Raw genomic sequence first — 60,948 nt, 5'->3', positions numbered from 1 at the left:
GCCCCTCATTGCGGGCTGTATTGAAGGAATAATGAAGTCGCTTACAGCACCTTTAACACTTTTCCCCCCAAAAAAGCTACTTTGTCTGACAGGTTAGCGCTCCCAATGAATGGCCTATCTCAGGAAATCACGAAGCAGATAACCAATCATAGCGCAGCTCTTATCTACGCCCGCTTTAGACCCAACTACCAATCATAACGCAGTTCTCATCCACGCCCAGTCTCACGAGCCAACTGCAGATCTCTCTTCTCCAAACACCGCCTTTTCACACAAAAAAACTCACGTTCATCATTTCAACCATCACGCGCAGATTTTCAAGGCAAGCTAGTCAGACCGGAAGTGCGGGCAGTATACTGTCATCACGCAGAGGAAAGCAGTCATCGCTGAGGTCATCTCCTTCAAGGTGTACCTGAACGTTACCTGTGGTCTTTTAGCAAGGTCTGTGTCACATATTTCATTGAATGATTATTTGAAGAAAAATGCACGTTTGTCTGTTTCGATATTGTTGTTTTGTTCATTTACGTGGGAGTATGTTGTAGCTAGCTAACGTTATCTTAGCAGGTTGAAGGGGATAGATGAATGCTTATAATTACATTGCTTATTTCATAAGCGAAAATAGCACATACTGAACACCAGAACAATTCACAGCTTCAGTCAAAATAAATGAATCTCATGTCATAAGTAATGTCTTTATTTTACTTGCCCTTGTTAGTTTACATCCCACCAGCATAGCAGCTAGCATTAGCTACAAAAGCTGTAAATATGCTGTTTATCGCTCGCTTTTCCATGGTAGATGAACGATACAATTTTAGTTTAGTTTAGTTACATATTTCTCAAATAAACATCTATGTAAATTTAACAGCCCGGCTAGTCCTTGCTCTTTTGACATGGATTGCTCATCTCACATGTTGACTGTCAGACAGTATTGTTTATAGGCGTGCATGACAATAAGTGTGTTAAAAAGACCGAGTCCATCATGTTTAATAGTACAGGGTAAAAGAGATGTTTTTTTTTTCTTTTTTTCTGATATCTTCAGTCATTTGTTTTCTTACTTTTTCTTTCACTTTTGAAATTATTTTCTGTCACAAACCTGACATACTGTCATTTTGGCATAACACCAGTTCAACATTATTCATGTCATGTATTAACACAAGAGAGAATTATTTATTAACACTTCTGATCCATATTTTGTTTCTCAGCAGTTTGAGTAAGTGTGTGAGTTTCTTCACAGAAGGCGAATAGGATGTCTGGAGATTTGCCACTGAATATCAACATTAAGGAACCACGATGGGACCAGGGCACATTTATGGGCCGGGCTCAGCACTTCTTCATGGTGACAGACCCCAGAAACGTGCTGCTGTCCAGTGAGGTTTTAGAAGATGCCAGAGTTACTGTGGAGAACTACAGGTGTGTTTGATCCCAAAGAGCTGAATTGTTTCTAGTCTATGAACTTTTGGAGTGAAATTCTGTCCTTTGTGATAATGTAGAAACTGTAGTCGTACCAGTCATAAGTTAACATTATTGGAAATGGTTAGGGAGCAATATATAATAAATGTTCATTTTTCTTAAAACATTGTAGCATGGATTTGTTGTTTAAACTCAGTGCTAATCACACCTCACATCTATGCAACTAGGAATGCCGTCTGCGGTTTTAGCCCAGAATTGGGCTACTTTTAAATTGTTGCTGCGGGTTGATTTTTATAATGGTAGTGTAGGCAATTTGTTTTATAAACACTTTTTGTTATACTGGTTGAAACTCTCTTCACATCCTGATAGCAATCAATAATAAAAGTGGTCTAAATATTAAAACAAGAACAAATATATCTTCTGTGGAAGTCTCAGGACCAAAAAATGTTCGTCCAGTCATTACATTCGGTGTCCTACCTGCCTGTCAACATATGTATTTCCATACCGATGTGCACCCTGCTCGCGCAGACATCACACGTTATCAGCGCATTCAGTAAGGCTATGCAGAGCTGTAGACAGTCGCTGAGCGCCACAAACAAACCGCCTTTTACAGTTCCTCCTGAACCAAAACAACAATCTTATGCTGCGTTCACACCATGTCATAACCATAATTACGAGATGGAAACCCGCAACCTTCTACCTGGAGCTGTTCACGTCCTCCGACTCAGATTTATGCGTTTCTATGTAAATGCTATCAACACCGAAATAAATCTGCAGCAGTCAGGTGGTACAAGTAAGAGCTCTATAAGTTGTTTACGTTCATTATTATTGTAATGTTATGTGCTTTGAGACATGAGGTAATTTAACTTGTCTCGTGACGCTTTGCAGACTGCTGTGTGCGTTCATGTGTTTTGAAGGAGGAGTGGCTTTGGAGAGCGCTATGAAGGGAGGGTGGGATCTCATGCTTTCAAAGCTAACTTGCTATTGCTAGCCTCTCTGCAATTGCCTACCCTACCTTTAAAGGTTTGACATATTGCACAAATTGCATTTGACTGAAATCCTTGTAACGTTTTGCTCATTTTATATTCTACCAATGATAAAACTGCTAGATGATGTTGATGGGAGGAGAACTGCCTTTGAGCTCCTGTGTGGTGAACTCCTTTATGAATACATTTTGATTTTGAATACATCATGATATTTATGATTCTACTATATAGCAATTTTTAAAGTGACAGTGACTGTAAATGTTTTTTTTTAAAATACATTTATTCAGCAAGAACATAAAATTAATCAAAAGTCACAGTAAAGACATTTATGTGATGTAACGATTTCTATTTCAAGTAAATGCTGTTCTTATTCACTTTATTCATCAAAGAATCCTGAAAAGATAGTATCACTGTTTCCACAATAATATTAAGCAGCACAACTGTTTTCAACATTGATAATAATAAGAAATGTTTATTGAGTACCAAATCAACATATTACAATGATTTCTGAAGGATCATGTGACACTGAAGACTGGAGTGATGCTGAAAATTCAGCTTTGTCATCACAGGAATAAATGACATTTTAAAATATATTCAAATAAAAAAGTTATTTTAATAGTATTTTACAATATATTACTGTTTTTACTGTATTTTTGACCAAATAAATGCAGCCTTGGTGAGAATAAGAGATTTCTTTCAAAAATTAAAAAGAAAAATCTTACTGACCCCAAACTTTTGAATGGTAGTTTATATGAGTGTGTTGTTTTTTTTTAACTACCTCTGATGCCCTGTGAAGTCTTATTATTGGCCCTCTCTCCCATTGGTCAGACAAACAGATCCCAGTCCCACCCCAAATGCCATTGGCCAGTGTTGCTGGTTGATATGCTCAAACAAAAATAGCAATGTTTTGAAAATGCCACAGAGCTTTTCATAGGAATTAACCTATGAATGACTGACTTGTATATGTTTCTGCGTATTACACACTTCAGCTTTTAAATATTGTTTCAGCTTTCTATGCTGTTGTCAGTTTATCATAGGATCAATCTATGTTACATTATTGTTTTAATGTGTTACTATACATGTTGAATAAAATATCTTTCTGCTGTGCCCTCCTTCACAGGTTGGGAGTCGTGAAGCCTGGGCTAACAGAAGATCAACTATGGAGGGCCAAATACATCTACGACTCCGCTTTCCACCCAGACACAGGAGAGAAAATGCTGCTAATTGGGCGCATGTCTGCACAAGTGCCCATGAACATGACCATTACGGGCTGCATGCTCACCTTTTACAGGCAAGAACAGCACTGTCGCTCTTGATCATTCATCCTTCTGGACACCATATGGACAGGAAGTGTATGTCGACCTGAAAATGTTATACATTAGAGCCAGAAAAGGAAAGGGAGTAAATCTTTCCATGGCTGGGATAAACATCCCTGCTCAGTTCAGGGAATATTTCCTAAGTGAGTCATCATGGAAAAGGCTGCAGACCTACTGAATGGCTAAGTTTGGTGGTATGATTCAGGGTTAGAAGGTTGACTGTAGTATTTTGTGCTCTTAAAACGTCAACCAAGAGTAAAAGTATACTTTGACTAAGATTAAAAAAAAAAGTGCAGTTCTTTTTCCCAGTTTTGTAGACATATTATTACTTGGATGAGTGAGTCATCTACAAATGAGTCATTTTGAGGAAGACATGTGACTCAAATTAAAGGCTTGTGTGGGAGATTCTTATGACTGCAGCATTGTCAAAGGAGTCTCATAATGAAAGTCTTTTATTATATATATATATATATATATATATATACACATACATACATACACTTATACATTTATACAGGTTGCATTTTTCATTGAATTCAAGTTTCTCTCTATTTTCAGGACAACCCCAGCAGTGGTGTTTTGGCAGTGGGTTAACCAGTCCTTCAACGCTATTGTCAACTACACTAACCGCAGTGGAGATGCGCCACTCACCATGAAGTATGACGGCTAAGATCACTACTAGAAACAGTCTAGCTGCAGGTTTCTATAGGAGGCCTCATGGCTACCCACCTTTCGATGGTGTGATGTGTTTCGCCCACACCTTGTTGGTATATTGCACCATTTAGTGTCCTGAAAGTTGTTGCATGAGCCATATGACACAAATGATGGAGTCTATTCCACTTGCACTTCATGAACTTCCCATGGAGCAGCAGAGATCATCATTACACATGCTGAACACATGCAGATTCAGATAGCATGCTTATTTATTTATGTTTCCATTCTGATCATGTGTTTATTAGCAGTTTATCATCTAACAATATAATTGCCTGTATCATTCTTTCACCAAGCATTAGTTGTTGGATTATGAAGTTACGCAGCGAGGCTTGTATTGTTTTAATATTGTTTGTATACATGCTTTAGGGATGAACCCACTACTCGGCATCATTGCTCTTCTAAACTCTAGTCTTGGTAAAGGAGCGCTGTGCATTCTGTAATGTCAGTGTGGCAATTATGAGCTTCATGAGAAATATTTATGTACTGATCTACTCAGTAATGCATAACAATACATAATGCAAATTATTTTCATCCTCTGCAGTCAGCTTGGTGCGGCCTACGTCAGTGCGACCACTGGAGCTGTAATAACAGCCCTTGGCCTGAAATCTCTGACCAAGGTTTGTCCTTTTCTTAAACCGTCTCAATATTTATATTTTGTTACAGAGTGACTTTTTTAACATTTCTTTAAAATCTTTAACATTTTTGAAGATATTGGTTTACTACTCAATATTGTTTCCATTTATATTTTTTTAATATATTCCATCTATACATGTTTGTGAAAAAAGTCTCTTATGCTCATCAAGACTGCATATATTTGATCAAAATTACAGTAAAAATATTACAGTGAAATATTATTAGAATTTAAAATGACTGTTTTCTATTTTAATGTATTTCAGTACCTTTTGTATGACTTTTAAATGCTGGTTTATATTTTGTGACAATTTTTGGCAGTTGTCACTCAATGTCTTATCTCTCTCCAGCACTTGCCTGCTATTATGGGGCGTTTCGTTCCATTTGCTGCTGTGGCAGCGGCAAACTGTATCAACATACCCTTCATGAGACAAAGGTAGGTAAAAAAAGACTGGGTTCCAGTATTTTAATTACTTAAAATTGAACATAATTTAAAGGTGCAGTAAGTGGTTTTTGAGAAACACTGTTGAAAGTGGATCGGACCGAGCACCACAACACACTTGTAGCCAATCAGCAGTAGGGGGTGTAAACCCTTATGATGGGGGAGGAGAGAGAAAGCAAGAGCAAGAGGGTGATTTAAAGAAAGACAAATGGCTGAGAGACATTACAAAAGAGAAAAGATCAGAGGAATATCACTGAAAAAGGAAGGGTTTTGCTCAGGCAAGAGCTTTAGGACCCGCATTAATATTAGAACAGCTTTCCAGCTAGTGTTGTCACGGTACCAAAATTCCAGTGGTCGGTACCAATACCACTAAAATGTTACGGTTCTCTGTGCCAATTTTGGTTTCACAGGAAAATCTGTTGGAACTATTTTACTATTTTATTTAACTAGCCTATTTTTAAAAAACATATTAAATATGATGGTAATCATACATATAAATATTTGGAGTGTGTCTATGTTTGTGTGTGTAGTATATATATACCTCAATGAAATTTTGAAATATAAAAAAATAAATAAATGCACAAACATCCATTTTGAAACAGACGTGCGTGTTTATTTTAGCTATTCCTTCAGTGAAACAACACACTACAGCCTGTAAAACTATGAAATAAATATCAGTAAATAATGGTAGCCTAAATAATAAGAAAGTTAAGTGTTATTCTAAAAAACATTCGTTTTTTTATTTCCACACAAATATGCGTCATATAGCCTACCGCTCTGAGCTTTGAGAGGGATGTGGGACACGAGCAGGAAAGAGACCATTTCTCTTTAATAATATCTTCATTATCTCCTGATGTTACAAGCAACTGACACTTGTTGTAAAAGATCTGAAGAGCTAGTTTTATCTTCAGACATTCAGGCTATATTTGATTTAGCACTGCCAGAGAAAGCGAAACTAAAAATTACCAGCGTGTGTGAAACGCGCTATGCAAATAAACATGACGTGCCTTATCAAGTCTGATAACAATCACAAACTGTGTTAAATAGAAATTGACGTACAAGCAAAAATGTTTCTGTCCTACGGTGTTTTTCTACTTTACCACAGTAAAGAATTAATGCGAATATAATAGGCCTAATTAAAAGCGAACCAAAGGAAGAAACGTTTATAATCCCCTGCTCGAGTGAAGATTTGGGAAAAGAAACAGCGATTCCATGTTCAGTGGAATAACTAATGGAATATTGTTAAATTCTCTGATAATCGGATGACCAGATCGTGATTCGCAAAACGGAATACAAAGCCGACAAAGCTTAAATGTAAACCAAAATGTTTCCATGGCTGCGATGTCACATTGAATTGCTAACCTATTAGCCTATTTCTTCTGTAAACAAAGCTTTGTGCTTCACTCGTGTCATATTCACGTAAAATACTGGCACAGCCCTATCAGTGGGTACCGAATATACCCGGATTCTCGGTACTCCCGGTACTACAGAAATGCTGGTATCGTCACATTTACAAAATTTCAGTACCGAAGTACTGGTACTTTTGACAACACTATTTCCAGCACTGAAGAAACTTAAGTGGGAAGGCCTAAAAATGGATGCTGAGGTTGCGCTGTTTCTGCTCCATATGTGAGTCACATTGGTTTTGCTGTTTTACAGAACCAAGATATGCTGCTGTTGTAATATTAGCTATAGTAACAGGACAGTTTTGAGTGATGGTGTGCTGCTGGCGACTAACACCAAACTCTTGCTTATATATACTCTTGTGTACTGTATGTTATTTTTGTTCTTTCTTGTCATTCGTTCATCATTATTTTTCGTGAAGCATTATTTTGCTTCGCTTCAGCTATGATACAGAAACATCCACTTTTGCAGTGCATTTTGGGGGTGGAGCAATAAAGGGAGGGGTGTGTTTGTTTGGCTGATTTCAAATATCAACAGTGTTTCTCAGAAATCACTTACTGTACCTTTTTATTTGGCTTTAAAACATGTTGAATCAACCATTGAATGAGTTCTCTCTTTTCTTAATACTTGTACAGAGAGTTGAAGTTTGGTATTCCTATTACTGATGCGGAGGGTAAACGTCTCGGAGAATCAACTAAAGCTGCTCAGCAAGCCATCGTACAGGTGGTGGTATCTCGTATTGGCATGGCAGTGCCAGCCATGGGTATGCTTTTGTAGATTTTTTGCAATGTAAATATTGGAGTTTCTCTATATTTTTGTTTTTTGTACATAACCTCTCATTCACAGCAACATAAAGTGGTAAAATATGAAATTAAGAGAGTGTTCTCCTTGTATTTTATTTTTATGCATTTGTTTTCTCAAACAGCTATTCCTCCAGTTATTATGAATGCCTTAGAGAAGAAAGCCTTCATGAAGGTAGGGAATCAGACTTTTTAGGCATTTCTCTGAATCTGTCAGCATTATGCATGTTTTTAAATGGCATTGCAAAATTTCTGTCCATTTCTCAGCGGTTCCCGGTTCTCAATGCCCCTGTACAAGTTGGACTTGTTGGATTATGGTGAGGTTTTTTAGGCAGTGCTTGTTTGCTACACACAGCAATCCTGGTTTAAATCAATGACTTATTTTAAATATCCATCCCCACAGTCTGGTGTTTGCCACTCCACTGTGCTGTGCCCTGTTCCCACAAAAGAGGTGAGTGCTACTAATATAGATCTGTTATTCCACTGGTTTGTTTTATGTGCTGAATTGGGATGTTTTTCTGCCTATGTGAAGTTCTATGAAGGTGAGCAGCCTGGAGCCAGAGGTTCAAGAGAGGATACGACAAAGCAATCCTCACGCAACCACGGTTTATTTCAACAAGGGTCTGTAGAGCAGTCTAGGTTACAGCCCATTCTGATGTCCTCCATTGGGCACAACTTGAAGGGTAGAACTTTTTTCTTTTTGCTGTTCTGAGTTATATATTTTTGTCAATTTTACCCATGCTATTGCACAATCCTAAATGACTATATGTACAATGAAATCCAGAACTTGCTGCTGGATTTAGTTAAAGATGCTTGAATGTTAACAGCTGCATTGATGTTTTACACCCCATCAGTTGACAGCACACACATGTAGATTTATTTACCAGTACATTCATTACTTTGATTTATTCTAGGTAAATATGGCTCAGAATTTAAGTTTTCCAGTTTTGTGGTTCAAATATTTCTCACATGCACGTTCTTACTGAAGACAGTTACAGAAATAAGGGTTTTCAACTTCATTCTGCCAGGAGTATTTCCACCTTGCATGCTCCATTATGTGCCCATTAAGTGCACTTATGCAGCAAATGCAGTGTGCTTTACTCTCTATACTGCAAAAGAAGCCCTAAGAAGTACTAACACTCCTTCATGAGCACATCAAATGCTAATTATTAGGTGACTATCTCTGATTTCTGCAGGCCATACTTCATTATTTCAGTTTAAGCCTTACAAGCCTGTGTGGTTTGAAGTCATTGCAAAAGTCTCCGAGATGTTTGGTTGTGTGGATTGTAGTTTGTGTATTATTGAAGAATTGTGAATAGGTCAAAACAATATCTATTTGAATATTTAATACTTATTATTATCATTTGTGTGATTGTATAAATAATTCCCCCTAATGGGACTGAATGTGTCTGGGCTTAAAGACAGAAGCACTACATATATACAAAACATGCTCATTCGGAGAATGAAGAAAGAGTTGCTTCATATGCCCTGCTTTGATCATGTCGTCTCAGACATTAACAGTTATGGGAACAACAATTAGATTTATTTATTGTTGTCATGGGGGAATCTATGATGTGTTGTATCAGTATATACAGGTATATATATATATATATATATATATGATAATGTCAGTCATAGTGTCTGTAGTGTATGATATATATCCTTTTGTAAGTTCTTTAATAGTCTCCTGTAACCTGAGCAAATAAGATCAAACTTGTTTTCCCTGACATATTGTGGAAATGTTACAGTGTGTAGTTTTTGGTTCCTGTTGTTTTTGTGGCTGAAGTTAACAAACCTTTACAGTGTTTCTTTGCCATCAGGCTCACAACTCTATGCTTTTTGGGATGAAAAGGCTCATTGATTTGTTGTTATTCTCATCATGTCCTCTGAGAGGCAAGAGATCTGTTTGGTTTTGATTTGAGCACTCCATGTAGGCAAATATTGTTTAGCCTAATATCTAAGCACATTATATGTTACGTAAGTATGCTGTTAATGCTTTCTCTTTTATTTAATGCACAATTTCCTTGTTACTATGATGATAGGATTGATAGAGAACTGTTGGATATGTTATGCAAATAAGACTCTTTGATTGTGATTTTTACAAAACTGTCTGATTTCCTCATGGAATGTCCTGTTACACTAAATCTTACAGACCAGATCAACCAACATGCTGTCAAGATTCATTCTTCCTATAATAATGCACAGCGTACCCGCACAAATTCATTCGGACGTGTAATGATAATCAACGTCACATAATAGACACAGAGTTACAAACTTAAACCAGGGTGTTGTTGTCTGTCTCATTAGACAGGACTCATATCGTCCTCAATCACTTTACTAGAAGTACACCAGATTATTCTTTCAGATGTTTTATGATTGTAAATTGCACTAGACCACTGACAATGTTTATTGGAGATCTCATGCAAAGGTGTTTTATTGTGTACAAATTTAATCATTTAGTGAACCTAATGGATGGAAAACCATAATGTTATAATTGTACACACACAAGATGTTAATGAACATACAGTGGTCATTAATGTATTTTCTATTAACAGTTATAACCTCATTGTTGTCCATCAATAAGTTACATGTGGCTCTTAATAGATTAATAATAAAGATTGTCACACCAAATAAATTTGGCATGTTACAAAAATGAGACCTTACCAAAGAAAATAATTCTTTGTTTCACTGCACAGGCTTGATGCTTAGAGCACATATTTATTGACAGGTCTCCCATATTGTGGAAAGTGCAAACAAATGCAATCACAGTGATGTGATGTATCTTGCGTATAAATGTCACACCAGAAACACCCACTTTAGCACAATTATTATAGTTATTATTGGTGCTCATTGTGTTTTGTTTTTCCGGCATTTTATATTGTTTTGTTACATCCTTGTGTGTATTTTATCTGGAACAATGTAATAAAAATATTAAACTAACTGTCTAAGACTATATTTTGTTTGTCAGCGTTTGCTATAGAGGTGCCTCGGCTTGGACTTATAAACCAAATATTTTGTTGATTCTAACAGTTGATCAGTTAATCAGACATTTCTGAACCGGCTTCCCCAGAAGAAACTGAGATTTAAACATGATTAAACAAAAAAGCTAAATTCTTTTATGAGGGCAGTTTCCAAGTCTCTGCCTTTAAAATGCAAGCATAACAGTCTTCAGTGTCACATGATCCTTCAGAAATCATTCTAATATGCTCAAGAAACATTTCTTATCAATGCTGAAAACAATTGTAATGCCTAATATTTTTTGACGAATAGAAAGTAAAAAACAAAACAAAAAAAACACTGGAAATAGAAATCTTTTGTAGCATTAATATATTTACTGTGACTTTTGATCAATTTAATGCATCCTTGCTGAATAAAATTATTCATTTTTTTTTACTTACTGATCCCAAACTTTTGAACAATAGTATATAGACAAACATACATATACATTTTTTTTTTCTTCAAGTAAATGAATGAGAATTCAAAGCAAGTCAAATACAGAAAAACTGAATATTTGGAGGTGACATGTTTATTGTTCATTGTGTCCAGCCCCAGCTGAACCTTTGGCTGCTCACTGACCAAAAACCAGCAGGTATGTAGGCATGTGTTGGCATCAAATCTGCTCTTTCAACTTGGAGTTTGGAGTCAGACTATCATTAAAACACATACCACCAAAAACCACGAGCATGGCAGCAGGCAACCAAAGGAACGCAATAAGGAGAAAAACAACAATTTCTAAAGTGCAAAAACATTACACAACATTACTCTCATTTGTAAGTACTAAAACAGCAGAATACAATGAGGTCACATGCAACTCTGTGACATCATCACTTAGCTCTTAAAGTGTACCAGTCAGTGCCAACAATTTAACAACCTGAGCTTTTCTCTATTCACAGCATTAGTGTGAGAATGAAGTGCGATGACTCTAGATCAAGGGAGAACTTTCCTTAATCTCTATTTTGAACAAACTTTATACAACATTTATTTTTCTACCACAATTTTCTTAGCGGCTTCCAGAACAGACTCTAAGCTGACTTTATCCCCAAACTCCTTTTCTCTGTGCTCTAGAAGAACCCCCTGAAAGAGGCAAAAAAAACAAGATGTATGAGGAAAGGAAAGTTGCTAAATATCTGAATTGGTTTGTAGAGATTTAATTGAAATATCTAATAGATTACCTGTTCACCAGATCCGATGACAAACACCCCTCCCAGGATGAAACCTTCTCCATTCATGTTGCCCTGGTATCCCGAATTCCAAGCCCTTATAAAATTTTGCCAAACTCCCAAGCGAATGAAACCAAGCCCACCCATCTTCCTCTGTTGTGGCCCATAAAATGCTTGCTGTGTACAAATAAGACACCCAGGCAAAATAATGTATGAATGAATAAAGAATTATTGGTAGCTTTGTGCATTATTCAATAAAACTTGCAAACACAGTTGAGCTTCCGTTTACCATGTTTGATGTGCTCTATATATGTGCATTGATCAATGTTTATATATGATTAAAAGTGTAACAAATCTGTTCATCATATAAAGTGATTGTGTCTCTTCAGAAGACTTGGAATTTAACTGCATGCTTCATATGGATCCTTTTACGATCTCTTTATGAACTTTAAAGCAACAAAATTTTGGTTGTGTGGACTTGGGTTATCAAAAATAAATTAATTTGTGCTTTGAAGATGAACAACTGTCTTAAGAACAACACAAGGATGAGTAAATGATAGCAGAATTTTCATTTCTGGGTGAACTAACCCTTTAATGTTTACTAACCTTTTCGTCCAAGAAAATCTCCCCTGCGAAGTGAGGCCTGAAGTCCTGAATCTCTGTACCTACATTTTCCTTTACAACAGCATACAGAGGGACCCCGAGCTCATCCAGCTGGGGCTTCAGAGAGGACAGCTCCGAGGCCTCCTGCAGATACACAACATCATCAGCAGTTTCCTCAGTGTTTCCCATTAATTTCCTGCCACAGTTTTATAATGAATTGAAAATATTTTTACACTTCTCATAACATAGGTCTCTGATGTTGTATTTTGCACCATTGCTTTGGCAACCCTGCTGAAAAATCCAGCATTGCTGTTAACCAGCATAAGGTATGTTTGCTGGCTGTGACCAGCATGGGATGCTGGTTTCTGGTAGTGATGTGACATTTGACACTGAACCATTTTGTATCAAAAAACGAAACATCTCACAGTGAAGCTTGATTCGTTTTGCCATAGTCACGTGATCTGTGACGTCCGAAGCTTCATTTTCGCACACCACGTGATTGCTTCGTATTCTGATTCAAGTAACGCGAAACCTTGCGCGGGTGTCAAGTGTAATTTGCTTTTTGATAAGAATAAATCATATTGTCAATAAATATTTACATGTGTAGTTTTGTGCATGTTCAGTTTGTATTTATTCCCAGTTCATAAGTACTTCAACTGACCCTTCTATGATAATCTTTGTTTATCAGCTTGCCTATTTTTCCCCCAGAAATTTATTCAAAGGCTCATTTATTCAAATTGTTTAAGTAAAATGACACTTGAAAGATGTGTATTTTTTTATATAGAATAATTATTTTCATTGTTTTATACACTTTTCATAGCAGAAAACACTGAAACATTCATGAAACACTCCAAAAATGGCTAGGTCATCTGGGACAGCTTTTTCCACCTATTGACCACTAGATGCCGTTAGTGAGCACCGTTTCGAAAAGCTTTGAGTGATGAACCTTTTTATGATACACTTGAGGGGAAAGCCTGTGTGCTTCGCAAAGCTTAATTTCGCCATCACTAGTTTCTGGTTTGCTCCAGCATGGGAACCAGAAGTGATGGTGGACCAGCTACACCAGCTCAGTTTTGCTTAGGAACATCATGACTATGCTGGTCCACCAGCTAGACCAGCACTATACCAGCTCTAACCAGCCTGGACCAACATGGGATAATTAAAGGGATAGTTCACCCAAAAATGAAAATTCTGCCATCATTTACTCACCCTCAAGTTGTTCCAAACTTGCATGAATTTCTTTCTTCTGCTGAACACAGAAGAAGATATTTTGAAGAATGTTGGTAACCAAACAGCTGATGATAGCCTCTGACTTTCATAGTGTTTTTATCTATACCATAGTTGGCTACCGTCAACCGTTTGGTTACCCACATTCTTCATAATATCTTCTTTTGTGTTCAGCAGAAGAAAGAAATTCATTCAGGTTTGGAACATCTTCAGAGTGAGTAAATGATGGCAGAATTATCATTTTTGGGTGAACTATCTCTTTAAATAAGTATATAGTCTGTTGCGTTGCATGTTTCAAAGCGAAGCTAGTGCTTTGCCATTGGCATAAACTAGTGATCCGGTGTTTTCAGTGGCTCAGAGCGGCTCAGTACACACAGCGAACTCCATCTCTGCATGTGCTATGAGTTTAACATGCATTTGGGAATGCAACGGTCACCAGTTACACATTCCCATCATTTCCAATATTTTTGTGGACAGATGATTACAGCATTTCACTAGACTAGTAATATATATCTTAGGGATAAAAAAAAAAGTAATAATATAAACTATTATTATTATTATATTCCACTTGTTTGGCTTCCTTAGGGTGACCATATGTGCCATTTTCCCATGACGCGTCCTGTCCAGGATTTCTAAATTGCCTAAAATGGCTTGAGCCCTTGCCTTTTTAATCGTGAAAGTGGTCATATCGGTGTGCCCCCAGAACGCGATTTAGGAACGCGATTTCTACACGGAGGTCTGTGCAAGCCACTGTTCTTATTGACAGTCTTCATGCAATGCATTAAAATGTTGTCGTATTTGCAATGCTTTGGACCGTTCTCTGTAGATCCAGCCTTCTCGCAAGCCACGATTGGTCGATTATGTATAATGCACACTATTGGTCAAATTATTTTTTAGTCATTACCTTCCGCAAATATGAAATCAAAACCAAAACTGGGACATTTTATGCAACTTAGAAATCCTGGACAGGACGCGTCCTGGGAAAATGGCACATATGGTCACCCTAGGCTTCCTAAATCACCAGTGTGAATATAATGTGTGAAATGTCTGAAACAGTATATCACAACTAAAAAGAGGTTTGAGTTTTTGCAAAGTCAGTGCAAAAACGTTTTACAATGTTTAGTTCTGACACTGAAAGCTTTTAATTTTAAACTCTTAAAGTGCACCAGACTGATGCATTGAACTTTCAAATGTACACAATTTTCTTTCGGGAGACTTTCTTTCTGTGGGAATCACTAAGACTAATGTGATTTCAGCCAAAATTAGTGCATAAAATGCAAAAAGAGCTCAGATTTAGTTTGGGCAGTGAATGAGAGCCCTTGACTAAACTTTATTATGAACTTTACCTCTCTGCACAAAAATCATCCAGGTCGCCGGACAGCCATGATCACTGCACCAGATTTCTCCCAGAGAATTTTCGCTTTTAAATTCCTCTCATCTGAATGAACACAGATGGAAAAACATTACAATAAACATAGTGACTGCTTTTCTTAATTATGACAGCAATTGGCCAAAATTTAATTTCACTTCAGTTCATTTCCTACCACTGTCGATGGTTTTGAGGTCAGCATTCCCAAGATACTCTACAGTAGCAGGTGCCGATTTAGTCAGCAGTAAGTCAGTGTTTGCAAGTATTAAGCCGGCGATGGCGGCCCCCACAGCACCAAGGCCTAGTGACCACATGCCCATGGCAAGCGTCTCACCCTCCAGGACAGATGATGACACTGCAGTGAAAATATATACAGTATGGTAGGTTACATTATACATTGTTTCAATAATAAAAAGTAATTTGTGGAAGCTGTATGATAACATATGGGTGTGAGCGACCCAAATGAAAAGTGTTCTTTGCACACAAAGAGCTCTCACATTTTTGTACTAAAGGCAAGCATGTAATTGCAATAAAACACAAGACATGCTGGAGCAAAACAAAATACCTTTTCTCTTACTAAAGGAAGACTGGCCGTTCTGGTTTTTCTTTGAGAAGTGCCGGTTTGTTGAAATAACACGAATGCATATAGTGTTGACAGAATTGGGAAACACTAATGTCTTGAATGGTGGTCGGCATGTAGAGATGGTCAGTGGGAGATACTTTGAAGGGAGGTTAGGCGTTACAACTGTCCTATCAATGGCTAGATGCCGGGGAGATTGCGACACAGAAACTCTGTACTTGACGCTATTTACACTAAGAGAAATTCTTCCTCTTGGAGACAAATGGGTCAAACACATGGGCCGTAGTCGCATGAGGGCCATTGCAACATCTAGGATGGGTTTAGCCAACCTTTCCCAATTGGGTAAAAGTGAAGTTCAGTGGAAAGCTCTGGAGAGGAAAGGAAAACAATGCTTTACCTCTCAATGTAGGCTTTTTTTTTAAAATTTGGAATAAGCCTCAAAACAAAGTGTGCACACTTGTGAAATGGAAGTACACTTTGCCATACTTTTAAAAACAGAACATAACATAATATGGAAATAATATATAATTATAATAAAATGTATTATATTAAATGCAATTAGCTGAACTTTAGTGAAGTACACTTTGCCATACTTTTAATATACTTTAAAACAATACTTAAGTGTGAACTGAATGTAATGTTTTCTGTCACTCAACTGCATGTTACTGCAATTAAATGAAAATGTATTATATTAAATGGAATTAGCTGAAATTTTGTGTGCTCTTTTACCCACTTCTTTTTAGACATACAGTATACTTAAGTATTTGAAGTACACTAGCATCACGTGCACATTCAGTACAATTAAGCGCATTTTCACAAGGGTCTCTCCGCAGCTTGCTGTTAAATTCAGGAATGTCAAATTTACATTTAGTCTAATTAAAGGTCTGCACTGTTTCTTACAAAATGTTTATCCATGTTAAAACTACATTTGGCGTGGAAGTGTAGAGGGTTAAAAACTATTTACATCAATAGGATATAACTTACTAATTTTCTGCTGGCGTATACTACCAGGTTTCAAAATAAAAATAAGATGTGTACATATGCTGAAGGATATTTACGTAAGGATAATTTCTACAGCAATGCCGAGCCAGCATAGAGATTGTTTTATATTTTGCACTGCTTACACAAGAGGCTAAAGTTCGTCAAGCTAACACCTGCTGGTTAGCTTGTTTGCCTAGCCATTGAGTTGTTACAATGCAAAATAGAAGCACTGACCATTTAAGAATATTAACTATCATAAACATTAATATCTGAATTAAAGCTCTGCTTTCAAGGGTTGATAACACAAAAAAATACTCACAGCTTGCAGTTCTACGGCTCTCTGTCAGTTGGCTGTCAAACTACGCGTTCAGTTGGAGGGTTGCCAGGTTTTCACAACAAAACCCGCCCAATTGCTCCTCAAAACTAGCCCAATCGCATTTCAGGGGGGTCCCACGATAAAAATCGCGTTCCGGGGGAGTAAAATTCGCGTTTTTGGAGGGGCTTCCTGGTAAAATTCGCATTCCAGGGGCTAAATATCACGTTATTTTGGGTCGATTCAACCCGCGGACATAAAAAAACCACCCGCGGCTACAGTGTAAAAGTAGCCCAATTCCGCTGGAAAACCGCGGACTTGGCAACACTGAGCCTGCCTAATCTCTTAAAGAGACAGGCAACAATAAATATGTACTGCGTTTGAGCAAAAGTTTTACCAATCTTTCATTCATGTAGTTTAATATACTAGTAAAAAGGCATAGGCCATAAAAAGGATTAAATAGTTATTTTTTTGAGGGATTTTCACATACCTCATATGAGACATTCTTATGATTAACACAGTGTTAGCATCAAACCTGGTTTTCTCAAAGAGTTTAAACACAAGCATTTAAACACATTCAGCCACAGAAACATAAAATGGCTGCCAAAAGGCTCTATACTTTTGAAGTATTTTAAAATGGACAAAAAAATGTATAGTCGCTATTTAAACTAAGGCTTATTAGCACTGGATTATTCAACGTCCTGGGTATGAATTTGCAGAGCAACATAAAAAAATAATGTGTTGTATTTCCTCGTATACAACATAAAAAAATAATGTGTTGTATTTCCTCGTATACAACGTCTGTATGTATTTGTGTTTTTATAGCATAGGAAATACCAATTTATATATCTATATTAACATCATATCAAGTTTGATCAAAACTTTAAATTACAGGCTCCAAACTGTTGTCTCTTAATGACTAAAAGTTTGTAACTGCATTTTTAATTCATAAATTTAACAGGATTTTTTTAAACTGACACATTACCCTTTAATAGATCAGATGTATTATTATTTTTCTATTAGGCAGCAAACTGTCATCTCTTAATGACCGAAAAGTTGTCACTGCATTTTTATAGTACGGTAAATTTCAGGCAAGCAATGCTTTTTTAAACTGTGCTACTTTATCCCTTTAATGGGAATATTATTTTATTATTAATACATGAAATGTTTTTTTATTTAGAATTGTAATTAGAATTGCAAAATAATATTTTCACCTGTTCTAACATAAAAAATTATGGCTGAAACCCAAAGTTTTTCAAACAAATCAAATTATGTTTATCAGAGTCTGACATTAATATATATTTTGTTCTTCTTCAGGCCATATTCTTGATATATTAACCGTGCAATAAATGTTATTTACAGTTTACATAACTGTGTATCATAACTGCAAACTCCAGACCGGTGAAAATTCCAGATGGGAAATTTTTCACAGCTGATGTTACATCTGACCACTGATTCCATGCAGTATCATTATGCACTTAATTGACTGTTACTAGTTTGTCATATGGGAACTAATATTAGTATAATACGAGTTTGTGAGTGAAAGTTCAAAGCTTTAAAAACACAAAAAGACAACCGCCATTCTGCCATATATATGTTTAATTTTCAATACCACTTAACACTACATGGAAAATACAAAAGTCTCTCAGTAACGTGGTCTCCTCTGCTCTATATTTGGACTATGATAAGCCTCAGTATAATATTTGGTGCATTTGCGCTCTCTCTACAACTGAGAAGCAGGTGAGACACTGTCAGTGCTGTTTAGAGGAGATCTGGAACGGGAACGTTTTCTTCTCACATCTCGACCTCTGTTTGATGAGGATTCCGGAATGGGTGACCGGGATCGACGGCTGTGGTTTGGACTTTGGTAGAATTGCAAAGATCTGGTTCCATTACTAAAATGATTCACCTCCTGTGTGAGAAAGAATCATAAAATACTTTTGACGTGAACTATACAGAAGATGAACAACAAGAAACAGGGTTTAAAGTCTTACTTGACGCAAAACAGTGTTTGCTGCCAAAGCATCAGGAGAAACATCTGATTGTCTGCAGGTAGGACAAACATGTCCATCAGACTCCAGCAAACACATTCTGATACCTGAGACCGAAAGATTGTGTTGGATTTTGTCAAAAAACAGACTGATGTTTGCTTGAACTGACTCACATTCATCACAGTAGCTGCTCCTGCAGCAGGGAATCATCACAGCATCAGTCAGCAGATCCTTACAGATCAGACACAGCAGTGCGTCAGGCACTGGATCTGATGAAGATGAGGATGAAGTCTCATTCTGGACAGAGAAGGGCGGCTTCTCTTTCTTCCCAATAGCATAGGCCTCACTGAACACATCAAGCACAAACACACGTTGTGTATCATGATGGCAACTGAGATTGCATGCATTAATGCCAAGTACAGTTTACTCACGCATCCATAATGGGAATGACATATTTCCCTCTGCGGTCCATCATGACTCCCTTTCTCTGAGGATCATCCACCTCCACCAGGAAACTACTAGGAATCCCTGCGCATTTCTATATGCGTTTACGAGGAACAAAATCTTTGTCCTGTGAATTCACGAGTGACATTCGAACGCTGACCAAACAATCAGATTCATGGACAAAAGAGCTCAAGTTCACAGCTGTGATCTTTGAAAGCTCAGTTACCCCATAGGTTGGGCAGTTTTTAATGTGATGTCCAGGGATCCCACAGCGGAAACAGATGTAGTTTGGTGGAAGCAGTCCAAGCAGCTTCATTGCATCACTGATAAATGTCAGAATCATGAGCATTTCTCAAATATCTCAACTTCAAACCCTGTCAATGTCTGAACACTCACCTGCTGGAATAATAGCACAGACTGGACTGGTACATGACAGCTTTTATTTTGTCCTCCTCTGATGCATTTGCCTCAGCCAGATTCTCAGTCTGTTTCACAGGCATTTGCATGTTTTAATGTTTATCACTGATATGCTGAAACCTCCTGCTTGTGTGTCATTGTGTGATTTCTGCTCAGTTTGACTTTGCACAAGCAACTTCACTGTACATTGTGTTTTGATAGTCTGCATAAACACTTTTGCCGTCTTCTTTATGACACTTAAATCCAAACACTGAAGTTCAATACAGTGCAGCAGAGAGTGTTTCTCACTTAATTCAATACCTTTAAAAGGTGATCCAGTGAAACAGGTGAAGAATCACCAATCTGCTGCTGAAATAAACATTAACGGAAAGAGTTTACCTCTATGACGAGACTCAAGACTTATTTAGGACAACAGTGAGGTCAGTCAGTCTAGAGGTTTGAGACATGAATGAGATACACAGAGACATGAACGAGACGCTTGTCCACAGAAACACAATCAAAATGAATCGCTTTGAACGCCAGGGACTTCATTTAATTTTATTTTATAACATGGCAATTATTATACAGCAAATGTGGTTTATCCATACAGAAAATGTACAATAGTGCATGAAAATAGAATGAAATATTATTTAAAACTGTACCGTTGAATTGGTCCTACCTTCATCTCACAACAAGCAAAAGGCTTTCGATCAAAAATAGTGTAACACACTAAAACATAGTGAACATTGATCTGTCATGACCTGGAGGAGCCAGCTGCCAATGTTCCATACGTTAGAAATAAAAATAGACATCAAAATGGAAAACGAGCAAAAGTAAAAAAATGACTATAAGAATTAAATATTCAATTAAAAACTTTTCCAAAGGGACTTATTAGACATATTAAACATAAAAGACAATTCAACAGCTTTTCTACATACTGTTTTTGAAGATCCACTTGATGGCTCAGTCCGATTACTGCAAAATAAAACACCAAAGAGTTCAAATGACTAAACACCAATAACAGTCTGACGATAAGTCGCACAAGTTTATTTGTAGCAATAGCCAACAATACATTGTATGGGTCAAAATTATCGATTTTTCTTTTATGCCAAAAATCATTAGGATATTAAGTAAAGATCATGTTCCATGAAGACATTTTGTAAATTTCCTACCGTAAATATATCAAAAATTTATTTTTGCGAGTGGATGTGCATTGCTAAGGACTTCATATGGACAAATTTAAAGGCTAATTTCTCAATATTTGAATTTTTTTTGCACCCTCAGATTCCAGATTTTCAAATAGTTGTATCTCGGCCAAATATTGTAATATCCTAACAAACCATACATCAATGGAAAGCTTTCAGGTGATTTAAAAAAATTGACCCTTATGACCGGTTTTGTGGTCCAGGGTCACATATTACATCTAAATGATTGATGAGTTTGTGTCACGTGACTTACTTGATAAATCTTTTGTTTGTAGGTTTCAGCCCAGCAGCAGGGATTCGTCTGATGATGACTGACGTGTTGTTGGGGATGATGGCCTTCATTATCAGTGTATTCTGACAGCAAAACACCAATAAAACCATTAGTTTCTCGCACATAATCACTTCTAATCAAGTCAATATGAAAATACAAAGATATTATTATCTGACACTGTCATAATAACGCCACAGTACTAGCACTACTAAAGGATAACGTCTGGTTTAGTTTGTCTGATCTCTAGCTCAACTTACCTTCATTACTTTGAGCGCTGCTGATCTGCAGGTCACAGAGCTTCAGTCTCTCGCGCTTTATAATTTGTCGTTTCAACTCTCTCAGAGTGATGTGAAGTCCTTCAAACGGGACCGTGTCGTGGGTAAGTTTACATCGAAACTTATAGTGAACACAAGGCATGTCCTTGTGCTCAGATTCACCACACAAAAAATAAAACTGATCTGATCACAATCGCGAAGGGAAAAGCCAGCGATCAATCGATGAACTCCGCTATCAGCTCAATAATCGTCGAAAACGGTCTCCACGGAGGATGTGGAGATGCTGATGACACGGTCAGGTTTACAGAAAACACCAAACAGAACGTTGCCATGGAAAATTATCAAGCGCGTCTAAAAAAATAGTCATCGCAGTCGTGACAGAACACTTTAAAAATGAAAACACAAGCTGGTGTTTATCACCTGAATCATATTTGTTCAATTTTCAATTAAAGCTGCAGTCCGTAGTTTTGCCTCTTTGTCGCCATCTCTGTTTGAAACCTGCAATTGCAGTTGTTTGCGGAATTATTATCTGTAGGTGCATTGTGCCTCGGCACGGCTCCTCAGCGCGGATGAATCATGTTTGCTGTCAATCACTACACCTGTGTGGATACTGTACTTTGGAATCACGGATTGTAGTCATGAAGGATGCCCAACATAAGAATTTTCAACGGAAAATGTAATCTGAACAAGTAAGTAACATGTCTGCCACTTTTGTTCTGACCAACTGAGGGGGGAAAAAAAAACATTACAATAAATCGCGCTGCCAATGGTGATTAAATCTGAGGACCGCTTAGCTCATATCACATCAAACTGTGCAAATTATTATTATTGTTATACTTTCTCAATGTTAATGTTAACAACATCAGCATTGCGTGACTGTGTAGGCTATTTAGTGTATCAGCATTACCTATATATCTAATCTCTAACATTAATTTGTCATACCATACAATCTGCCATCAAAATGATAAGTTTAATTATTGCAGCTGCTGTGAGAAAAGACAATAAATGATCATCCTCACATGCGATGTAGCTACTAGCTGGGACTCGTTCTTCATGTATACAGACGTGACGCAATGACATGCTCGAATTTCCCGCGGAAACCCACCAGTACCACCCGAATTATAAAACATTATTACAAGCTTACTGTTGTGAATCGGGCTAAGGTAAGGGGATAGTTTTGAACACTGACTGGTTATGTACATGCTCAAAAATTGATTTTGGATCATTTTTAACCAAAAAAAAGTTAGGGACAGCAGCTTTAATAAAAGAGAATTCCATAATCTAAATGCATTTCAATCATTTTAATTTACATCACTGTAGCCCTACAACTAATTCTGATAAGAATTCCTAATCTCTTTAATCCCACATGGACCAATCACATTTGAAAGTGTATACTGAGGAATTTAACGTGACCAGCTGATTATGGAACACACAGAAATTAACAGCTGAAAACCAAATAGAACATCTAGAAATGAAATTATTACAATAATGAGAATTCATGATCTAAATTCACTGTTTAAAAGAAACCTGATTTATTCACAATCACGAAATCAAACTAATCTTGCTCATCGAAGAAAAACATCTAATTTCATAATATGACAGGGTGCTTTAATCCTAAAATAATATTTCATATATATTAATGAGATTAAAAATATTAGAAATTTTAGTCATGTCAGTATGATGGGCTTATATAGCACATTACTGCCCTCTACAGGCAAATGTACTGCCTTGTACTTTGAGCAGCTGGCATGACATTTACCTTTTTACAGTCTTTTACAATCGTTTGGACACATTTCTCAATACTTGGGTCACGTTTTCAAAACTCTTCACACAGTGAGCACATGTGGGCAAAACTGTGGATCATTCTTAACTGCTTTGGGACAAAATGCTTTCAATGACTACATCGTTCAAATGACATGAATACATTTCTCACTTAGACACAACCACTGCCAAAACTCTACCTATACCTATAAGCCAATGTGCAGAAAACTGTTAAACTTAAGATCAAAACCTAACATAATAAAGAACTGAATAAAATAGAAATTTGCTACATTTCTACAGTAATACCATATTGAAATATATTCCAAATCTAAAAATGAAATACTATCAAAACAATTAGATGTAGCTGCACCACATGTGTTAGACTTTCAATTGCATTACCATCTATACAAAAAGGGCAAAACGTCTGAATAATTTTGTGCTGTATTGTAACATGACATGTAACACACATCAGTGAATTCTAAACAGCAGAAAGTGTCATTCTTGTTTTGTAAAGAAACATTACAAAATAACACATTGTGTAATGCTACACATTCTTAGTGGGTTTTTTTAAGCACATTGTTTTATGAGTGACAAAGTGTGTTTGTTGGTTGAAAACCTAGTGTTATGGGAAAAGGAGTTGATTTGAGACACTGAAGTGTTTTGGTAGTTTTAATGCATTTTGAATGTGAAATTAACTGTGCCAAGTTGAAAGTTGGTTTGGAGAACTGTGTTGAGCATTTTGAAAAAGTGACCTATAGTATTGAGAAATGTATGTAAAAACATCACAGTCCTCTGGATCAGAGACCATGGGACTCTCTGCTGTGGATAAGATCTATCCATACAAAAAAAATTGTTTTTGTTATTTCATGCATCTGTTACTGCTTTGTATTCAAATGTAGTTATGTCACTGCAGTCCTGGTGCTCTAGACCAGGGGTCTGTGGAAAGGTTTAAACTACTTAAGCAATAAATAAATAAATAATTTGTCACATTTTGACACATTAATAATATTAATTTTTTCCATAAATTAACCCTTGTGAGCTATTGTTTTGGGATGTACACTCAGGATGTTGGGGTCTCCAGACAATAAAATGTGATTTTGTAACATAATAATGCTTTTAAAACAAACAAACAAAAAAAAAACAAATGTAATATCACTTACATTATTAATGTTTTTACTCTACATTTGGGCAGTGTTGGGAGGATTTAAGGTATTTTCTTTTATATTTATATAAATAAAAAACATATTTTTTTTTTTTATTAAAAAAAATAATAAAATATGCAAAGTTCACTTTAAAAAAGATCCACATCTCTCATTTTCTTTCATAGAGATAACATGGACAATGTGCCATGGTTTAATGGAAGACTGCTGCCATCAACTGGAGAACAAACACTTTTAAAATTAAAATAACATGAAATTCCAGCTACAGCCAGTAGATGGCATCACTGTATTACTCTATGGCTCATTTGCCATTTTTATGCTTGAAAATATAAAGTTGCATTAAATTTTGGAATGGGGGCCCCTTGCATGAGGATAATCATATGGTGGTTCAACCCCCAAATATGAGATAAGAACAATATTTTTTGTTCATATATTGAGGCTTTCATACTATAAAGTTATCTTTTTGACAAATAAAGTGAACACAGTCAGAGTCCTGAGCTCCTTTCCATTACATTACACAGTCCGTCCTGGGTGTGTTTGCTTACAAGTGTTAAGAACTTGATTATGTAAGATGATACAGTTAGGTTAGTGGATCTGGGCCAGCTCTGTTTTGGTGGTAATGGTTATTTTTAGGGGAGAGGGGCAGAGGCCATTTGCTTCTGGCTGCTGTAGGCTGGAATGTGCTGAGATGAAAGTTGTCCCAACATCCCACCCTCTCCTGCAGCTGCTGCATTCCAGCCCACTACCGAGGCAATGTGGGAAACCTCCTTCATTTGTTAGTGGTAACTGTAGCTGCAGTAATTCTAGTTGATTATTACAGTAATGATAATGACACTTGTGATAATTAAGTAGTAACACAGTCTCTGTGGTTTATTGTATTTTTAATAAAATAACAGTTAAGTTTAAAGGTTCTAAACTGGTAATGAAATCACAGAGAGTTTTGGGGTGGAGACTGCATGAGTTTATTAATCCATTGTGTTCATAATGAAAGATCATAATTTGAGGCACAGTCTCAAATCCATCTGGTGCTTAGGTTTCACACCCAGCACCAGCTGTAAAGTTCACCTAGGTCCACCTCACTGGAGCACTTTCAAGAGTTTCTGTCTTACCCATATGTGTGAGCGTGTCTAGGTTACACCCAATCAGCAGTAAGCATACGTACCCCACCTACTAAACGTTCTAGTCTCAGTTAGCCATTGGCTGATGCATTTCACTCCTCCATGCTTATCAAAAGAGTTTACCTTTAAAAAAAAAAAAAAAAAAAAGGGGCAAGGCAGGTAACTAGTTGTGTTTATCACTGGACACCAACCAGCAGCTGCCACGTATGTTTTTTATAGGGAGAACTGGGACAAAATATAAACATATGCTTGTCACCTCGACTAACATCAACCTTTCAACCTGTGTATTTCTGCCACAATTACATCACAATCTTGATACAAAAACTGACCTGACTAACGTAAAGGCGAAAAACAAATCAACATGCTGTATTAAAAGAGTTTTATATAAGCCTATTGTATTTCTAAGCACTGTAGATCAACATTATACATTGTCAAACTTTAGGTGTCTTTGTACTTTCATGAAAAAAAAAAAATTTGTTAGGTACAATGTTTCGCATGAACATACTATGTACTTATTGTAGTTATGACACTAACTAGGTACTATCCCTAAACTTCCCCTAAACCTTAACTCAATCTATGAAGTTACCTTATATTACTCAGTACTATTGTGGGTAAGTACACTGTAAGTACATTAAAAATGCACATACTGTAAAATAAAGTGGAAGCCAAAACACTTTTGCTGTATTGAGGAGGGATACAGGTAAAGTTAGGTGTGGTCTGGTTAGGTTTAAGAGTGGGTTAAGGAAATTAATTAAGCATATATAATTAATAAATATAAGTACAATGTAAAAACATATACAGTATGTACACAAAAGATGCATTGGTATGCAATATGATATCAATGAGGAAAAAATTATTTGTGTTGTTTTTCCTGCTTAAAATTGGACACTTTAACAAAATCAATAAACATTTTCATACATTTTTAATTTATTTATTTTTTATAAGGTTGTTGCCTCGAGGCAACATTGTACCACAATGGAAAAATTGAAACATTTGGCATTTTCATATAGAAAAAAGAAATTTATTTATTGAAAACATCAATTTCTTTAACTAGACACATGAACAAACAAATGTATCCAGTTTTTAATGTATTAAAAGTTTCATATTTAATAAAAAGTAACATTTTATATCCAGCTGTTGCCCTCAGGCAACACTGTACCATAGTGGAACACAAGTATTACCAAACTAATATATTATTATGTTATTATCAAGTTATCATATCCATCTTCATCCTCATCTCCATCTTCTCTCTCACCCTCACTCTCTCCCTGACGGACTGTCACTATGATTTCATCTTCCTCATCACAGTATGACCCCTCATCATCACCCTCTTCAACTGGCTGTGCTACCTGTGTTTTATACCTTTTTGAAGTGCTATAGAAAATGTGCAGATCATAATATATGCAGATAAAGTATGTGAATTACTATTCTTATAAGAGCATTACAAAATCATGTGAAAATGCAAATATATTTAGATAATTCTAGCTCTTTTCCTTACAAATATAATACATTTGTATTCATACCTATTATGCCTGTATGGCCTTATGCGATTCCATTATGGAACAATGTTGCCAATACACAGTTTTTTGTTATTTTCTCTAAAACATTTGATGATATATAATGTAAAGTTCTTGAAAATACTTCTTTACTTGCCAGTGAAGGGGACTCATATTTTTTGTGGGTGATTAAATGGATACAAACAAATGAAAAAAGCACTTTTCATTGGAGAAAATATGGAGCCATGTGCTGAAACAGGACACAAAATGGGCCCCTGTTGGTCATGTTTTGGTCTTTTTTTGCACTTTTATTGATTAGTATTTGAGTTATTCTGTCCTGAGATACATTTGATTAATCAATTGGTGCCTTATTTGATTAAAAACAAACTAAAATAGACCTTGTTGCCTGGAGGCAACACCGTACCATAGAGGGTTTTAAATGGTTAATTTAAATGTTAGTACAAAGACACTAAATTGAGACCTAATATTTTATGTAATAGCCATAAAATATGTTACTAGGATAAAAAAAAAGTATTAAGTTTCTCTCCTGCTAAAGCAGAAGCAACAATAACACCTTCACTTACTGAGGAAACGAAATTTATGCACTTCACCCACACCAACTGGAATCATATTCTGGATAAAGGGATAAAACTAAACACACAGCGATGCCTACAAAAGGTTGCTCCTCAAAACTCTTCCTAGAATCAGAAAAACATTTATAAGCATGGACACAGAGAAGCCATTAATCACTTTGAACAAGCCAGAAACCGACTACCCTGTAAAGGTGCACCAGTGAACAAAGCTCTGCATGACAGAGGCCTGAAACAAAAGAAGCCAAATCTGAAGTTTGCCAAAAAGCCCATTAGCATAGCAGGATAAGCCGTTGTGGTGAGATAACCACAAAATAGAGCTTTTTAGTAAAAATCTTCTTAGTCAAGATCCAACAATGCCCACACATCAAAATGTCTAAATTACAATATGATTATGGCATCACATTTCTCTTAGTAGAAGGATTATGCGTCTTGTTAAATGGATGGAAATGCCATGCGAGAATGTGTTACAGTTGGCTGAAACTAAAGAGTCAAAGAAAGTTAATCTTTCAGCTGGATAATGATCTCAAACAAGAGGACAAATGAACACTAGGGTGACACATGAAAAGAAAGGTGAATGTCCTACAATTTTCCTCATCACAGACTAGTTGAAAATTTTTTTTTTTTTTTTTTTTTGAAAACTGAGTTGGGTCAACACATTAAACTGAACAAGCTGAAAAAACTGTTTTGAGGAATGGGTCAAAATCACATCCAGACAGTCTGCAAAATTTACACATACTTATCCCAAAAGACACATCGCTGTTGTCACAATGTTTGTCGTGTATCTTCAAAATATTAACATGTACACTTAAAAATAAAGGTTCCAAAAGGGGGTTTTCACACTGATGCCATGGAAGAACCATTTTGGGTTCCCCAAAGTACCTTTCAGTGAACAGTTCTTGAAAGAACCATTTTTTTCCTAGTGTGAAGAGCATTTTAATTAAAAAAAAAACTCATTTTTTCCGCTATAAAGAACCTTTTGTACAATAGAAATGTTCCATGGATGTTAGTTTTTTTTTTTTTTTTTTTTTTTTTGCACGTTGGTCAATTTGCACGTTTACATACTCTTTTCAAAAGTGTTAAACTTACAGTTCAAAACTAGCACAACACAAAAATGAATAAGACAAAAATTTGCAACATTTCTGCAATAACACCATATTGAAATTCTGAATCTAAAAAATTCAAATACCACCAAAGCAATTAGATGTAACTGAACACCTACACAGGTATTAGTCTGTCCATAATCCATTCAAAAGGGGAAAACAATAATTTTGTACTATAATGTAAACATGGACCATGTAATACACCGCAGTGAATTCTAAACAGCAGTAAGTGTCATTTTTGTTTTGTAAAAGAATTTTATTTAAAAAAAAACAAAAAAACAAATAACATTATACAGTAATGCTACCAGATGTTAGTTTTTTGGGTTTTTTAGGTCTGTTTATGATTGACAAAATGTGTTTGTTGGGTGAAAAACTTTGCTAGTGCTGCAGAAGAATGAGATTATTTGAGACGTGGTTGAAGTGTTTTGGTAGTTTTAGTGCATTTTGAATGTGAAATTAACTACTGTGCCAAGTTGAAAGTTGAAAATGACCTAAGTACTGAGAAATGTGTCCTAGCGATCGTAAAAAACAAACAAACTTTAAAACTGGGTTCCAAAATTAAATCGGCTTCAGAAAAATATAAACTTTTAATTTCCGAGTCACCTGCATTCATTTAGAGATTAAATTATAATGACAACAAAAACAGATCTATCAGCAGAATGGAGAAGTCTATATTTTTCTCCATGTGATTTCAAAAAACAGCGATAGCTGTGGATTTTTGGACATGAAATAATCTATCATAGGTGTATTCAGGAGTGGACCACTCAGGTATATACACATGCATGACAGAACTGGTTACCATGAACTTTTAAAATAGCTCATTTATAGCCCCGCTTGCATCCGTTGAATTATCTAATCCGGTTTGGTCAAGTTTGTTTTCAGACAAAATTGTTGGACCATTGCTGAACAGCTACCACACATCTACTCACAGCTGAAGGATCATAGTCCATGAAGTGTGGTCTCACATGCTCACCTGTTTGTCCATGTGTAGTTTACATGACACGAGGAATCAATGCTTCTGTTTAAGGTTTAAGTAAAAATAAGTGTTTTTTTTTTTAAACAATGAATCATTTCATAGTTTAATAATAATGATTAAAAATGATTTTCTTTAATTGTTCAATATAATTGGTGAAAAAAATTGTCAATGGATTTAATGATCTGATTTTTCTCTCAGCGTTCATTTCATATGCCACATGTGTCAGGTTGAGAGTTCAACAACAAATTGACTTTTGTCTCACCATCTCACTTCATTGACGTATTTGTTCACTCGAAAATTCTATATTATAATGTTCATGTTAAACAAATCTATTCAAAGACAAGCATCAGTACATTTATTCAGCATATAAGCAATCCAAGTTTCAGCCAGTTCAGTAAAATTATATAGGCCATTCCTATAGGTTCCTATAGATTTTGTTTGTCTTTCTGCTCAAACACAAATGTTGTTGGTTTAACCCCATGTGGGGGTGCCTAAAGAACTAGAAAGTAACTAAGATCACAATCCTGCCTTGTCACTATTGTGCCTTTGACAGCAAGGCATGGGATTATATTAGGGGAGGGCCCTGCAATTACAGTAATAAAACCTTTGTAAGCATCTAAATGACAATAAACTATTAACTATTAAACCTGCTTTTATCAGCCAATAACATTAGAGCAAGTATTTGAGAATGAAACATCCATCATCACATTGAAGTCTTCAATCTAAAACTGACAGAAGAAAAATAATAATAAAAAGGGGGCATATCATTACGTCAAGACGTTACACATTATAAGCACTGTCTGAGCAGACAGTTCAAAATTTAACAAATTTCACCACAACATGTCTTGGAACTGATCTTGATTGTTATATGTTAAACCACAATGTTTTTAAAAGGGTTTTGCAATGCATTTATTACACAACCATGAATTCAATTTTTTGCCAATCACATGTGCTTTTCAATGAGAGGAGTGTTATATCATCCAATCACACCTGCAGTAGACTTCATCACACCTCTTCAGATCTGATATCAGTTGTCATAAGTTCTCCGCAAAGTTTATCGTAAATCACCCTCAGGTCTATTTGTAAGCCCTGATACGGATTAAAAGAAAGATAGAAGGATGGTTTCTAACACACAACTGTCCACTGTTTCCATTGACAACAGCAGTCCTCCCACCCCCCAAAAAACCTTCCCATGCCAGAGCGGAGCGCACAAGGGGTTAACAGAGAGTTTCTAAAAGTTTGAATCTCCTCCCCCCAAACAACACCCCCTGGAATGGTCTGCCCCACTCGTTCACATGACACGTGTGTGTGTGTATGTGTGTATGTTTGTGAGTGAGAGAGTGAGTAAAGCTTAGTGTGTGTGTTTTCTTTCTGCCATATATAGGGGCAAACTTGCTTCGAGACGAGGTTGTGTGTTATATAGTCTGTGATCTATCAGCAAACCTCTCTTTCTTTCTTTCTGTACCCTCAGGACTATAAGGAGGTCTGCATACTTGGCCTGCTTCTGCCACAGTTGGAGGAAAATTATTGAACCTTTAATAGATTATTTTGTCCTGTTGATTTTGAAGATCTGTTTAGTTGCTGGCAAACATGGAAGGACTGAATGACGTTCACGATGACGGATCCTTCATGTTCACCTCGGAGTCGGTGGGAGAAGGCCATCCAGGTGATTTTCAATCTTTCCCTGAACTTTTAAATTAAACTGTGCTTTTAAATGTTGTAGTATGAACTGTTGCACTGTTTATTGATTCGGTGCATGTGCACTTGCATGGAGAAAAAGCCTAAAGACATGCACCTATAGACTAATTCACCTGCCTCGACAAGTCATTGGAGCACATATACTGTAGAAGTGGTAAGCTGGTTAAGTAACCGTTCTGGTTAAGCAACAGTTCAATAAGGTTCATTCATCACTTTTAGTAACAATACTTTGACAGTACCATGTGCTCAGCAGGTATTTCATTGAGCGAAAGTGTAGTAGACAAAAATAGTCAATTAGGGGTCATGACTTTTACAGGGGGTGTTAAATTACAGCATATCACTGAGAGGATTTTCTCAGTTACTTATATACTAAGCGATTTATTTAATAATGAACTTACTGATGCAATGAATGATTTGATTTTCACACCATCCCATGGCCGTCTATGGATGTGAGTCAATCATTGGCGCACCTGTATACCAACAGATTTTGCTTTAGTTTATTTCGGTCTTGTGTGGGAACTTGCCAGACCTCACATTTCTTATCAACCATATTGCGGTTCTCTCATGTCATGATACAAGGCCAAAGTGCTATAGACAGTTTCATATGCTGCACTCCTGATGTCAGATGTCAAGTATGCTTTCCTAATATTACAAAGCTGCTTTACAGAAAACTTAATGACTTTTAATGATTCTAAGTGCATAATCTCATCTAGTCTGGTTCCTCGTAGACAGATTTTGCAACACTGCAAACTAACCTGTCTGGTTCACTTGAACAAATTTTGAGTCTTGCTAAACTTCTCCCATCAGCACATATTTCAGCAGATCAATCAATAGGCGCACATGTGCAAGACACAGAAAATCGATTCCATAATGTTCCAGACTGAAGCGATCTCATAGATTTGACTTGTTTGTCTCGTATTATCACCTGAGATGTTGTTTTTGACAGTGTAGTTTCTGATGTAACTCACCTAAGCTGTTGCCTCAGCTAGCAGCCCAAATATAAACTGAGTGAATGATTCTGAAAGGAGAGGACCACTGGTATTGTCCTCCAGCTGCTCAGCTGTGGTTATGTTTTGTTGGGGTTCCTGTGTCCCATAGAGAGTCTTGCTATAGGAGAGACATTAAAAGTCTTAAACCGAAACTTTCTGGTGTTATAACACTAAGCATACACTTGAACCTTAATCTGAGCCATTACATAACTTTGTTTTTATAATAGTGTGATTTTGTTAATAGATAAAATCTGTGACCAAATCAGTGACGCAGTTCTTGACGCACACTTGAAGCAGGACCCGGATGCTAAAGTGGCCTGTGGTGAGTGAACTTTTTAATCACAAACAAAATAAACATGTGAAGGCTTTCTGTATAAACACGTCTGTCAAAATATTCTTTGAAAGTTCATAGTCCAACAGTTGGTCACTTATCTCGACTCTTGTTTGTTATAGAGTGACCATTTCTTGTACTCTTTCTATCCGTAAAGTTAAACGGCATTTAAATGGATAACATCCCCATGTCCAAATTCAAGCTAGCAATAAATTATACAGTGGCGATTTCCTTTCATCATGGGTTGTTTGACTAATTAACACTTTTAATCATCAGAGACTGTTTGTAAGACTGGTATGGTACTTCTCTGTGGTGAGATCACATCTCGTGCCAACGTGGACTACCAGAAAATTGTGCGAGACACCATTAAACACATTGGTTACGACAACTCCGAAAAAGGTCAGCATCAAATTTTTTGATCATTATTGGTACTTTAGGTCTTTACTAACTCATCCACCAATTTTTATTCCTCCACTCTTTGCTCTTCCCTCTGTTCAGGTTTTGACTATAAAACCTGCAATGTTCTGGTGGCTCTCGAGCAGCAGTCTCCTGATATAGCGCAGGGCGTCCATGTTGACAGACATGAGGAAGATATTGGGGCTGGAGACCAGGTCTGAACACAATGGAAGCGTAAAAATGTGTTTGAGCACATCATTTGTGATAAATATCTTCATATTGCATTTCCGTTGTGTTTTAGGGGCTCATGTTTGGCTATGCCACTGATGAGACAGAGGAGTGCATGCCGCTCACCATTGTCCTCGCTCACAAACTCAACGCTAAAATGGCTGAGCTACGGCGGGATGGCACCATCCCATGGCTCCGCCCAGACTCAAAAACTCAGGTCAGCAATATTAGAGTGAAATGTTTAGTTCTTTTTTTGCACACTTACAATTGCAAGTTGATAAAATTGTGAGTCTACAATGTGCAGGTTCAGAGACCCTGACTGACATTGACCATGCTATCTTATCAGCCGAGTGTTCATTGAACCAGTACATTGGCCAATAGGTGTGACGGCTGTTGAGCAAGATAGTGACCATGAGGCGGTCTCTTTTAATGCTTGAAAGAAAATGACCCCCAGCATGACATCCAGGGCCCCCGATCCTTACTTTTCCCAGTGGGACAGAGGACACGGCTGTGCACCCGTCAATCTCAGGAGCATGCCAGCAACTCAAGCTGGGCAACACTCAGGAAGCTGAAACCTCTGGTCTATTTTAGAGTTCTGCCATTTTCAGACCATCCAGCAGGAAATGTCCAAAGTTCTTCACATTCCTTATGTTGTACATGTCAGTTGAAACAATGACTTCAGATGTGTTCCTTTATATGTTTTCCACAACTTCAGGTCACTGTGCACTACAAGCAGGAAAATGGCGCTGTGATTCCTTTGCGTGTCCACACAGTGGTCATCTCCGTCCAACATGACGACTACATTTCACTGGAGGAGCAGAAGCGTATTTTGAAGGAGAAGGTCATCAAAGCTGTGGTGCCAGCCAAATATATCGACGACAAGACCGTCTACCATCTGCAGCCGAGTGGGCGCTTTGTCATCGGAGGGCCTCAGGTGAGCCCCTTCTGTCTTTCTATGGTTTAATATGTTGTATGTTTAATGCACTTTTAAAGGATTAATTCACTTAAAATGAAAATTCAGTGATTATTTATTTACCCTCATGCCGTTTCAAACCTTAGAATTTTTAGAAGAATCTTTATGCAGCTCGTCTTGCAACAATAGATCATTATAAAAACCCATCATAATAGTAAAAAAAACCCATCATAATAGTAGTCAATATTACTTGTTCACTATATTCCAAGTCTTCTGAAGCAATATGATAGATTTGTGTGAGGAACAGGCTGAATTTAAATCATTATTCATTAAAAATATTCACTTACTATATGTCAAAGCTGTCAACATCACTGACGCTAAAACGGCACTGGTTCTCACATTTGTTGTAGCCAAACATCGTGCGCCATTTTGAATCTGGGCACAAGTGCAGACTAGACACGAGCTTCAGTAGAAGTGAAGTATGGAAGCTTGTTTCTGCTACTGAATAAAAAAAAAAGAAAAAAAAAAAAAAGGTAATTTTAACTTTTCATCTCACAATTTGGACTTTTTTTCTTGCAATTGCGAGTTTACAGAATTGCAGGATATGAACTCGCAATTGTGAGAAAAAAGTCAGAATTGCGGGATATAAACTCGCAATTGAGAGAAAAAAGTCAGAATTGCGAGATATAAACTCGCAATTGCAAGTTATAAAGTCAGAATTGCGAGATATAAACTCACAATTGCAAGTTATAAAGTCAGAATTGCGAGATATAAACTCGCAATTGAGAGAAAAAAGTCAGAATTGCGAGATTTAAACTCGCAATTGCGAGAAAAAAGTCAGAATTGCAAGATATAAACCCGCAATTGCAAGTTATAAAGTCAGAATTGCGAGATATAAACTCGCAATTGCAAGTTATAAAGTCAGAATTGCGAGATATAAACTCGCAATTGAGAGAAAAAAGTCAGAATTGCGAGATATAAACTCGCAATTGTGAGAAAAAAGTCAGAATTGCAATATATAAAATCGCAATTGCAAGTTATAAAGTCAGAATTGCAAGATATAAACTCGCAATTGCGAGAAAAAAGTCAGAATTGCGAGATATAAAATCGCAATTGCAAGTTATAAAGTCAATATTGCGAGATATAAACTCGCAATTGCGAGAAAAAAGTCAGAATTTCGAGATATAAAATCGCAATTGCAAGTTATAAAGTCAGAATTGCGAGATATAAACTCGCAATTGCAAGTTATAAAGTCAGAATTGTGAGACATAAACTCGCAATTGAGAAAAAAATGTCGGAATTGCGGGATATAAATTCACATTATAAAGTCAGAATTGCGAGATATAAACTTGCAAATGAGAGAAAAAAGTCAGAACTGCGAGTTTATATCTCGAAATTCTGACTTTATTTCTCACAATTGCGAGTTTATAACTCTGACAAAAAAGACAGAATTGTGAGTTAAAAAGTCGCAGTTATCTTTTAAATTGACTTATTCCGTGGCGGAAACAAGCTTCCATAGTGAAGAGCTGTTCTATGATTCACATAATTCTCTCTCTTTTTTCCTATGGAAAAAAAACTGCTAACTGATTTGGAATGACATGAGGATCAAATATTAATTGCAGAATTTTCATTTTTGGTGAACTATTGCTTAAACCAAAACATAACCTTTGCTTTTCAGGGAGATGCTGGTGTTACAGGTAGGAAGATTATTGTGGACACATATGGTGGATGGGGGGCTCATGGTGGTGGGGCCTTCTCTGGAAAGGACTACACCAAGGTGGACCGCTCTGCTGCCTATGCTGCACGCTGGGTGGCTAAATCTCTGGTGAAGGCCAAACTGTGCAGAAGAGTTTTGGTTCAGGTGAGATGAAAGTGTAGACATCTTCAATAACATCTCACAAGTTAAAAAGTTTTAAAAAACACACAAGGTTGTGTAAAAAAAAGTTGATCCAAGCAACTCGCCACAATATTGACCTATTTTATCTGATATGGATAAAATGGATGAGCTGGTGTCTGGAGCAGGGTCGTGAATAATTAATATGTTCTGTAGGTGTCTTATGCCATTGGAGTCGCCCACCCTCTTTCAATCTCCCTCTTCACCTACGGCTCATCGGAAAAAACAGAGAAGGAGTTGCTACACATTGTCAACAAGAACTTTGACCTCAGACCAGGTGTCATTGTTAGGTAAACAATTAATAAGATAATATGTTCTTATTATGTTCTTCCACTTCAGGAAACAAACACAACATTTTACATTTTTTAGCTTTAAAAAACAAATATTTAAGTTCAGTACCTTGTGTGGGTGGGTTAAAATGGAGGCAAATGATTAACATTATTTAGTTTAGAAATTTAGTTCACTAAAATGAGAGGGAATAAAGGGTTATTCTATGATATTACATTTGTCCATGAGTAACATTTTAGCTGATGAGAAATGAAACCAAATTAAAAAACGTTTATATTAATGTAAACATATCAACATTTAACAAAAACAATATGTGGAAACTGTTCTTGTGAAAACCTAAGCTCTTAAAAATAACACTATAATGCACACTATTGTAATACAATATTGTAAATTCTTCACACTTTAGTCATTTATTGTGTTTTACTACATAGGCAATCGTAGGCTATTCACAAGGTGACTTACACATTTTGACTAGCACATAAATTAGTTAAAGTTCACTTGTTCTTTCTTGCCATTTTGTGCAGATCTAAAGGTGTAATATTCTAAGTTATATTCGTGTAATATATGATTAATATGTATAGGATGCTTTTGGGTGAGTTAATTAACCCACATTAAGATTTAAAAAAAAAAAAAACTTACAACCCTGCTCTATCTTTATAGTGAAATATATATAAAGCATGGCATTTCCCAATATTTCCTCCAGAGGGAGTAACGCTACTATCAATGTAGGCTACTTTAAGTGGCCGTACTACTTTATATTAAGTGTCTCTTAATTCAAATTAATTCAATTCCACATGCAACTGTAGTATAATATTGAGTAAGCACTGCTGCACATAAATTAGGTACAGTTTTGGTTCAGGTAGGATTCAGGTGTCGGCTGTTTGGTGAAAAGTTAAATAACTTAATTTCCACTAACAGGGACCTGAACCTGAAGAGGCCAATCTACCAGAGCACCGCCTGCTACGGTCATTTTGGCCGATCAGAGTTCCCCTGGGAGATGGCCAAGAGTCTCAAGGTTTAAAGAGAGAGCCGTGCAAGCCCTACCTTCAGTCATTCAGTTGCTCGTTCCTTCTGTGCTCCTCTCCCAGCTGATTTTGGTTCTCCTCCGGCATATTCTATATTTCAGATTAGATGAATATACTATAAATATCATGAGAAATTAAATCCAGTCATTTTTTTCTGTCGAGAAAGGATCCCTCACCACATCAACACCCATGACAATCAATCATTCCTTAAAGCTGAATTGTGTCATATTTTCTTTGTGTTAAAATGCGTTTTCCTATCCGAGGTTGGCATATAGAGACAGTAATCAGTTACCTGAAAAATGTAAATACTTTGACTCATCTGTGGTAGTATCAAAACATTACTCTTTTAGCAGCAAGACTATGTTTCTACCCAAAGTTGTGAATTTAAAGGTGCCGTATGTAATTTTTTTTGGACTGTGCTAAAGCATAAAAATACCATAATATGTTTGCAGAGATTTAGGAAACATGCTAAGTTCAAATACTTGTTTCTCTGAAAAACAATGCTACAGCTAGTTTTTCTATTTTGAAATTGCGTTCAGTGTCAGCATGTCTGTTTTTGTTTTGGTCTGTGTGATCCCGCTCACTGCCAATTTACCCAATAGTATTTCGACACCTGGGTTGCCAGTTGGTGGAAAACACAGCGTATTGCAGCCATGGAAGCCAGCAAACGAACTGGGTCAGAGATCACACATTCTACCTGACCGAATGAAAACAATGCAAATGTATACATTAGCTGATCCACTTACAGTGTAAGGCTTGACGCTTTCCATTGTCGATTACGCTTGTTCCTGTTTAATCTGGCAACCTGCGTGAGCTTTGAGTCTGAGAAGAAGGGGGCAGGGGAAACAACTCTCCAATGTTATTATTACATACTGCACTTTTAAGTTGTGTGAAAAATTGGAAAATCGCATAAAACATCTGCGAATAAAGCAACATTTACATCCCACATTTTCTAGAGAACAAAATAATCACTTCCTGGGAAATTGGTGCAAAATATCTGTAATAAAAAATGGAAGTTGCTGCAATTGGGGGGAAGCCACTGTGGCTCTTTTTTTAGAAAAACAATAAATTAGGGGCCATTTACACAACACCATTTTCAACTTTTTTTTTTTTTTTTTTTTTTTGCATTTTGTCCGTTAATTTACACAACAACTGTTTTTGGGCGGCCTGAAAATGCAAACTTTTGAAAACGGGATTCAAAGTACATGTTTTTGAAAGCGATATCATTATTGTCTCCGAGAAAACTACAAAAATGCAAATTTGTGAAAACAGCGTAGTGTTTCTTTACCAAAGTGACATCGCCAACTACTGGCCTGGCAGCAGAATACAGAGTTTTATAATTTCCGTGTGAACAGGGATTGTTTTGACAATGTTGTCAAAAAGTGAAAAACGAAAGGAAAACTTGTAAATGTACCCTAACTTGAGCTTCAGACAAAACGCTATGCTATCTTGCGTTTGGAAATGCAATCGTGTGTCCTGGGAGGTAATTACTTAACCATTTTGTTTTCCATCAAAAACTGAAGTCACATCTTTTTCAAAAACAATGTTTAAGAATGTTCGGACTGTATCGTCCAAACAAACAAACAAAAAAACCTCTCCGCCATCTTTAAGATCACATGATCTGTTGAGGTATTGAGAGATTTATTCGGTAAATGTTTCCATCGTAGGCTAGTTAATGCGCATGTCTTCTTATCGGGGAAAAAAATATCCGCCTCAGTTGAGCGCATATGTTTTTTATGAACATTTTTAGCAGTTATGCGCATATTGGCATTTCCATCCAGCGTTTTTTATGCGATGTTCCAAAATTCGCATTAAAATAGGTGGATGGAAACATAACTACTGCCTCAAGGCGCGAGTTTTGGGCGGGATTAGGCCTATGTATTTTTCCGATCAATGGAAGACGGGGTGTTTTGGGAGGGGAAAAAAACACATTTCAGCTTTATATTTCAAATTATTTAAAAATAATTATAATAATTTTTCAGTTTTTAAGACATTTCTTTTTCTCTGTCTTGAGCCAAATGAACTATTTCATAGCTTTTTCATTGTGGCTGTAACCTGCTGTTGTGAGGACACATGAAATTGTGGACCATTACAAGCTTAGGCTTTTTACATGTTCTACGGTCTGAGAATCATATTCCCCTCATCATATACTCACAGTCTTAAAAGGGTCTGATTTGTGTGCCTTTTTCTTGCATCATAAGAACATTTTCTTTTTATGCTTCATTTTTTTTGACTGCATCATCTCATTATTGTTGGATAATGGCAGAGGGATATTAATATGAGAATATTGTTGTTTACATTGATCCTGTGCTGGTCTTACATTGATTGTCACCACTGGAGAGTGAGCATGTGTATGTGTGTGTATGTCCTTCAGTTATGAACAAAGCCAGATTATGTTGCACGCTTGAGATGTGTGCGGAAGCCACTGTGTAATCTCATTTGTTCAACAGAGGCATTAATCCTTAAAAACACTGTAAACCATCTCATTACAGTTTTCTTTCAGATTTTTAGTGTTTGTCTTTAAGATTGAATTTAAGATCTGACATGTAAATAATTGTGAATAATTAAAGTGTGGAAAATTCTTCATATTTGTCCAGTGTTAGTATGGATGTCTTTAAACACAATGAATGACTAATTTATTGGCTGATATGCCAACCAGTAATTTCATTATGTTGCACATTGAAGTTTATAATGCACAAGGAATATGTTTACTAGTATATACACAGTTTTGCAACAAGTCACCAAAATTCGAAGCACAACACCTGACAAGTCAAACAAGAATAAACAAATTCAATGTTTGGGCAAACTCAAAGGCCACAGTGACCACTTGTGTGACATTGTCTACATGACTTAAAGGCCCACTGAAGAGTGTTGGAACGCGCAGCATTATTCAATGTGTTGACGTAATTTCAACTGAAACAGGAAGACAGGGTGATATATCGAACAGCCCCACCCCTCTTTTTAAATAGCCAATACTGTTTCGTTTATGTTACAGCACGCCAGAGCCGTTAGACTCAGTAAAACCTCTGTTTCCTTAATCTCTAACCGTTTCTCCTCATAATTTCCTTTATATCGCTTATGTACAGCATTCTGTGCAGAATTCAAATGGGTCCAATACCTTTTGTGGTCTGTGCCGACTCGCGCATATGATCCACTCTGTGCTGGAGTGTATCTGGACTGGAGCATGCTTGCGTTGCGGCGGTTCATGTGACACCAACACAAAAACGGACTTCATTCGCGTCAAAGGAAAGCATATTTACACTGTCTGAATCGTTCTCTATATAGTGCACTATGTGCCATTCACCATGTAAAAACTAGTAAATGTGTGAGCAAATGACCGATTTCAGCTGAGGCTTCAGCGTCTGTAACTGTGCATTCACATCGCCGCCGGCGAGAGCGTCAAAATTCGCCTTGGCTGCACTGCCAACAACGCTGTACTGTGCGTTTAAACCGCTGCCAGCGAGAGTGTCAAAGTGACAGGAAGTCATTCATTTTCAATGTGAGCTGGCGGCGAGCTCCGGCGAGAGCGGTGCGGCGCGTCTTGTACGGTGAGAACGTCGAGGAGAGTTGAAAACAGGTCAACTTTATAGTAATGAGCTATGATGCGGTTCAGCGGCAACCACAACTTGTCATTTACTTTGACGCTCTCGCCGGCGGCGGTGTGAACGCACAGTAAATGACAAGTTGTGGCAACCAATCGGAATCCTCTCAAGCAAGGACCTCTACATTACCATAAAGTTGACCTGACTTCAACTCTCCTCAACGCTCTCACCATCCAAGACGCGCTGCGCCGTGCCGCTCTCGCCGGCTCACATTGAAATTGATTGACTTTATGTCACTTTGACGCTCTCGCTGGCGGCGATGTGAACACACGGTAAGAGTGTAGGAGGAGGCGGGACTTCAGATTCTAGAGAGCATTTGATTGGACCGAAGATTTGACGAGAAACTGAAGTGCGATGTGATGTCATGAAAATCCGTGATCCATTTTAGCGGAAGTGAGAGACTGTAAGATTTGAATGCTTATATCTCCTAAATGTGAATTTTGTCATTGTTTTGGAACACACCAGCTTATTCATAACCTTAAGGCTAACATATTCATACTAAAAGATAAAAAAAGTACATTTTGATTTCAGGGGCAATTTAAGCAAAGTTCATTGCTCATTCACAGAGAGATCAAATGAGAGTAATGCTTGATTCTGCTTTATTTACATACATTTTAATGCAAATTTACAGCACAATCAAACGCATCCTGCCAAAAAACTAAACATTTCTCCAATGAGTGAACCAATCTTTGGTTGAAACAAAGGCACATACTGTAAGGGTTTTTTTTGTCATTAAATGCTGATATGTGGCAGTCTTGTTGAATGTAGACAGCAGGTTTGCAGGTTTAAGCAAACTAATAGATAAAACATGGAGGAACACAAGTCTAGGCAAAAGGTAACACAGAAAAGTAACTCTTTGAACCTTTTTAATGGAACGCTCCAAAATGACAATCTTTAGTTTTGTACTCTCCCTCATGGTGACCTCTTTTTTTCCTGTGGAACATAAAATGAGAATGCAATTTTGTTTTGCAAAATTTGACTTACACATTTACAAAAAAAAAATCAGTTCATGTCTGTTAAGCTCCAAAAATTACAAAAAAATGTTCTGTAGTGTGACTTGTGTGCCATATTCCAAGTCTTGTGAAGCCTTATGATACGAGAGGAGCAACATGAAATTGAACTATTCACAGAAAATCTTCCCTTATTCTGCATCACTTAAATCTCATTTAAAGGGGTGGTTGATTATGATTTCACTTTTTTAGCTTTAGTTAGAGTGTAATGTTGCTGTTTGAGCATAAACAACATCTGCAAAGTTAGGATGCTAAAAGTTCAAAGCAAAGCGAGATATTTTCTTTTAAAGAATTCTGTTTAAAGACTACAACAAACAGCTGGTAGGGACTACAACAAGCTTCTTCCCGGGTTGGTGACATCACTAACCCTAAAATTTACATAAACCCTGCCCCCGAGAACACGCAACAAAGGGGTGAGGCCATGTTATTGCAATACAGTACGTAACACAAATGCAATAGCATGTCATGAAAGCAAGATGACAACATATAACCGTAATTAAACTAAACTATACCTGTTCTATCTTCATGCAGCATATATTCTCTGACTCTGTGGGCATCTTACAACAGTTCCCACATGAGCGATTTATAGATTATCATAACAGAATATGGTAATTAATGACTTTAAAATAGTTTACTCCACATCAGCTACATAAATTCATCAACTAACTGTTCAGAAATGTCCTGTTCGTTCTACGTTGTCACTTCTTCTTGAGTCTCTCCATCGTTTTGAACATAAAAGGCTGAACAGTTTCTGACATTTTCAGTGAGTCTGTGTGAGGTAAAGTTAATCGGAGCTGCTAACACGAGCTCCTGAAACTCCGCCCTCTTCTTGGGAGCAGCAGCTCATTTGCATTTAAAGGGACACACACAAAAACTGAGGGTTTTTGCTCACCCTCAAAAAGTGACAAATTTAACATGCTATAAAAAATTATCTATAGGGTATTTTGAGCTAAAACTTCACATACACACTCTGGGGATATAAGAGACTTATTTTACATCTTGTAAAAGTAGCATTATATGACCCCTTTAATGGATCTGATGGAATGATGCATCATCATGGCATTTTTGATTTTGAATGCTGACGCAAATGAGATTTCATAGCTTCAGCAAATAGGGAAGATTAACTTAAAAATTCACCTGTTCTTTACACACATCAACTTGTATGGCTTCAGAAGACTTGAAATACACCAAATGAGCTATATGTGTGGAATAGAGCTGCATAATGATTCTTCGGATTTCTTCTTTTGACTTCCACAGGGAAAATAAGAGCATGAGTCTATAGTGGATTTTCATTTTTGGATGAACTATTTCTTTAAGCAATATCAGAGATATTTCTGAGGTAATGGTTTAAATAAATTAAACCAAATGATGGAGTTAACCCAGTCCCCTTTACAAGATAATGGAATTGAAGCAAAATAAAGATCACTGGCTACATGAAAGAAATGCACTAAACAAGTAACTGAAACGGCAAAACTTTTACTCATATCGGGTTGATCAATGCAGTCTTGAACACAGAAGGAAAATATGTGACAAAAGACAGATCTGAAATTCCTGAGCGTAGAGAATTAGTAAACTGAAATGACCCAAAAGACATTTTCAGGACGACACTGGTAGCATCAGATGGCGTTGAGCATAATTATGGCTCTTATCCTGACAAATGAAATGACAAAACTCCCTTGATAATGATTAAGAAACAAAATGTTTTTGTCATGCTGGTAGTATGAAAACATTTGACCAATGTAAACCAAGCTTTTTTTTTTTCCAAAACAAACAAAAACAGTTATGATCTTGCAGTCCTGCTGCACGTCATTTTGTCTCCAAAAACAACTATCCATTAAAGGGCAGCTTCTGAGAAAACTCAGTCTTTCATTACTAGACGTTTCCTTGTAACCATCTACCACAAAACCTTAATCAACACATGACAATTCCACAGTGACAGAGAAAGGGAACCTTATGAACACACAGACCTCAAGACAAACTAGAGCTCTTCTCAATTACATATGGTCACAATGTATAGCAATACTCATTGCTTCTAACATGACTTCTAGAATGGCGCCAATTACTGGCGACTTAATTTGATAAGCTTATGCGCCTGTTTTTGTGAGAGGTTTTTGCTGATCTCGTTCAGCTTAGCTGTTTATAGCTGTCAGCATAAACATTTGAAAAAATACATGCCTCATGTATACAAGGCATTTTTTAGATGCTATGTATGGCTATCGACATACAGGTCTATTAAATATCTGTATTTGGTTTTCAGTATAAGGCACGCTGGTAATGACAATCTCCTGAACAAGACGTTTCAGACAGCATATGGCGATTAAGGCAAAATGAAACACCTTGATCAGTTAACAGACAGCAGAGATATGCTAGAATAAAATATATTATTTAAACATCTCTGCCTTTGAAAACAACTAAAGGCACAGAGAACATCAGCATTTTTGGATTCATTGTCTTGCAAAGTCTGGTATTGGCACAATATCTTTTGTTTTGAGGCACCATGTTAAAATGCTTGCTCGGTTTAGTTTGGTTTGCTACGGCATTGATGTAGTGTTCCTCCGCTTTCATCAATGGATGCAGTAAGTTTAGCCAACTAGCAGTTCTTTTATCCAAGTTCTAGATCTAATGGAAACTCCAACACATCCAGGCGATGAACTTTGTTTTTCCCAGCATGGAAGCTGTTGGATTCAAAAGGTCCCCAGAGAGTGAAGAAGTCTCTCAAAAATGTGCAAAATCTGAGCTGGATTCTTTGGCAAAGGTAAGCCGGGTTGTTTGAGAGCCAGGTCGGTTTTTGTTCCTTTCCCTCTGCAGTTGTAGTGTTTTTTTTATTTCTGGCATTGAGAGAGACACAGGACACTAAAGCTACAGTATAGAAAGGCTCTCAGGCTGGTGCTGACTGGATCCACCAAGAGACTCCATTTTGTGGTCTCGGCTTGCAGACTGTAGCGATTGCCCTCGGGCCAGCACCATCATCGTGTCACTAGATATCCCAGCGAATTCAAAAGCGAATGTCCCGTAGAACAGCATAATAATCACACAGAAGACCCATTCGAAAATGGCTGATGCATGTTGCAGGACAAAACTTTCCTGGACAAAAAACACTCCGCCTGAGGAAAGTTTCGTCAAGGAATCATAGTGAACACTGTAAACTCATGCTCGGGCCTGTCTGCATTAGAGGAAGAACATGCATTAACTCAATGACTGAGAAAGAAAAGCAGAGCAAAACCTAAAAGCTGAATACAATAGGATATTCAAACATTCTGGGAATATGTGCGATCTAAGAATATTGCAACAATACTTCTGACCAATGATAAAATAACAGATAGTGTGGGGAAATTGTTAAATTATTAAATTGCTTCACATTGCAGATTTGCATTTTCTGTGCATTTTAATGCATATTTAAAAAATTTTTAGAATCAGTGTTTGATTGGCCAAAAAAGAGAAATCACAAAATAAACAAAGTTTAAAAAAGAATGTGACTGATTTTTTTCCCACAATTTCTATAGATATTTCAATATTATCGTTATTGTGAATTTGTGTAGTGAAAATGGCAACACTTTACATTAAGGTTTCATAATCAAAGGATCAGTTCACTTTGAAATGAAAATTAGCCCAAGCTTTACTCACCCTCAAACCGTCCTAGGTGTATATGACTTTCTTCTTTCTGATGAACACAATCATAGATATATTAATAAATACCCTGACGCATCCGAGCTTTATAATGGCAGTATGCGTTACCAAACGATTATGAGTGTCTCCATCCACTTCCATCCATCATAAACATACTCCACACGGCTCCAGGGGGTTAATAAAGGCCTTCTGAAGCGAAGCGATGTGTTTGTATAATAAAAATATCCATTTTTAAACAAGTTATGAAGTAAAATATATAGCTTCCGCCAGACTGCCTTCCATATTCTACTTATGAAGAAAGTGTAAAACTCTAGCAGTTCAAAAAGCTTACGCTACTTCCTATGCCTTCCCTATTCAACTTACGGTAAAAGCTTAACTGATGCGACGCCAGTTTACACTTTCTTTGTAACTTGAATACAGAAGGCTTCATAACATAAAGTTATATGTGTATTTTTTTTTTTTTTACACAAACGCATCACTTCGCTTCAGAAGGCCTTTATTAACCCCCCGGAGCCGTGCGGAGTATGTTTATGATGGATGGATGTGGATGGATGCACTTTCTTCAGCTCATACTCTTTTGGTAATGCATACTGCCATTATAAAGCTCGGATGCGTCAGGATATTTATTAATATTTCTCTGATTGTGTTCATCAGAAAGAAGAAAGTCATATACACCTAGGATGGCTTGAGGGTGAGTAAAGCTTGGGGTAATTTTCATTTCAAAGTGAACTAATCCTTTAACATTAGTTATCTATCTACATTAGTTAATATGAACTAATAACGAACAATACTTCTACAGCGTTTATTAATCTTAGCTAATATTAATCTCAACATTTACTAATACACTTTTAAGATCAAACGTTGTATCTGTTAATATTTATAGCACAGTGAACTAACATTAACATTTTTATTAAATATCTAGTTCAGTCATGAAACACTAGAGGGCGTAGCCTGATCGGTTCTTCACATGCAATCTGCAAGCGGTCACATCATTACCGCATGACACAATCTGATTGGCCTCTGCTGATCCTGCAGCCAATGAGATTGCTTGCTCAACATGTAATTAGTCTGGTTCACTGTAAGCTAGTCCTTACAGAGTTCCTCTGAAACCCTCCACCTCCCCCTGTCTAGATCTGCTACGGGATTTATCTATGTCTATTTATGCAGCAGCAGCAGCATATCTTACATGCTCACAGCAGAGTGTTTGTGTATCTATTACCAAGACCAAATACATTAACATTGAATAGTTTTAGCATGTTATTGAGTATGGCAGAGAGTTGTCAAGATTGAAATAACATTAACAAAAGGATAATAATTGCTGGAAAAGTATATTGCTCATTATTAATTCATGTAAGTTAATGCATTAACTAATGTTAATAAATGAGTAAAGTGTTACCATGAAAATCTAATGTTGTGACAGCCCTAATACAAATATATAATATAATAATAACAATATGGATGAGTGATACTGTAAAGGATACTAAGCACCAGGGCTATAAAGGCCAGCAGGGTCATAAAGAGGCGCAAATGACCCATATTATATTCTCCCTGAGTCTTCGCCAGGCGGTAGGTCAGCGCAGACTGCAGACACACAAACAGCATACTGGTAGGGAAGGCCACCCCTGCTCCAACATAGTGAAGAACCTTGGCGTTATCCACCTGTGAGAAACACAACGACAGCAAACAGTGAGTACTGATCCAACAATCAAAACTACAGATGTCACATACTGGGGAAGTAGTAGGCCCTGTTCACATCTGGTATTACGATGCATTTTGGTTAACTGGATCACAAGTGTACGACGCTAAATACAGGTGTAAACGGGGTCTAAATCATTTTGAGCTTGTCTACTTTCGACCACTTCCAGAGGTAGTCAAAAACGCATTCGACCAGATTGCTTTAACAGTGTAGACACTCATGTCGTCGAATGTTTGAAACAGCCACAAAAGACCGCCTACTGACCTATGCATAAACATTATCGGAAGCACGCTAGCCAGACAGGATTTAAACTTTGTCGGCTGAAGACCCAAGTTTGGCTTGAAGATGAAAAATGTACCAAGCACAATGTTCTCTCACCATTCCTGATTTCTAACACACACTCACAGCGTTCGGCGTGGTCTTGTGGCTATCAGAGGAGAAATAAAAGCTGCTGCCCCATATTGCTTTTACATCTTCTCCGTGTGCGTTCATATGTAAATTGCGCTTATTTCATCTATTAAATCAGAAAGATCTGAAAAAACCCATACATTTACCCACCCGTAGACCCTCCCTTTTAAAGAAATCAGTGGTTGAAAGTGGACAAAAGAGACAGATTAAAATACCAGGTGTAAACGGGTATCTCCTTCGTCCCCTTGTGATCTGATCGACCAAAACGCATCTTGATACCAGGTGTAAACAGGGCCTTAGCGTGTGTGTGTGTGTGTGTGGGCGAGAGGGATTCCATGGTACCCATTAAGGGAAAAAAAAGTTCTGCATTTTTTTCTTTACTTGAAATGGAAAAACCACAAATTTTTGGAGTGTATTTTCCTTTCTAAAAATAGCCACATCTCTTGGAAATTTCTTTTCATTTTCATTTTTCCCAGCTGTGGAAAATAATTTTTAGAGAGCCCTAACTGTTCAGAACAAACAAGAATAAACATCAGTTTAGGAAGGACTAATTCAAACCACACAAAACATGAGTCATATTGCAACACATTAAACTGCCACATTAAACATTATCGAAAACACATGTCAACATATTTTATAGACATAATCTGTTATCAGTGTTACTCGGTTTTATAAATATTATTTGCTCACAAAAAGTTCACATACATAAATATGTACATTCAACACATATGTACTTGAAACAATGAAGGTTGGATTAAAAATATCAGAGGAAATATTTCAGTACAGTAAGTCCAAGTGGATCTGATGAGTTACAAAGTCACAGTCCCAAAATGTAACATATTGGGAAACACAAGAAAATTGCTGTTTATGCAGAATTTCCATTTTTATAGCTGCAAGCTTTGCTGTGCTCGCCACACATGACTGCGTGGTGTGTTTATGGTCTGAGAGAAAAGGGAGTTCACACTGCCACATCACATACAACTCCTGAGCCAGATTCTCACTGCCAGCAGAGGGCAGCAGCACAACAATCAGCCCCATTAACATGCCACACAATCCAATGGAGAATGATATCATTCTACATCATGCTTTAAAACATCTACTATAATAATAGTAATGTATATTGTTTTTTTTGTTTTTAAGAAAGCTCACCAAGGCTGCATTTATTTGGTCAAAAATTATTACAATTTACGGTTTTCTATTTTAATATATTTTAAAACGTAATTTATTCCTGTCATTAATCCAGTCTTCTATTATCAGAGTTGAAAACAGTTGTGCTGCTTAATATTTTTTGTGAAAACAGTGATACATTTTTTAAGGACTTGATGAATAGAAAGTACATAAAACAGCATTTATTTGAAATAGAAACCTTTTCTAACATAAATGTCACACATAAATTTACTGTCTTTACTGTCACTTTTAAACATCTTAGCTGAATAGAATGATTAATTTCTTTAAAAAAAAACACTAGACAACACTTGCTGAATTAAACATGCTATGTGGTGAGTATATTTCACAACAATGTAGAATGTTAGTGTTTTCAATATCTATTATTGCATAGTTTGAAATATGTCCCACATTATATATATATAATGTGGGACAACTGAGGTACTCAAACACAACTATTAAAAAAGGTTCAAACATTCACTGATGCTCCAGAAGGAAACACGATGCATTAAGAGCCGGGGGGTGAAAACTTTTGAACAGGATGAAGATGAACAAATTTTTCTTATTTAATTTAAATATCAGTTTTTTTCATTTAGTACTGCCCTTCGGAAGCAACAGAAGATACTTACATGTTTCCCAGAAGACAAATTAAGTACATTTTACCTTGATCTTCAAATTCAAAAAGTTTTCAACCACCCGACTCTTAATGCATCATGTTTCCTTCTGGAGCATCAGTGAATGTTTGAACCTTTTTTATTAGCTGTGTTTGAGTCCCTCAATTGTCCTCAGTGTGAAAAGATGGATCTCAAAATCATTCAGTCACTGCTGGAAAGGGTTCAAATATGCAAAAAATCCTCGAAAACTGAAGAATCTGCAGGACCTGGAGATTTTTTCTGAAGAACAGAGCTCAGTTTAACTGCTCAGGACAAACAAGAGACTCATGAACAACCATCACAAAACAAAAAAACAGTCGTAGATCCTCCAGGTAACCACACACAGTATTGAGAATCAATGGTTCACAAACTTTTGAATGGAGTACTTTTAATAAATTCAGCTATCTTTTAGTCTTATGGATTATATGTAAACGTCTTTTACGTAAAATATCTTACTCGGGACAGTACTAAATGAAAAATAACATGCATTATGTATGATCTCTCTTATTTTGTTAAAATTTTTCACATTTTCACAAATTCTGCAAGTGGTTCACATACTTTTTCTTGCAACTGTATGTTGTTGTCCCTCAAGAACTTCATGTGTATTTAATCTTTTACTTATTTTTTTGACACAAACAAAAGAAAAGTATCAAGTGTTGCAGGAGGAACTTTGGAAACCATAAATCAACTCCAGGCTTTGTCAGCGAACCACTGATTATCTCAGCAAATGATATCCTGTATGCTTCCCTAAGGCGAAGACTTCCCCTTCACTTCTGTCTAAATATTGAGCTGCTGTTCCCTGTGCTTTACTCGCACTGTCATTAGGACGAGGTTCTCCGCTCTGTAATGTGCAAGGTATGTTATGGGCATCTCAGGTTTAAGGACAGGGATCGAAGCCATCAAAAGCTTCCCATGTGGGAAAGAAGCCCAATGGATGAGACTGTGATCATGTGACATATCTATGGAAATATACTCGATGTATTATTCTGCACAGACAAAATGCTGGCCACTCATTTCACCTTCAAGTGATAACTTCAATAGTCCAAAATCTAAGCAAACACATGAGAGCTCATTTATAAAACACATGTATGATTGGATTTGATCCTAAATACCATAGATTTTCGGACAATACTCCCCTAAACCTACCCCTAACCTTACAGGTTAAGCACTTTTTTCCCACTATTAAATACCCGTTAGGCACTTTATTTCGACTTTTCAAATATTTTCTTAATTTATATTTAAAATGAATGCCTATTCGAGGCGATATGCAATGGGAAAAGGGAGAAGGATGAGTTTGTAAAAAGGAGGATTCAACCACACCAACAGGTTTTCTTCTGCCTGGCTCAATCAGACAATGGTGGGAGAAGTTAGTGTAAATAGCTTCTGCCAATAAGGTGGACTATTTGCACTTAATGTAAACAGACACTCCGTAATGCCAACACCAACACATTGTAAAGAAACCGGGCCATGCCTACCACACATACACTTTCCGAGAGCGCACTTGGATTTACTTGCCCATTGATGATGAGTGCCATACATCTGAACCATAACAAGATATCTGTGGGTGTTCTGTGGGTGCACTTGTACACATTGCGCTTGAATTTAAGATGAACTGTGATTTATAAAGAGAGAGTAAGTTTATAAATTACTAGGATTATAACTGCTGTAAGTTCAGATTTAGGATCATTATACAGATGTCTTTAAAAATGCCCCTGGACTCTCAACTAACCACAGTTGCAAAAGTATAAGTGCTACTTATTTTTTAAAGCTTTGGGCTGTCAAATTAGCAAGAGAGAGGAGCTTCTCTCACATGGACTTGCTTTAACATGTGGTTGAATGCCTGCCCTACAGAAAAGATCTGTTTCTCTGTCTCTCCATTTGTGCAGGCGGTGCTTTAAGAACAATAAAATCTTGTTTAAGCGTTTGAGAGCATATAATAAACAGGGATGCCAAAAGTAAATCGAATTACATAATATCCGACTAATTAATCAAATTCAAGTCAGGTCTAGCTGTTTTTTAGTATCTCAAACTATGGTTGTCATGTTTTAAAGAGGCCATATTACAGCCTTTTACAAAGTCTTGATTTTGTTCTTGGGGTCTACTAGAATAGGTTTTCATGCTTAAATGTTCAAAAACACATTACTTTTCACACATTTTAAATTTCTACAGCACCTCTCTTCCCAGTCTGTCAGTAACGCTCGGTTTAGTTCCTGTTTCTATGAAGCCCCTCCTTCCGAAAAGCGCAATGTGCTCTGATTGGACGGCTGGACAAGCGTGTCGTGATTGGTCAACCGCTTCAAGTGCGTTTCAGAAGTGTCACGGCCACTTACCATAACCTCGAGATTCAACACACTACTAACGCAACTCAACCAGGCCTCGCCCATTATTTTGTGTATGCCTTGGAAGGGAATTATTTAAATGAGGAATATTGTGACATGTTTGTTCCCGGAAGAAAACTCAAGACTAACACTGTGGCTGTATCCGAAATCGCCCCCCATACCCTTAAATAGGGCACTATTTGAGGGGATAGCCATTTGTAGTAGTGTCCGAAACATTAGTGAACATTACAGAGTGCACTCATTCAATCCCACAATGCACCGCAATAACGAGTGTACAACCGATGTACACTCAACGGCGAGAGAATACCCATAATGCACTGTGAGTCGTGCCGTGTGCCGAATGAATTCCCGCGTCTGACCAGAAGATGGCGTTCACAGCTGAATCTTCCATTCATCCACTTCCCAATGTGGCTACAGCCTAATATCAGGAATACATTTTTCTTTACTTGATTATTAAATTGTTTAATCAAGGTTTATACATGCTAGTTCTCATGACAGAGCTCAAGATATTTTTTATGGGGCGATTTCGAACATGGATGCGCGCAGGGCGATGCGACATGTCAAAAGACAATAGACCGCACTGTAATCAGTGATATTGTCTACACAGGATGCGGCACGACGCGATGCTTCAACAAAATCCCGACAGTAAACGGATTCCCCGTTCTATTTCTGACGTAGTCCAAGTGCTTTGCAACAGCTGGTTTGTCGCGTTCAGCTTTTAGCTGTTGTGGCGCGATGTGACGTGATTATGGTCATTTCTGGTGTAGACACAGTGTAAAATAACTCCCTTTGCAGTGGGCTTTGTGCTTTGTAACTTTGCAGACCTTTTTCATGCTCAAACAGCAACATTACACACTAAAGAAAGTTAGTGAAAATGTGAAAAAGCATAATAAGTCCTCTTTAAGATGCCGTAAGAAGTTTAAGTAGTTACACTTTGTGTTCTTCTTTGCTTCATCTAGCTGTTATTGAATAGAAACGTGTCCTGTGTGAACAGCTCCACTCATTCTGTGCTCTCAGTAAGTGTGGTTTGGCGAGGAACGTTGTCCGTAGTAGCAGTAATAATAGACTTCACAAAAGCAGAGAGGTTGTACTTCAAGCTTGATTCGCTCTGACAGCACCAAAAAAAGAATTTACAAACGAGTCGGGGGTATGATTCAATGCATACATCACTTTTTTTTTTTTTTTTTAAATCACACTAAATGACTGTGTTAATTTGAGAGGTCTAATAATAAGCAATGGAATTTAAAATAAGTATTTTTTTCATCATTTCCATGCGTTTCTTTTCCTTCAGGGGCCCCTTTCTCTGCTCTGGGAATGCAGAAGAAAAGATCTTCACAGACTGGCAGAAAGAATCTACAGTTTGCTTTGGCAGCCTATGGCTGTCAGACCATCAGGACCAAGAGCAAGTGAGAAACTCTGTGCACAGAACACACACAGCGGCACACCCTTAAACAGTCTAACGCAGGAAGAGCACCATGCTTCATTTATCCAGGATGATTCATCCAGTCGAATTCGGAGCAAGAAACACATGTTTGGCTGTAGCTAAATGTTTACAGAGGACCAGCAAGTACACATATAAACATAAACATTTACACTCACGTATAAAACATGCATGAATGCTTACTCTAGTGGTTGTCAGGAACTCTCACTTAAGCATTAATCAGGGATTATAAAAAGATGGGCATATGGTCTGAAATAAACAACACTTATACACGTTATAAATATATTCCACGTATAAGTAAGGATTTTGGTTCTGTTTGGTTCTATTGGTGGGATGGAGGCAGATCTGAATGCAACTGTAAGTGAAAGGGGCGGGGTTTAAGCAGACTAAAAAGTCTGGCGTATGCCACCAGAGAGAAGTCTGTATAATTTAACAAATGAAACATATGATTCATTCATGGATGAATCATTCACATTAAGATCAATGAGATGCTTTTTTATAAAATAGATGTATTTCCATTTTATGCCAGCTTTACGGTGAAGATCATACCTGACACTGCTACCAGAGAGGGCGTTTTGAGAAGATGCCGGAATCTGACTCTTCTTATTGATTTAATTCTCTTTTTCTGATGGATACCCTGCTAAAAAATTCCAGCATAAACCAGCATGAATTCCATGTTGGTTCAGGATGGTTTATGCTGGTTAGAGCAGGTATAGTGCTGGTTTAGTAGTCATGATGTTCTCAAGCAAAACTGAGCTGTGCTGGTGTAGCTGGTCTACCATCACTCCCGATTCCAATGCTGGGGACCAGCAAACCAGCATGCAAAAAAATCATATACACTGGTGACTGGAGGCCTGTTACATGAAGCCAGTTTCAGTTCCAACCCTGATAAGTTTGAGATTAGTTTGAGCAAACTCTGGTTTTTCGGGCTCAAAAAGATGGATTGGTTTTTAGCGGTGTTCAACGCCATGGTTAGTTATGCTACACGGCTAACCTGCTCCGGAACAGGTTTTATTAAGATTGCACGTTTTCTTTATAGCTCTTTGTGAACCTATATATAGATGATTTAGATTTAGTTGATTCACTTATAGGGAGGTATTTTCTTTCAGCTACCTTCTCAAACTTTCGCTGCAGCACAAGTTTATTCCTGCATTGTAAATGCATTTAAATTCATGAGATTTTTAATAAAGGTGAATTGCACCGGCTCTCTCGTGGGAAGCGAATCAAACTGACACTCTCCATGTTCTGTGTGATTGGCTGTTTGCTGCATGTGTCACACTTTAATCACAAACTCAGGATCAAACCCTGAGTTGACACAGAACGTTTATCCGAACATTGTGAGCCTGCTGAACCTGATCTAAACCAGGTTGGATTTGCATGGTTTTGTCATGGAGTTTGTTCAACTATGAAAAATATTTTGCTTCACGCAACAGGCCTCAGCAATGCTGGATTTTTCAAACGTACCACCAAGTATTATTTTACCCAGAAAGTTGACAGGTGTGCTAGGCAGCGCAACAAGAAATTTCATTTTAGTTACATAATTCAACATAAGGTCAAAATAAATGAGGGGAAACATTGTGGATAAAGAATATACTGCAAATCACAGATATTCCCGTTTAAATGGAACTTGATTTCTCAGCAGACCCCTAAAAACTCAATTTTCTAATTTGCGATGTAATTTTTTTTTTTTTTTTACCATGGTTATGTGTGAAAAACAATCGATTTGGACAAGATTAAACTGAAAGACTTTAAGGAAAACTAGACTCATCTGAATAGGGCTTGAGCTTATTAAGAAATACAATGCAGCTAAGTTGCGCAGCTCTTTCAGCAAGCTCGGACAGGTTTGCTGGAGCAGGTTGGCCACACACCTGTACCTATCAAAACAGGACACACTCCAAAAAGCTTTGTTCTTTGCAGTCTAGTTCTGTGGATACACACCATATCATTCCGAAACCAAAGTTGAATTCCAGACTATCAAGTTCTATCAAATCTGGGAAACTGAAACAGCGCAGCCAGAGTTACATAACGTGACTTCCCCTTTTTCTGATGGTAATAATTGGAGTGTGCTGGCGCCCTTGTCATCCTACACCGCAGCGGTGGAAAGCTCCAGAAGGGCAGGCAGGCCTGCTGATGAGGTGCAGATGTGGCGTTCGGGCCACGTGCTCATTCCCGCCTCTCCTGCCTGTCAGATCATGGTAGCTCTGTACTCCGTACACACACCACATGGTGCACCGTGACTCATTCACCCACATTTCCAGTAACATTGCTTCCATTTCATAGAAAATAGGAAGCATGGAGCAATCCCTTTTTCTTTCCAAACAAAAATGCCTATTTTGGTATAATCCAGTCAATTTCCGATGGATAAAATCCCAAAGTCCCATACTACACATTTTTCTTGTTAAATATTCCATTCACTTGGAAATATTTCACATGAAAGAAGTAAAATCACTTACAAATACCACTTCACGACTTTTAAGACCCTATGAAGACGCTTTACTAGTGCAGTGTTCTTTCATGTGTTGACATATTTCCTACCAGCAGGATATTTTGCAGGGTTTGTCCCTTAAAAAAGACTTTAGTTACATCAAAGCCATGAACCATGATTTGCTAGAGAGATGCTAGAGTGTAGTGATATTGTAAATATCAATATTTTTGGTCTGTTTTCCTAAGAGAAAGTCTTTACATTTTAAAATGTTTATATGTATCTTACTCGCCCCATTCAAAAGTCTGGGGCCAGTAAGATATATTTTTTTAAGAAATTAATACTTTTATTCAACAAGGATGCATTAAATTGATCCAAAGCTCTGTACTCTGTAAACACAGCACATGGTGCACATGACTCATTTACCCACATTTCCAGTAACCTTACTTTCATTTCAGAGAAAATACGAAGGATGGAGCAATCCCTTTTTCTTTCTAAATGAAAATGCCTAGTTTGGTATTGAACGTTGGTGATGGGAATGGAACAAGTACATCTACATTTTTAACTGTCCTTTTTGGTCAAAGATTCCAAGCCCTGTTATCTTTCGACTGGAACATCTCACAATCCAATCAATTTCCGATGGATAATATCCCAGTACTACACATTTTTCTTGTTAAACATTCCATTCACTTGGAAATATTTCACATTAAGGAAGTAAAATCATTTGCAAATACCACTTTATGACTTTTAAGACACCATAAAGTCGCTTTATGAGTGCAGTGTTCTTTCCTGCGTTGACATATTTCCTACCGAAACTAGAAGTAGGACATTTTTCAGGGTTTTTCCCTTAAAAAAACTAAAAGACTTTAGTTACATCACAGCCATGAACCATGATTTGCTAGAGAGATGCTACACTCTAAAAACCGCTGGGTTAAAAACAACCCAAGTTGGGTTGAAAATGGACAAACCCAGCGATTGGGTTGTTTTAACCCATGGGTTGGGTTAAATGTTTGCCCAACCTGCTGGGTAGTTTTAACTCAATTATTGTTTAAAAATTACTGTATTACTTGCTTAAAATGAACCCAAAATATGTTGGAAATTAACATTAATTAATGTTTAATAAATTAACATTTACTTATAAGTTTAATGAATAATAATTAAACAATAAACATTTATTAAATTGCTTATTAATCACCTTTTGATTATTACTGTTGCCCCTAGTAATTATGTGTCTGATTTTTAATTTCCAACCTATTTTGGGTTAATTTTAAATCAGCCATATAGTAATTTTTAAACAATAGTTGAGTTAAATAAAACTGCCCAGCATGTTGGGCAAACATTTAACCCAACCGTTGGGTTAAAACAACCCAGTTGCTGGGTTGTTTTAAAAGCCAGCATTTTAAGAGAGTAGACTAGAGTGTAGTGCAGGATGAGTCATTATTATTTTTTGGTCTGTTTTTCCCATTTTTAAAATGTACACTACCGTTCAAAAGTTTGGGGCCAGTAAGATATTTTTTTAAAGAAATTAATACTTTTATTCAACAAGGATACATTAAATTGACAGTAAACACATTTATAATGTTAGAAAATATTTCAATTTCAAATAAATGCTGTTCTTTTCTGTTTTTAGAAAAGTTTATATTCATCAAAGAATGTATCAGGGTTTCCACAAAAATATTACGCAGCACAACAGTTTTCAACAATGATAAAAAGAAATGTTTCTTGAGCAGAAAATCATCATATTAGAATGATTTCTGAAGGATCATGTGACATACACATGGCCTTGAAGACTAACAGCCACAAAACTCTCATTCTCATTTCATGGGGTCTTTAACATTTTCTCTGCAATCCAGTTAGAAACAAGTCACTACTGCAACAGCTTTCACTCCTCTGAAGTCAAGGGAGTTTTATTTGGCAAACAGCATCCCTGTAACATTTCAGCTCATCTTAATGAAGGCCTGACTGGAGCACAATGTGGCAGGCGGTGGGCAGGATTGTTCCGTACACATGTTCCTTACACAAACAGAGGAGAAGGGAGGGACTTCAGGAGCAGACTGTTGTCTTTTTTTCCATTTTTTTTTTTTTTTTGACCAGCTCCAGACTACAGATGGAGGAAAACAGCAGAGCAGAGTGGGGAGGGGCCTGGCAAACGTGACCTAATGGGCTGCAGACCTCACATCTGCGACCCAAACATGGATCTCTCTGCTCAGTACACACACAATCTAGCTCCACACAGCACGGGTGGTCCTCGTATCATCATAATGGCTTAACGTGAGGCATTAAAGCTATCTTCTCTGCTAAAAAGACTAGGTTAGACTAGCATGAATTTCCATGAAGTTCCAGGTGTGTTTATGCTGGAGATGCTTCTCAGATATCATGATCTTTCTGGTTAAGTTGGTCGAGCTGGTTAAAGTTATAGACTCAAAAATGAAAATTGAGTTATCAGTTACTCACCCTCATGTTGTTCCAAACCCATAATACTTTCATTCATCTTTGAAACACAAATAAAGATATTTTTTTAATGAAACCTGAGAGATCCAAGTCCACACAACGAAAACTTTGATGCTTCAAAAAATTCATAAAGGGATCGTAAAAGTAAGTAATCCATATAAATCGAGCTGTTTAAGGGTTAGTTCACCCAAAAATTGAAATGAAATTTCTGTCATTAAGTACTCACCCTCATGTCGTTCCACATCCGTAAGACCTTCGTTCATCTTCGGAACACAAATTAAGATATTTTTGATGAAATCCAAGAGGTTTTTTTTTTTTTATCCCCCATAGAAAGCAATGTAATTACCATCATTCAATGTTCAGAAAAGCAGTAAAGACAGTGTTAAAATAGTCAACGTGACTACAGGGGTTCAACCATAATGTTTTGAAGCGACGAGAATACTTTTTGTGTGCAAAAACAAAAATAAGAGACCAGTTTGTTGAATAAAGTCGTTATTTTTGTTTTGTTTTTGCGCGCAAAAAGTATTCTCATCACTTCATAAAATTAAACATTTATCAAAAATATCTTAATTTGTGTTCTGAAGATGAACGAAAGTCTTACAGGTGTGGAATGACATGAGGGTGAGTAATAAACGACAGAAATGTAATTTTTGGGTGAACTAACCCTTTAAGCATGATTGAGCTTCCACAAGAACCAATGAGGTTTTTGCGCATCAAGCAAGTTTGTGCTTCCATTTATCATATTTGATGTGCTCTACTGTATGTGTGTTGATCAGTTTATATGTAAATAAATGTCTAAATCTGTCCATCATATCCACCTTATTTTTAAAGTACAAGCAGATATGGTCATTTGTAACTTCCGGTGTCATTCGCTTACACTGGAAATAAAAGTCTTATGGGTTTGGATCGACATGGGGGTGAGTAAATGATGACACAATTTAAATTTTTGGGTGAACTAACTCTAAATCAGTCCATCTTGAACCATCTCAGGACATAATAAACAAAAATGTTTCAATGGCCAGATAGCTGACTAAGCTTAAAGAAATGCAAGGGAGTAGCTTTGCTTGAATTCAAAACATTTCAAATATGCAAGGAGAGCAAAACCAAAAATAACTAAGTGAATAACAAAATTGCTGATAAGATTGAGTTTATAATGTTGCAAGGACGAAGGTTCATGCCTCTTTTATAACACCTGCCTATGAAAGTTAATAAGACATTGATACAAACTGCTTCAGTGAGGGATGGACAAACAAGTCTGAACCTGTGCTCTCTCCTGCACACACACACACAAAGGGTTATGCATTGCTTCTGATGTAGTACGTAGTTAAGATGTGGGTGCTTATATTATCAGGAGAAAGGTTTGCCTCCCCCCCTCTTTCTCTATGGCAACCAGCCCATAAAAACCTGCGATGCCCCCATTGGCCGACCTCCCCACATCGCTAGCGGTCTGGGCACTCGGCCAAATGTCCAAACATATCAACCTGCAAAGACGCTGTCGCCAAGGGCTCACACCGATTCATGAATAATGGTAAAGGATGTTGGTTTCACAGGGCTCAGAGGAGCTTGTGGCTCCACATGAGAGGGTTTATGGAGTCTGCCTTTCATCTAAACACGGTGGAGGAGGATCCAAACTGGAACGGGAGTAAAGTATCACTCATGCACGGATGATACAGGTATTCGCAAGAAATACTCAACAAAAAACAGTCTGATATATACACATACACTCACAAACACAAAACACAAACATGCACCAATGTTTGGACACACTGAACTGAATGTTTCTCATGACAAAATATTTCCCCTGAGTTTCCTCTTCTGCTGTCATATGTTCAAACCGACCCTGGAGAAAACTGGGCTGCTGTAGAGCAGTTTTTAAAAACAAGTGAGATAGCACAGTTTATGTAAGCTGTACCTGGAAGTTGCCGACCATGATGAGTCCTGCAGCACAGATCCATCCAGTGGAAAGACTTGCTGTATTTAACACACAGTTCTGGTGCTTCTCTATCACATGGGCATAGCGTAGTAACACAATCACCATCACTGAGAGTGGGAAGAGACGGAGTGAGAGAAAAAGTCAGTCATTTTATAAAGAAATACCACCATTAAAATGTTGCAATACAAACAATTGACGAGCACTAATTAACACTTTGAATCTGAATATAAATTTTTAAATAAAAATTACATAAAACTCAAATGTTTTTGTTTTCCTAATGGCAAAAGCTTCAACAATGTGGTCTTGAAATAAAAAACAGTTTGTGCCAACCATCTGGACACCTTCCAACTAAGATGTTCCCTGTTGAATGCTATAACATATAGCAGTTGTTTTTCCAATGTTTAAGATTTCTAAAGTATATGAGTTCATATTTATGTTCATATTTGGCAGACACCAAAGTTCATTCAAGGTATACATACACTCAATAAGTGCCAAATGCGAGTAAAAATGGCTTTTTTGAGTAAAAGGTAACTTTATAAGGTACTTCAGCATGATGTTCAGTGTAAATGTAAGAAAGATATCCAGCCCCTTGTTGATATAAGTGATGTACGCAATCCAAAACAATCTACTAAAAAAATATCTGTTGTGACTTGCCCTCATCTTCAACTTTTCATCCACTAAAAATCTTCCACTGAGGTTTATCTAGGAGAATATCTATGAGG

At 37.1% G+C, this 60,948-nt stretch overlaps 4 protein-coding genes and 1 pseudogene across 8 annotated transcripts in view; 2 read left to right on the top strand and 3 right to left on the bottom strand.

The window, feature by feature from the left end:
- The first annotated feature begins 216 nt into the window (after nt 1-216).
- sfxn3 (sideroflexin 3) lies at nt 217-10,640 on the top strand. 3 transcript variants are annotated; one of them, XM_051917195.1, is made up of 11 exons: nt 217-438; nt 1,232-1,407; nt 3,514-3,684; nt 4,268-4,366; nt 4,965-5,040; nt 5,404-5,489; nt 7,535-7,662; nt 7,825-7,874; nt 7,967-8,016; nt 8,103-8,150; nt 8,232-10,640. In XM_051917195.1, the coding sequence occupies exons 2-11, from the start codon at nt 1,244-1,246 to the stop codon at nt 8,326-8,328; spliced, it is 969 nt and encodes a 322-aa protein (XP_051773155.1). In that variant the 5' UTR covers nt 217-438; nt 1,232-1,243; the 3' UTR covers nt 8,329-10,640. The 3 variants fall into 3 exon arrangements, with proteins under 3 accessions (XP_051773155.1, XP_051773156.1, XP_051773157.1); XM_051917196.1 differs by having other exon boundaries at nt 298-438; nt 1,203-1,407; XM_051917197.1 differs by having other exon boundaries at nt 303-438; nt 1,200-1,407.
- A 567-nt stretch (nt 10,641-11,207) lies between these two features.
- selenou1a (selenoprotein U 1a) lies at nt 11,208-17,204 on the bottom strand. Of its 2 annotated transcripts, XM_051917193.1 has the most exons (7): nt 16,939-17,200; nt 15,624-16,006; nt 15,234-15,413; nt 15,036-15,127; nt 12,466-12,606; nt 11,872-12,036; nt 11,208-11,773 (listed from the first exon to the last, which is right to left on the bottom strand). In XM_051917193.1, the coding sequence occupies exons 2-7, from the start codon at nt 15,937-15,939 to the stop codon at nt 11,678-11,680; spliced, it is 990 nt and encodes a 329-aa protein (XP_051773153.1). In that variant the 5' UTR covers nt 15,940-16,006; nt 16,939-17,200; the 3' UTR covers nt 11,208-11,677. The 2 variants fall into 2 exon arrangements, with proteins under 2 accessions (XP_051773153.1, XP_051773154.1); XM_051917194.1 differs by lacking the exon at nt 15,624-16,006 and having other exon boundaries at nt 16,939-17,204.
- Nucleotides 17,205-18,614: 1,410 nt separating this feature from the next.
- LOC127525017 (E3 ubiquitin-protein ligase RBBP6-like) lies at nt 18,615-22,044 on the bottom strand (annotated as a pseudogene).
- Nucleotides 22,045-31,070: 9,026 nt separating this feature from the next.
- mat1a (methionine adenosyltransferase I, alpha) lies at nt 31,071-40,064 on the top strand. Of its 2 annotated transcripts, XM_051917190.1 has the most exons (9): nt 31,073-31,384; nt 32,650-32,727; nt 33,013-33,135; nt 33,235-33,347; nt 33,434-33,577; nt 34,076-34,294; nt 35,952-36,134; nt 36,324-36,457; nt 37,374-40,064. In XM_051917190.1, exons 1-9 carry the CDS (start codon nt 31,309-31,311, stop codon nt 37,474-37,476), a joined length of 1,173 nt encoding a protein of 390 aa, XP_051773150.1. In that variant the 5' UTR covers nt 31,073-31,308; the 3' UTR covers nt 37,477-40,064. The 2 variants fall into 2 exon arrangements, with proteins under 2 accessions (XP_051773152.1, XP_051773150.1); XM_051917192.1 differs by lacking the exon at nt 37,374-40,064 and having other exon boundaries at nt 31,071-31,384; nt 36,324-36,461.
- A 1,600-nt stretch (nt 40,065-41,664) lies between these two features.
- The window catches only part of zgc:154058 (Transmembrane protein 150A-like), a 44,896-nt gene continuing 25,612 nt past the window's right edge, over nt 41,665-60,948 (bottom strand). The window contains exons 6-8 of the mRNA XM_051917198.1: nt 60,206-60,333; nt 47,201-47,378; nt 41,665-45,196 (exon numbers count right to left, since the gene is read on the bottom strand). Of these exons, the coding sequence (XP_051773158.1) occupies nt 44,952-45,196; nt 47,201-47,378; nt 60,206-60,333 (551 nt within the window). The 3' untranslated portion in view covers nt 41,665-44,951. The remainder of the gene's footprint in view (nt 45,197-47,200; nt 47,379-60,205; nt 60,334-60,948) is intronic.

This window comes from Ctenopharyngodon idella, chromosome 13 (assembly GCF_019924925.1).
Source record: "Ctenopharyngodon idella isolate HZGC_01 chromosome 13, HZGC01, whole genome shotgun sequence".
Classification (NCBI taxonomy): Eukaryota; Metazoa; Chordata; class Actinopteri; order Cypriniformes; family Xenocyprididae; genus Ctenopharyngodon; species Ctenopharyngodon idella.
Note: the sequence above shows the minus strand (reverse complement) of the source record. Positions and strands in the feature narration are given on the sequence as shown.

Bases quoted from the DNA above. Each gene is read 5' to 3' on its own strand.
- mat1a (XM_051917190.1), top strand. From the start codon at position 31,309: ATGGAAGGACTGAATGACGTTCACGATGACGGATCCTTCATGTTCACC. The intron at 31,385-32,649 runs GTGATTTTCAAT...TTTTGTTAATAG, and splicing joins GGTGGGAGAAGGCCATCCAG to ATAAAATCTGTGACCAAATC. The intron at 33,578-34,075 runs GTCAGCAATATT...CCACAACTTCAG, and splicing joins GCCCAGACTCAAAAACTCAG to GTCACTGTGCACTACAAGCA.
- sfxn3 (XM_051917195.1), top strand. From the start codon at position 1,244: ATGTCTGGAGATTTGCCACTGAATATCAACATTAAGGAACCACGATGG. The intron at 1,408-3,513 runs GTGTGTTTGATC...CCTCCTTCACAG, and splicing joins GTTACTGTGGAGAACTACAG to GTTGGGAGTCGTGAAGCCTG. The intron at 4,367-4,964 runs GTATGACGGCTA...CATCCTCTGCAG, and splicing joins GATGCGCCACTCACCATGAA to TCAGCTTGGTGCGGCCTACG.